Genomic DNA, 72,089 nt, shown 5'->3' on the forward strand with positions numbered 1-72,089 from the left:
TCTCAATCCTCATTCCCTTTATCATAAATTTGAGAGAGACAGAGAGACAGAGGGAGAGAAAAATTCGTGCACTATAGAGAAGAAGAGAAGAAGAAGAAGAAGAGAGAAGAAGAAGAAGAAGAAAGGAGAATAAGGAGATTTGGACAGTGCAGAACCAGCAACTTGACGTCCAATTTTGACCATTTTTTGAGCCGAATTAAAAAAATCCTATTTCACAATAAAACGTAGCCCCATCCCTTATCTTCGTAACTCAACTTGAATTAGCCCAAACGGAGATCGAAGTAAAGAGATATCGCTGATTTACTGAAAGTAGATCATTCTGTGAAAAATCTGTGTTTCCCAAATCCGAGTTTATGCAATATAGTGATGTTGATTTCGTCATTACCTTAATCATAGGACTCCATTAAAGTGATTCTGAATTAGAAAGACATATATCAATATTATTGAAGCATTGATATGAGGCCACTTATAGAAACCCTAGTCGCTTCACATAAGGTGAGTAGATTTTCAACCATTATACTTGATATTTTCTCTTCATATAAAAGTTGTTTTAAAACATTGTTTTAAATCTAAAATTTAGTTTTAAATTGAGATTTGTCATGCCGAAAACAAATTTCATTCATGCTTTTACTCAATTAAATTGTTCACACATGATTGCTTGCAAGGAATGGTGATTTTCTTATGATTTAATTCACATATGTGTGTGCAAAATTTTTAATAATGTCATGTTTATAGACTAATGAATCCAATGCCTATTTATTGATAGTATGATGAAGGTCTATGAATGATTCTTCATGATTATAACTTAATGCATGTTGTTTTTGGATGATGCATAAAAATCCGATTTTGTTTAGGGTTTACTTTTAAATTTTCATTGATGTTATTGTTGGATAAGTGATTGCGAAGATTTTGTCCAATCTTTCCTATTATTGTTCTTCACTTTATGTATTGATATGTTGATGAAAATTACTGTTTTCAAACTTTATTTTTATTCTTTTCAATAGCATGTGTTAGGGTGGAATTGAGGAGTCATGACCCTAAGTTCCGAACTTGGATGTATAGCTTTAATTATATGTAAACCCTTGATTGTTATTTTGTTGTTTACCTTATCGACATTGGTGAATATGTTGGGGTAAGAATAAGTTGGTGAGTTTTTGAGCTACGAGCTTACCCTTATTGGAGCTATATGAGCTACTAGAAAGAGGAGTGATGATAAAAAACTTTCCAGGAGGGTTGGGGCAAGTTTGGTCACTGGTTTCTCCATTAGTTTCTTGATGTTGAGAGGGGACAGTGGTGTTGTGGTTGATCATAACTGAAGTTCATACGCCGCTATCATGAGGGCCTTGACCAGTGTATGATAACTAGCTCACACTAGTCTATTAGGGAGTGATGTGTTTGTTATTTTACGTTCTTTCAATATATCTTTTGTTGATTGTTGTCATATATACTTTTCATTACAGTAGTGGTGATAAGCAAATATGGTTATGATCATTTTGTTTTGTTTTATTTTTTTTTTTATTTATATATACATATTATTGTATGTCTTTACATTTTGTATTACTTGTGCATGTTTTCATACCTGTATAGTTGTTGTGAATTTACTTGCTAAGCTTTTCCCAAAGCTTACCCTCACCATTTTTCAGATGAACAACTTTATGAATGCAAACCTGAATGTGAGGATGTACTAGAGGAGGAGGTCCAAGAGGACGAAGCTTTTGGATAAGAAGAAGACAACTACTATTAGAAACTTTACACTTTCTTTCAATTTTAGAAGAATTTATTATTTGTTTAAGTTTTATTTAATTTTGGGATTGTAACCTTTATTTAAGAATTTTAAGTTTAATTTGAAAGTTGTAATAGTTTAGTTTGACTACCCTATTTTAGTTGAAGTCTTAATTTATATATTTTAGATATGTGTTTGTGTTTTGGTTCTACTCCGGTTCATATCTCCTTGACATAAACGATCTTGTGGACCATCAATGTCCCTAAACCGTTAGGGTGATTTTGGGGGCGTTACAATATCTGTTTGCAACCTCTCTACTTGGTGCTCCATGTGACTTTCAGTTAGGTGATCATTCGTTGGATCCATGTTGCTCTCAAGTGATATCTCAGCCGATGAATTGGAGGAATGGGAAGAGGATGGGGAGCTTGAGAAGGATGATGGACTAGCTCGGATCAGCCTTCCATCATATTGAATCCAGATTGGAGAGAACGACTTTTTCAGGTGTGCAATTGTGTCTCTACGAGAAAGAGAAATCCTTGTTTAGATACTAAGAGTGAATTTTATTTGAATGAATAAAAAGCTTAAATATCAAACAATTTAGGGTAGGTTCTTAACTTATTCCCCTTTTTATTGGATTTTTTCTTTTTATTATATTTGATTTTGGCTCAAGTAATCGAATTTGTCATCAAAATTACCAACATTGATTATTATAGAAATTCCCTCAAACCATACTTCGAATGCCATCGTCGCCCAAACGTTTCTTAAAAGAAATCATAAATATACAAAGAAAGAAGCCTAGTTTCAGGTTCCTGATGATTGTATCTTGGATTAATATGAGTTGCCCCATTTTCGAAGGACATGTAGGATTCCATCACATGGGAGTGGACTCCCATCTTTCTTCGATGGACTATCGTGGGACTATGAAATTCTTTATTTTGGGCGGCATCTTATATTGAAGCTAGATTAATCATCAAGTGACCTTAAACTCAGGCCTTCTCCAAGCTAACAAGGGTTAGTTTGTGTCATATCCTAATCATATATGGTCTATTTTCCTACATGATGCATGCAATGGGTAGGCTAATAGGATAGAAAAAGGTTACCCTTAACAGAACCGATATACCTGTCGATTACGCGAGTCATTGGTATGTGGTTCTTTTAATATACCTGGAGAGTAGGTCACATAATCCCAGAGTAACTGTGCTAGTGCCTTTTTTGAGTGGCTAAAGCACCCCATGGCACACTAGCAATTACCCTCGTTGGTAATCCTAAATTCGTGTAGAAAATATCAAGAGCTGTGGCTTCGTCGTGAATTAACCATGACTACTCATGGTGTCCAACGACTAACCATGGGGTAAATGTGTTCCCATATCGTGTGTGTGTATGAAAGTGGTGTAGGAAGTGCCTATCATCTGATCTCAGAGTACTTAGCATGACGTACCTCACCTCCCCGGGAGTAAAGGTACGACAGAGAGTACCCTCGTCATTTAATTTCACTTCGAGTACTATGCATGATGTAGTTAGTATAAAGAGGAGTTAGCCACATAGGTTTTCACACAACATTGGAGAGAATATTCTTGCATTTATTGGTAGCATCTATTTTAGAAAGCTTGACCTTAAGTGGGTGTTTACCTAGACTCTCCAGTGGAGTCGCCACCGTAAGTACCTCGGTCCTCGGTGATGGAATTTCCTTAGCCTTCTTTGGCGACAGATTATTGGCCGGTTATTATGGGGGTATCACTTTGACACATCATCATGGGGTTGGGGCCATGTTTTATAAAAATATTAAAAAATGAGGAGTCGCCACCTAGGGTTAGGGCCTAGGACCCGATGGGTGTAGCCCTATTCATTATGAACAGAAACGGGCCATGAGATTCCCTATGGTCTGGTCAGAGATTTGGGTAGGGGTCAGGTTACAAGCACAGGAAGGTGTTAGGCACCCATCTTGCCCGGCAAAGACCGATCTTTCCATTATAGATGCTGAAAGGGTAAATATTCTCTCTTCATAACGTACGACTTCCTAATGCACATTCTATTTATACTATGTACATTAAAATAGGAAAACACAACATACTACATTGTAACGAAAAAAATGAAATGATTATACCTTCACACGACTATTCCTCCACTCTTGGTGGTCCCCTGGCTCAGGTGGAGACGAATGAATGAATTTTCACCGGTTCTTTGGGCAGAATGATGGCTTATTGGGGGGGTTGTACTACGTTATTTGTATGTGAACAGAGTGACGGCTATAAAAGAAGGCTTTTATTATCCGTATGTGAAAGGAATAACACTTTGACTAGGAGGTGAGCGTGCTTCGCTCAAGTGGGTACCTGATGAATCTACCCATAACTCGGAACATTGCTCAAAACTCACTTACAAAGCCTTGAAAGAGGACAAAAATCGGACTAGGAGGGTCTCCCTAGGCTTGGAATCTATGAAAATGAGGGGAGGGGGACCCTCCTATTTATAGGGGGTGCCTCACATCCATGGTGCCGGATAGGTCCTCCACGGTGTGGTGGATGACATCATTAGGGTGCCGTTGCAACCTCCCACGGTGTCGTGGGGGACTGTCCCTGACGCCTTGGTCAGAGTATGTCACCCCCCACACTTTTTGGGCCTTAAATGGGCTTCTTTATTTTTTTAGGCATGTCTGGACCTGTGGGCCTTTTTTTGGGCATGGCTGGACCTGTGGGCCTTTTTTTGGGCTTTTCAAGGGAATTGATGCGGTGTTTCTCATCCGTGTCCTGTTGTCATCATTGCTAGGGGTGGTGGCAAAATTTCAGTGTCTACAGGGCGACTGATCACCTGGGCAGTAGAGTTAAGTGAGTATGACATCAAGATCCAACCTTGAACGGTAATTAAAGGTCAGACCCTAGCAAACTTCATAGTCGAATGCACGTTCTCGAAGACCGAGCCAAAAGACGTAAGACAAGAGGAGTATGATAGAGGATCATGGGAGATGTTTGTGGAAGGGTCGAGTAACGCAGTAGGGAGTGGGACCGGATTCATAATCACCAGTCCAGAAGGTTTTCGGATTCAATACGCACTCCGATTCATCTTCCAAGCTTCAATCAACAAGGCAGAGTACAAGGCATTGCTTGCAGGACTACGAGTTGCAAGAACAATCCTGATCACTCACCTAGCCTTCTGAAGTGACTCCCAACTCATGGTAAACCAAGTAAATGGAGAGTACAAGGTAAAGGATGATTGCATGGCAGCCTACTTGGCATGAGCTCGTGATTTAGTAGCCGAGTTTGAGAAGTTCGAGATGGTTCGAGTCCCACGGATCGAGAACGCAATAGTAGATGCCTTATCGAGGCTCGTAAATAATGAACTCCAAAACTTATCCAGTGCGGTATACATCGAGGTACTTCATGAACCGACATACAAGGAAAAATAAGTCAATGAGATCGAGGAAGGGCCAAGCTGGATGGATCCCATCGCCAACTACCTACAGAATGATGTATTGCCCGAGGATAGGTTCGAAGCTAGAAAGGTGAAAATTCGGGCAGCCAAATACACGTTGATTGATGGAGTACTATACAAGAGAACGGTCATGGCACCGCTACTTAGGTGCCTAGGACCTGAAGGAGCTAAGTATGCCTTAGCAGAGGTGCATGAAGGAATATGCGAAAGCCATATGGGAGGGCGAAACCTAGCCAATAAAATCCTATGTCAAGGATTTTATTGGTCAAAGATGCAAGAAGAGGCCATAAACTATGTTAAGGCCTACGAGAAATGTCAGCTATTCGCCCCGGTTCCCCATCAGTCGACGACACAATTGACTTCCATCCTTAGTCCTATACCTTTCGCCATGTGGGGGATTGACATTCTGGGAGACTTCACACCAGCGTTCAGAATAGAAAATACCTAGTGGTGGCGATCGACTATTTCACCAAGTGGATCGAAGCTGAACCATTGGCGAAGATAATGGAGAAAGAGATGGAAAAATTTGTTCGTGACAAAGTGATCTACCGGTTCGGGGTACCAAGGATTCTTGTCATAGATATTGGGATGCAATTCAGTAATCCCATATTTAAGACCTTCTGTCAGACGTACCACATTAACATTCGACCTGTCTCCGTAGCTTGCTCACAGGCCAATGGTCAGGTAGAGGTAACAAATAGAACACTACTCGAGGGAATCAAGATGAGACTAGATGAAGTAAAGAGGAGATGGGTAGAAGAACTTCTTAGTGTCTTATGGGCATACCGAACAACAACGAGGACACCCACGGGATAGAGCCCATTTTGACTAGCATACGGAATCGAAGCTTTAGCACTAGTCGAGGTCCTCGCCTTATCACACAGAGTCTTGCACTTCAACGAGTGAACATATGATGATGGACTTCGAACGAATTTGGATTTCCTGGACGAGATTCATGAGAAAACATTACTCCAGAACATGGCATACCAGCAGCGAATGGCTAAGTATTATAATTCAAGATTCAAAGAGAGGCTACTCTACTAGAGAGACCTAGTTCTAAGAAAAGCTTGGGCATCGCAACCAAGGAAGGAAGGAAAGATCTCCGCAAATTAGGAAGGACCCTACATAATTTTCAAGCAGATATGACTAGGGACATATGCTTGAAAACTCTAAGGGGCAAGAGGATCAATCGACTGTGGAACTCTAAGCATTTGAAGAAGTTCTACATGTCACACCCCAAACCACCCCTAGGAGGATTGGGTAGGTGACCCGAATTGCATAACGACAATCCGCCAAATCCCACGGATCTAGAAGCAATGCTTACATTCACGGAACCACATTCATTCACTTTACCGAAGGCAAGATCAGAGTGCTACAGATAAACTACAATTCCAATAATAAAAGGAAGCATTGCAATACGGGAAACGATGATATTATATACATAAATATGTTTTGATACATTTCCCCACAACCCACAACCATGAAACAAAGCTGATAAGTACAGAACTACATACATAAACATATACAGGGTGAGCATACTCAACCCCAAAAAGAAAGAAAAAGAAAAAGAAACTACAGCGGATCCACAGTCAAGACGGGGAAAACTCCTAGCAAAAACAAAAAGGAGTCCCCAAAACAAAAAGCATCAGATGCACTCCTCAACGGTCTTCATCAATGACCACCGAGAAAGTACGCAGGATCGATATGACCTTTGTCGAGGTCCACACCAACATCATCGTAACAACTAGGACTCTCCTCCTCGAGATGAGCCTCCATGCCACAGCGGCATCGATCTACAAAATCATCTAAGAAAAATAATGTATAACAAAGTGTGAGCCCCATTGAGCTTGTGAGAAAATAACATCATCATGCATGCACATGCAATCACAATTCACAGTTCATATGATCCTACATGATATGCAAGTCCAGATTATTTATTAGCCACCTAGCAATACAACTAAGTCAGGTATGTGCTACTACAATCCCCAATACATGTATCCCTGGTGCAGGATTCTAACCCCTTCCCACGATACATCCATTCAGTTGTCAGAGAGGACCAGTCAGCTCCCGCATCAATCACCAAGGTCAGCCTGACCAGCCCTTTGTGATTAACCTGTAGGGTGATCCATCACGTTTCACATTTCCTTTCTTTTCTGGCTTATAACCCGGCATATAGCTCAAAAATACCACCATTCCTGTGTAAACACATTTCTTTTCATTTCATTTCTTTTCTTTTCTCATATACACATATGGTCACCCTCACAGGCATCCAACACCTAAACCCTGTTGGCAAGGGTGCGTAGCACGGGTAATGAAACTCTAGCCCCATGTCTATATGGCATCATATGAGTCAGGTGGTGTCAATCGCATCCCATACTACGGGCTACCACAGGCCTCATTTCCAAGCCGACTACGGCATCTAGTCTAACATTCACAATCATCATGTAAGAATTCACAGTGTTGATCAACAGACAATCATTATGCAGTGATTTGAGTAACTTTAATTAAAAGTAAGTAACATAGCAATCATGATTAAAATTCTTAATTGTCGACATAATATCATAATTACACATGCACATATGATAATATTATCCACTCACCTGAGTTGGGTTCTAAGACCTCAGTTGCAAACTCAGTTTCAAAAGCAGTTTGGTTGTTGACCTCGAACGCAGGATCAAATCCTAAATACATATCAGATAATGTCTTGTTAAGTTTTCAGTCTATCACTAGTAGTCCTAGGGTTAACCTAAGCTTACTGGGTTGACCCGGTGTTCAGTTGGTTCACACTTGTAGTCACTGGGCCTTGCACTGGGTCTTAGGTCATGTCCCGGTGCATCATCCAGTGTCAGTGGCACAAGGGTAAATTGGTCAGTTTCAATAGTTGTACCTGATCCTAGGTCAAATCAGGTCCACAGTGCTGTCCACAGCTTGCCTGTGCTGCAGGACCAAGTACAGCAGGGTTTCCTTCACATGCGGGGCCCACTAGGGTTCCAAATTATTCATTCCTTCACCAAGGACAGATGTGGGGAAGGGCTTTTTGTTCATTTCCTAACTTCCCACAGTGTCCCAAGGCCAATGGGTGAGGTTCCCAGAGCCAGATCATCATTCCAGTAATTTTCCATTCACTGGGCGATGGCTCTGGGCGATGTCTGCATCGCCCAGTGCATCGCCCAGAAGCTGCAATCGACAAATGGGCTGATATTCCAAGGTGGGGCTTCTTGGGCAGTGTGCTCAACATCACCCCATGCTTGATAGGGTGCTGAGTAGCCCCCGGGGTGACCTACCTACGGGTCCAAATGGATCATCCATCAGGTCCACCATTTGGCTGCCAATGGTTGCCTAGACAACCTAGTAAATAGTGTCATAAGGTTTTCTCCAATCTTAGATCTCAGTCTCATCCACATGCAAGGATGGAATCACCTGAGATTTGATGATTCATGGCTACAATCATCAAAGGTTAGGTCTGTGTAGCCATGGTTCACATCCAAGGTTCCAAATCACAGGGCAACAGGGCAAACTGGCAGTGCTACTATGCACAGCCAGGTTTTGCCCAAAGAATAGTACAATAGCCTACTAAAATTAAAAAAAAATTATAGATCTTCAATGCTCAAGGCTGGCATGGCAGATCTGGAGCTGTTCTGGGCAAACCCTAGCCATTTAGGGCTGCCCTGAGAACAGGGAATCATTCAAAACTCAGTAATCTTAAGAGGACAGCAGGTTTTTATGAAGGTTTTATACCTGCACAGGGAAAGAGAAGCTCAATCCCAAGCTTGGATGGGTGGTAGCCTTCAATCCCCCTCCTTCTTTCTTCTTCCTCTTCTCCTTCCTCTTCTTTCTTCTTTCTCTCCTTTCTTTCTTCACGGTTCCAGTAGAAATAAGAGCTCTTAAATGAGCCCAAAGCTCATCTATTTATAGGCCCAGCCTTTACTGAGGCTTGTTTGGCTGTGAAGTTCTCTTTTGAAAATCAAATTTTAAACTGATTCTGAGTGATTCTGGGCACACTGGTGGGGTCCACAGTGAACCAAGGGTATGAAGTGGTCCCTCAGACTTCCCTCTATCCATGGAGGGTGCCCATGTTCATACTAGGTGGTCCCCATAATTAAAAATTATTAAAAACGTACTATTTCACTCATTGGGCGATGTCACTGGGCCTTGCTACATCGCCCAGTGCCATCATCCAGAGAATTCCAGCAAGTTGAAATTCAATGGGCTTGCACAGGGGTTTGACCCTTGGTCAGGGTATTGTCCCCATATGCCATCTAGGGTTCTTACACATTTTTACAGAGGTGAGTCCCACAGTTATGGGGAGGAGAGAGATTACTTGGAGTCCAGGCCATACATCAAGCTATGAGCTGTGCAACTGCAGGGGTCTATTACCAATCTTCTGACAGGTATATAGGATGACTTGCACAGGGTTTCCTCATTAGTCCAAGTTATTGGAGTGATACTCCACAGTGTTCCTGGATGCCTGGGTAGGGGTTCCTGTCCTTCAATCAAAATTCCAGCCAGTCAGGAGCAGGGTTTGACATTTCTCCCCACCTTACAAAAATTTTATCTTCGAAATTTGCTTACCTTGTAATCCAAAGAGTTGGGGATACTTCTCCTTCATTTCTTCTTCACGTTCCCATGAAGCTTCTTCTACTGGATTGTTTCCCCATCGAACTTTCACAAAAGCAATGGTGCGGTACGGAGGTTATGCTCCTTTCTGCCCAATATTTCCGTAGGTTGCTCTTCGTAGGTCATATCCACGTCCAACTATTCAGGTTCAGTTGATAGTACATGTGTCCGATTATTAATGTACTTTCTCAGCATCGACACATGAAAAACATCGTGGACGCCTGACAAGGATGGTGGTAGTGCCAGTCGGTATGCTACGGTTCCCACTTTACTGAGTATTTCATAAGGACCAATGAATCTTGGGCTCAACTTGCCTTTCTTGTTGAAGCGTAGAAATCCTTTTGTTGGAGACACCCGAAGGAATACTTTTTCTCTGACTTCAAATTCAATGTCCTTTCTTCAGTTATTTGCGTAACTTTTCTGTCTTGACTGGGCTGCCCTAATCTTCTCTCTTATAACATCAACCTTGTCACAGGTCGCTTGTATCATCTCAGGTCTGAGATATTTTCGTTCACCAACCTCATCCCAATACAATGGTGTTCTACATTTCCATCCATATAAAGCTTTGAATGGTGCCATGCCAATGGTGGAGTGATAGCTATTATTGTATGCAAATTCCACCAATGGTATGTGAGCATCCCAACCATCATTCATTTCCAAAACATAGGCTCAGAGCATATCTTCTAGTGTTTGAATGGTTCTTTCCGACTGTTTGTCCATCTGTGGATGGAAAGCTATGCTAAGATTTAGTTGAGATCCCAATGCCTTCTGTAGACCTCTCCAAAACCTTGAGGTGAATCGAGGATCTCTATCAGACACAATGCTGACAGGCATGTCGTGTAAGCGGACTATGTTTTCAATATATATGCAGGCAAGCTTCTCCATTGGGTAACTTATCTTCATCGGTATGAAGTGTGCCTCTTTCGTTAGTCCGTCTACAATCACCCATATCGCATTCATCCCCTTTCTAGTGTTGGACAGATTTGTCACAAAATCCATAGTGATTCTTTCCTACTTCCACTCAGGTATAGAAAGTGGCTGCAATAAACCATACGGTCGGTGTCTCTCTGCCTTTATCTGTTGACAGGTAAGGCACTTAGACATGTAAATTGCCATGGTTTGCTTCATTCTTATCCACCTGTAATACTTCTTCAAATCCTTGTACATCTTTGTACTTCCGAGGTGGATAGTATAGGGTGAGCTGTGCGCCTCTTTGAGAATTCGATCTTGGACATCATAGTCATCTGGCACACACAATCTAACACGAAACTTCAATGCACCATCTTGGGCTAAAGAAAAATCTGGGTCCTTATGAACACCTTGTTGTACTTCCCAAATTATCTTGGCTAACTCAGGATTTAATGGTTACTTCGCAATTATTCCCTCTTGTATCGATGGCTGTAGGTCCATAGCTGCTAATTGCATAGCCGTTTCTTCGATCACGAGTCCCAGATCAAATTTCCGAGCTTCTTCTATTAACTGCTCACTTACAATTAAGGATGCAAGTGTTGCAGTCTGAGATTTTCTACTTAATGCATCCGCAACAATGTTGGCCTTGCCGGGGTGGTACTGGATTTCACAATTGTAGTCCTTTAGCAATTCCAACCACCATCTCTATCTCATGTTCAATTCCTTTTGGATGAAGAAATACTTCAGACTCTTGTGGTCGCTGAAGATTTCACTCTTTTCACTATATAGGTAATGTCGCCATATCTTCAATGCAAAAACTACTGTCGCCAATTCTAAGTCATGTGTGGGGTAGTTCTTCTCGTGCTCCTTTAATTGTCTGGAGGCGTAGGCAACTACTTTACCTCTTTGCATTAGGACGCCACCTAATCATGTTCTGGATGCGTCAGTGTATACCACCATTCCTCCGGTACCGTCCGGAATGGTCAGAACTGGAGCTGTTACCAATTGGTTCTTCAATTCTTGAAAACTTTTCTCACATGCTTCGTTCCATTCAAACTTGGTGCCTTTCTTTGTGAGTTTTTTCATAGGTGCCGAGATGGACGAGAAATTCTCGATGAACCATCGATAATATCTAGCTAATCCTAAGAAACTTTGTATATCAGTGGCACTCTTCGCAGTCTCCCACTCGAGAACTGCCTTCACCTTTCCCAGATCTACCTTGATTCCATCCTTAGTGACAATGTGTCCTAGGAAACCAATTTGGTGAAGCCAAAATTCACATTTACTATATTTGGCATAAAGTTGGTGTGCTTGCAACCGTTGTGACACGAAGGTAAGGTGTCAAGCGTGTTCTTCCTCATTCTTGGTGTACACCAAAATGTCGTCAATAAACACAATAACGAACTTATCCAACACGTCATGGAATACTCTATTCATCATGTCCATGAATGTTGTTGGGGCATTGGTTAATCCGAACGACAAAACTAGAAATTCTTAATGTCCGTATCGAGTTCAGAACACCTTTTTGTGAATATCACCGCTCTTGATTTTCAATTGATGGTATCCCGACCTAAGATCGATTTTGGAAAAAACTCTCGCTCCTTGCAGCTGATCGAATAGATCGTCGATACGCGGCAACGGATATTGGATCTTAATGGTCAGCTTATTTAGCTCACGGTAGTCGTTACACTACCGCATACTACCATCTTTCTTCTTAACAAATAACACGAGTGCTCCCCAGGGTGATACACTGGGTTGTATAAATCCCTACTTCAGCAGGTCTTGAAGTTGAATATGCAACTCCTTCAGTTCGATTGGCACCATTCGATATGGGGCCTTTGATACCGGGGTTGCGCCAGGAATTAGATCAATTGCAAACTCTATGTCGCGGTCAGGCAGTAGCTGCGTCAGATCTTCTGGGAAGACATCAGGAAAATCTTTGACGACTTCAAGTTCCTCCAATGGTTTTATCTTTGCCTCCGTGTCTATTACTGTGACCAAAAAGCCTTGGCATCCATCATCAAGCAACTTCCGCGCCTGGAGGGCTGACAAAATTATTTTCCTGGGTTTCCTCTTTGGTTCACTTTGATAGGTAAAAATTGACCCATCTTTCAAGTTGAATCTTATCTTCTTTTCCGCACCTAAGACGTTTACACCATAGGCTGACAACTAGTCCATGCCTAGTATCATGTCAAAGTCTTTTATATCCAACTTTATCAATCGTGCGGTTAGTTTCTTCCCACAAATTTCAATTTGGCAAGGGTTGTATACTTCTTTCAAACTCACGACACTTCCTGTTGGTGTGCTGACTACTAGCTCATGCCCTATGTCTCTTGGTGGATCTTTCATCCTACTTGCAAAGGTTGAGGAGACGAAAGAGTGGGTCGTGCCCGAGTCGAATAATACTCACGCGGGAATGGTTGAGACATTTAGGGTACCTAGGGTTTGTAGGTAATTTAGGTTACATGTAGTAAACCAATTAGTCCCTGTTATTTAGTAGTGTTCAACAAACTTACCTGTCAATACATCTGGGTTTGCCTCAGCTTCTTCATTTGTTAGGACGTACACCTTTCCTCGTGTCCGATTGCCCTGTGGCTGGAAAGGTCTAGTGTAGGGCTGGCTCGGCGAGTTGTTTCTATATCCACGTGATCTACAATCTCTAGCCATGTGTCCTTCCTTATTGCACACAAAGCACTTATAGGGTGGAACATCAGGTGTTGAGGCTTGACTCCCTTAACTTGTTGCTGGTCGGGCTAGCGATGTTGCTGTGGTCGCTTGACTCGTCGCCGATTGAGCAAGTTGGTTGAATGTGGGGCGGAAAGGGTTCTGACCCATGATCGGCCTACAATACGGAGTCAGATTTGGGCTTGAACTTGTTCCTTGATAGGCTTTATTTGTCCATCTAAAGGTTTGAAAATTGTTTGTCCTTTTGTTCAACCCAGGCGACGTCACAGCCTTCTCTTTCTCTTTCTCCTTAAATCTATCTTCCATGGTTTTCGCCTTGTCAACCATCTGAGCATAATCCCGGATGTCTATAATTGACAATACTGATCCGATCTCAGTCTTGAGTCCTTCCTCAAATTTCTTTGCCTTACTAACTTCCCCTTTCAGGTGCTCTGGAGAAAAATGGAACAAGTCCTCAAATCGCTGTTGATAATCCAGCACCGACTTGGTTCCTTGCATCAGTGCGATGAATTTTGCTTCTTTTCTATCCCTGAAACTCTTTGGGAAATAGTTCTTGAAAAAAACTTCTTTAAATTGCTCCCACATGGGGTTCGGGTGAATAGCTTCCAAATTAGGCTTTGTAGCTTTCCACCAAGCTTCAGCTTCATTCTGCAACTGATAACCTGCACATATAATCTTTTGTGCGTCTGTGCACTCAAGTACTTTAAATGCCTTCTCTAGGACACTAATCCACCGTTCCAGCTGCATTGCTTCAAAAGTTATTTTGGAAAATGTAGGCAGTTGGAGTTTCTTGAATCTCTCCATAACCTTGGCGGTAGAATTCTCCGCTAAATGCTGAGGCACAGGTGGTGGAAATAGTACGGGCCGGTTAGGTGGTGGTGGTGGTGCAGCGCGTTCATGCATCATGGTTGCAAACTTTGTAGACATCTGACCAAGCAATTCTTGTTGTTGTTGCATGGTCCACATCATTGTGGTCATGAATGCAGTCACGTCACCGGCTACCACATTTGGTTGAGGTGCAACAATAGTGGCTTGAGTAGCCGCTGGTGCCTCGGACGAAGCAGCCGATGCTTCAGAGTTTTGTGCCTCAGTCCCGTTAGGCAATTCAACCTCCGATTCAATTCGAGGTTGCTTTCCTTTGCAACCACCACGAGAACTTCTTCTAGTATTGACCATTGCTACTTCTCTGAAAAGAGGAGCGTGTTTAATACTCCAATATCATCCATATGGATCAACAATTATTTTCTAACTAAAGCAGGTACAATTTTAGTCCACAGTTCCAGTGAATATCATCAGTCACACCAGTAAGGTGGATTGTTATATACATTGTCTTGGTTTATTATGTGATGTGTCTTGTTGTGTGCATTATGTTTCACTTTCTTAAGCATTTTATGTAGTAATATGCTATGCATGACACTAGATGAGAAGCTTTAAATTTTTAAATAGAAGGCTTTTATTTAATTACCTGATCTAACAGGCCAGCAACTCCAGCTTCTACCCGGCTACAAACTTCATTGCCAGTAGGTACTCTATGTCAGCTCTCACTTCCTCAGCTAGGGACATAAAATAGTCTCGCTCTTCTGGTCCACTAATGGCAGCAATAGCTAAGTAGAAATCCAACCGGTTCTCGGCTTGGGGCAGTACTAGTTGTATCCGTCTGAGTCTCTCTCGCAGATGTCTAATAAAAATCATGATGCTGGGGTCTCCAGCCTTGGTCAAGGTAGTAGGTCTTGTCATAGAAAAGGATTCTAAGTACCAGGTCATACTTAATTAGAAGAATTAAGTACATATCTACTGAAATTTAAATGACTAAGGGTCAATGAAACAAATTCTTGGGTTGGCTCAAGGTACCTTAACGTCTAGATGTTTTCGATTGGCTAAACTACCTCTTAGATTCCTATTCTCGACTGACCTAATCCGTGGATAAGGTAAGACCTATGCTTCCCACTCATAGTACATATGTATTACAACATACTTATATATCTATGTCTGGTTTGCATGGCAACACACCAGTCAGTTCGTACATCACAATATTCAAGCACATAGTACTTAGTACACGCCACATCTCATAAGTATATATACACATATATTATATTTACTTATATTAATTACTTATTGTAAACATATCAACAAATTTTTTTTCAGGTCCCTATGTGTCTTACTCCACCCACATATAGAAATTTCATCCCTTTGGGTTTAGGAAAGTTGTGTTTGTTTAATACAAAATTATTTATTATTATCTCTTTTTTTTTTTAAAAAAATTATTATTATTATTATTATTTTTTGGTTGACTACTTAAGGAAATTCTTTTTTTTTTTTTTATGTCCATTAGGGTTATTATGGTCAAATCTCCAGTCCTTATTTGTAAATAGCCCAAAACAGCAAAATTACATTCACTGGGCGATGTCTTTGGGCGTTGCCACATCGCCCAGTGCCATTGCCCAGAGAATCGGGGCGCAGGTATTTAAATCCGAGAGGGGCCCATTTTCATTCTAACTTCTTCTAAACTCTCCCTCTCACCTAGGAAAAGTCTTTGGAGGGTAATGGGACTCATTCCACACCAAATCCTCGCGCTTCCTTGAGTTCTTCGCGAACCCACACGTGCCTAGGTAAGATTTCTTAATGTTTTCCCTATTTTGGCTCTTCCTTTTACTTTCCTAATATTTTGGCTAGGGTTTTGCCAAACTTTCTTGCCCTAACTATATTATTTTCTTCTCTTTTTGTAGAAAATGTCTACAAGCCATCGCACCGCTAGGAAATCGGTAGCCCGAAAGAGGCTACGAGTTGAGTCTGAGGATTCTTCCTTATCTACAGTGCCTCCTTCATCACCCACAGACGATTCTTCTTCGGAAGAGCCTACCTTTGACCGGTTTCTCTTTCCTAGGTACGAGCATGCTAACGAGTGGAAAATTTTTGAATCTCTAAAGATTGTGAATGGTCGGGTAGTCCAGGTAGAAGACTTTCACCAGTATAATCTCTACACTAGGTTCAACATTTTGGGTTGGACCCCCATGTTGGCACCCATCGAGCCTTGTTATCCCAACTTGGTTCGGTACTTTTACTGCAACCTAGTGCCTTCTAGTACTCGGGAGTTCGTGGTGGAGAGTAGGGTGAAGGGAGTGGATATTAGGCTGACCACTGCCCTAGTAGCAGAGATTTTGGGTTTGCCTGACTCAGGAGAGAGGGTTTACTATCAGCCACGGATGGACATTTCGGAGATGTTTTCTTTGGAGACCAGGAGGACGGTCTTCAAAGCATTGACAGGATCATAGGACACCCCTAGGTCTGAGACTTCTTACAAACCTAGTGCTAGGGTGATCAATAGGTGTGTAACCTACAACATTTATCCCAAGGGTGGGAACAGAGGCAGCATATCCATGATGAGAGCGTACATCACATACTATCTTTTGGGAGATGGGAAGGGAGGTCCAGTCATAAACCTCCCATATCTCTTACTTCAGGTGATGCTTTACCATACACGGAACCCAGCTGATGGGAGCCTTCCTTATGGGAAGTTTCTCACTTTGGTCTTTTAGTATTTTGGGGTTCCATTGGAGGGTGAGTATGTTGAGCAGGACCAATTTAGGCCTATTGACAAGAATTCTATTCTGAAGATGAAGGTGCCTGGGGAGGATCCACCAGAGGGTGAGGAACAGATGGGGATGCAGCAGGATGTGGAGGAGCAGGGAGTGGAGCATGGTGAGGATGTGCTCTATGAGGAGTTGCAGGGGTTGGAGCAGAGAGACATTGAGAGAGACACCCACGGCATGCATGCAGAGGAGCAGGGCATGGGTCAGGGTGACCTCGAGGGCTTTGACGCGTAGTATACTGACTTACCTGCCTATAAGGCGATGGGTGCCACTAGCTCTCAGGTTCCAGGGCCATAAGAGTGGACACAGATGATGACACACTTTCAGAGTCTCGGTACCCAGCTCTCTGATAAGGCGACTAGGATGGACCGGGGCTTCACTTCTTTAGAGAGCCGAGTGGGATCTGTTGAGCAACGTCTGGACTTCTGGGACAGGTTCTACAGGGTTGACTCATGCCAGACACAGCCTCCTCCTGATGACTTACCCCCTACTGAGTACAGAACTACATACAGAAAATAGATATAGGGTGAGCATACATAACCCCAAAAAGAAAGAAAAAGAAAAAGAAACTACAGCGGATCCACACCAAAAAATAAAAAGGAGTCCCCAAAACAAAAAACATCAGATGCACTCCTCAATAGTCTTTAACAATGACCACTGAGAAAGTACGTAGGATCGGTATGACCTCCGTCGGGGTCCACACCAACATCATCGTAACAACCAGGACTCTCCTCCTCGAGATGAGCCTCCATGCCATAGCGGCATCGATCTGTAAAATCATCTAAGAAAAACAATGTATAACAGAGTGTGAGCCCCACTGAGCTCGTGAGCAAATAACATCATCATGCATGCACATGCAATCACAATTCACAGTTTATATGATCCTACATGATATGCAAGTCCAGATTATTTATTAGCCACCTAGCAATACAACTAAGTCAGGTCTGTGCTACTATAATCCCCAATACATGTATCCCTGGTGCGGGCTTCTAACCCCTTCCCACGATACATCCATTGAGTTGTTGGAGAGGACCAGTCAGCTCCCGCATCAATCACCAAGGTCAGCCCAACCAGCCCTCTGTGATTAACTTGTAGGGTGATCCATCCCGTTTCACATTTCCTTTCTTTCCTGGCTTATAGCCTGGCATATAGCTCAAAAATACCACCATTCCGGTGTAAACACATTTCTTTTCATTTCATTTCATTTCTTTTCTCATATACACATATGGTTACCCTCATAGGCATCCAACACCTAAACCCCTATTGGCAAGGATGCGTAGCACGGGTGATGAAACTCTAGCCCCATGTCTATATGGCATCATATGAGTCAGGTGGTGTCAACCGCATCCCATACTACGGGCTACCACAGGCCTCATTTTCAAGCCGACTACGGCATCTAGTCTAACATTCACAATCATCATGAAAGAATTCACAGTGTTAATCAACAGACAGTCATTATGCAGTGATTTGAGTAACTTTAATTAAAAGTAAGTAACATAGCATTCATGATTAAAATTCTTAATTGTCGGCATAATATCATAATTACACATGCACATATGATAATATTATCCACTCACCTGAATTGGGTTCTAAGACCTTAGTTGCAAACTCAGTTTCAAAAGCAGTTTGGTTATTGACCTCAAGCACAGGATCAAATCCTTAATACAAATCAGATAATGTCTTGGTAAGTTTTCAGTCTATCACTGATAGTCCTAGGGTTAGCCTAAGCTTCCTGGGTTGACCCGGTGTTCAGTTGGTTCACACTTGGAGTCACTAGGCCTTGCACTAGGCCTTAGGTCATGTCCTGGTGCATCATCTAGTGTCAGTGGCATAGGGGTAAATTGGTTAGTTTCAATAGTTGTACCTGATCCTAGGTCAAATCAGGTCCACAGTGTTGTCCACAGCTTGCCTGTGCTGCAGGACCAAGCACAGTAGAGTTTCCTTCACCTGCGGGGCCCACTAGGGTTCCAAAGTATTCCTCCACCAAGGATAGATGTGGGGAAGGGCTTTTTTTTCATTTCCTAACCTCCCACAGTGTCCCAAGGCCAATGGGTGAGGTTCCCAGAGCCAGATCATCATTCCAATAATTTTCCATTCACTGGGCGATGTCTGCATCGCCTAGAGGCTGCAATCGACAAATGGGTTGAGATTCCAAGGTGGGGCTTCTTGGGCAGTGTGCTCAACATCACCCCATACATGTTAGGGTGCTGTGTAGCCCCCGAGGTGACCTACCTATGGGTCCAAATGGATCATCCATCAGGTTCACCATTTGGCTGCCAATGGCTGCCCAGACAACCTAGTGAATAGTATCATAGGGTTTTCTCCAAGCTTAGATCTCAGTCTCAGCCACATGCAAGGCTAGAAACACCTGAGATTTGATGATTCATGGCTGCAATCATCAAAGGCTATGTTTGTGCGGCTATGGTTCACATCCAGGGTTCCAAATCACAGGACAACAGGGCAAACTGGCTGTGCAGCTGTGCACAACCAGGTTTCGGCCCAAAGAACAGTACAACAGCCTACTAAAATTAAACAAAAATCATAGATCTTCCATGCTCAAGGCTGGCATGGCAGATCTAGAGCTATTCTGGGCGAATCCTAGCCATTCAGGGCTGCCCAGGGAACAGGGAATCATTCAAAACTCAGTAATCTTAAGAGGACAACAGGTTTTTATGAAGGTTTTATACCTGCACAAGGAAAGAGAAGCTCGATCCCAAGCTTGGATGGGTGGTAGCCTTCAATCCCCCTCCTTCTTCTTCTTTCTTCTTCCTCTTCTCCTTCCTCTTCTTTCTTCTTTCTCTCCTTTCTTTCCTCACGGTTCCAGTAGAGATAAGAGCTCTTAAAAGAGCCCAAAGCTCATCTATTTATAGGCCCAGCCTTCACTGAGGCTTGTTTGGCTGTGAAGGTCTCTTTTGAAATCAGTTTTTAAACTGATTCTGAGTGATTCTGGGCACACTGGTGGGGTCCACAGTGAACCAAGGGTATGAGGTGGTCCCTCAGACTTCCCTCTATCCATGGTGGGTGCCTATGTTCATATTGGGTGGTCCCCATAATTAAAAATTATGAAAAATGTACTGTTTCACTCACTGGGCGATGTCACTGGGCCTTGCTGCATCGCCCAGTGCCATTGTCCAGAGAATTCCAGCAAGCTGAAATTCAATGGGCTTGCACAGGGGTTTGACCCTTGGTCAGGGTATTGTCCCCACATGCCATCTAGGGGTTTTTACACATTTTTACAGAGGTGAGTCCCACAATTATGGGGAGGAGAGAGATTACCTGGGGTCCAGGCCTTACATCAAGCTATGAGTTGTGCAACTGCTGGGGTCTGTTACCCATCTTCTGACAGGTATATAGGATGACTTGCACATAATTTCCTCATTAGTCCAAGTTATTGGAGTGATACTCCACAGTGTTCCTGGTTGCCTGGGCAAGGGTTCCTGTCCTTCAATCAAAATTCCAGCCAGTCAGGAGCAGGGTTTGACACTACCAGTGAATGATCAACCACAGTCATTTGAGTTTATTTCAGTTATTTTCATGTTTTGAAGTCTTTTCAAGTAGGATTTTTTGAAATTTTTTCCAAGTTGAAGATTTTTAGCAAATAAAATCTCTTACCTGCACTTCTCCATCGCCGATCAAGTTCACACAAGCACCAAGGCTATCGGCCACGAGGCTCTATGCTAACTAAAGCCATTGGCCACGAGGCTCTATACCAGCCAAGACCATCGGCCATGAGGCTCTATGCCAACCAAGGGCATCGTCCACGAGGCGCTATGCCAACCAATGCCATCGGCCACGAGGCTCTATGCCAACAAAGGCCATTGGCCACGAGGCTCTATGCCAATTAAAGCCATCGGCCACAAGGTTCTATGCCAATCAAGGCCTATCAGCCACAAGGCTCTATGCCAATCAAGGCCTATCAACCACAAGGCTCTATGCCACCAAGGCCTTTGGCCACAGGACAACAGACAATGGTAAATCACAAAATATGCAAGAAAAGAAGTAAGACTCAAACACAAAGATTTAAGGTAAAGATAGTAATAAGATTCTGAAAGCAACTACAAGTACATGAAAAAATAAAGTATCCTACGACATAAAAGAAAGAGATAACATCATATCTCAAGAGGAGCAATGATGGTAGTGTCATGCTCGGGAGATGAAACCCTCGAAGATGAAGGAGAAGGAGCCCTGAAAAGCTGAGGGGGTACTATACTCGGGGATTAAACCACCTCAACACCCTCCTCTGGACAAGTATCATCTACTACTATCTCATCGGTATCCGCAGCGGCAGGAGGAACATAGCTCTGAAACTATGTAAAATTGTAATCGGGAGTTCTCCCAAGGACAAAGCCTACAGTGTCATTTGTACCCATGGTATAAACCTCATGATTGTACAAGTAAAACATATTGTCACAGGCTTGAGATACTTGAAAGTGAGCCACAGCTTTCTCTCGGGCGTGAACAAGATCGACATCATGCTTCTGTCGTAGGGCACTAAGCTCATCCTCAAAGGCTCAGACCCTAGTAGATAAGTCCGTGGTCCTAGCCTCCAAGGTAGCCTTCTGGGAAGATAATACATGAATCTCCTTGGCCATCTTCCTCTCCTGGATGACCCCCGCCTCACAAGTAGCCTTTTGCTCTGAAACATCCATCTCCAAGCCCCGCATGCGCTGCGCATACTGCACATTTTTGGAAGGCAATGGAGGGAGGGTGTCCACATCAGACTCAGACGAAGATGAGCCTGAAATAGGCCCATCATTATCGTATCCCTCATACATAGCATCAAGGTTAGAGTTGCTCGACATGGCCATAGGTAGAGAGGACTTACTCAGGTGAAGCTCCCCAACGCCAAGCCAAGCACCTCAAAAGAGAAGAGAACTGCAACATGCACAAGCAACCAACCTAGAGAGAATCCTAGAAACCAAACCATAAAGAATTTTTGTAATAAAAAGAAAGAACATAATGACAAACAAAGAGGAACATAGCAAACATACTAAGCAAAGGACGAAGACCAAATGTCAGACACCATGAGAACTAAGACCAAAGATCAGATATGTCTACAAGAGAAGACAAGGTTCGGTCGGTAAAAAAAATTATTATTATTGGCTATGGCCATACCTGAAGGGCGACAGGAGAGAGGTTAAGGGCGAGATGCCGGTTGTGGGCGAGAGAGGTCACGGGTGAGAGAGGTCATGGGCGAGACGTCGCGGTTGCGGTTGAGACGGCCAGTCGTAAGCAATATGTCACAGGTGAAAGGTCATGAGCGAAGAGGTCATGGACAAGAGAGGTCGCGAGCGAGACATCGCGGTCGTGGGTGAGACGTCGTAGGTGAAGAGATCGCAGATAAGAGCAGTCGCAGGCAAGAGTGGTCATGGGCGACGCAAGCAAGGGCAAGACCATGAGGCTGGCACAAGAACACGGGTGAGACCCCAACACTATGAGGGTGAAACGAGAGATGGGGAAGACCAAACAAGGGATGGGAGAGACAAAAAAAAAAAAAGAAAAAAGGGATGGGAGAGACCAAAAAAGGAAAAAGAGATGGGAGAGACCAAAAAAGAGATGAGAGAGACACAAAAAAGATAGGAGAGAGGAACAAAAAAGGGATGGGAGAGACCAAAAAGAAAAAAGAGATGGGTGAGATAGAAAAAGTGGGCAAAAAAAAAGAAAAAGAGGATAAAAGTGTAGTGGGGGGTTTTGAACCCTTCACCTCTCCCACTCACTAATAAGAGAAAAAGTCATGTATCCCAAGAAGCAAAGTTCATCCAACGGTCACGAGATACTTATCACAAAGCTCCTTCTAAGAAGCTTTAATTGCAACAAGCCCCTCACAAGCTTGAAGACGACAAGGATACTACTCTCTTGAGCACTCCATTTCAAGAGAGTAGGAGGCAAGTGATAAACCAAAAATACACAGACCAGTCCTGAGATGCCACGTGTCCTGACCCGAAGGAGAGGCTAGCTCAAGTCCAGCCATGACAGAACCAGTTCGGTAACCCAAGCGGAATAAGACCCAAAAAGTCACCCCAAAGGCCAAGTCTACCATGCAAGCCAACGAGGTCCAACCATGATGTCATCGGCAAGATCTACATTATCCTATCACTAACAAGTCACAACTGGATGTATACCAAATTCAATACGTGAAGAAGACACTTAGGGAACCTCTTCCCTACTAAGACTCTACATCTCATGAGGAACCATACCAAGTACAACTCTACTACGTGATGATCTACCCTACGTAACACATTCATCACTAATGAGGACTCTCCAAACTGCCATACTCAACTAAACTCAGATATTCCGACCCACTATTCATTTTGAATTCCAGTAATTCATTTGTTGCTAAGAGAGATCTAACTTATGCATCAGAGAGTCCTAGGTCAGAACCACACTAGTTGTCCCTTGCCCCTGACATCCTTTTGCAGGTTGCGGCACCCAAAGGACCTACCAGAGATTTCCTGACGCAACATTTTTGATAAATAGTATTTCCATATATCTTGTGTTATATGTTCTGTATATCCAGTCTTTTGTTATTCCTGTCTTGTATTCTTATCTGGTACTTTCTTATTGCTTTATTGAATTTGTACACTATGAAAATTCTGGCATGGAATGTTAGGGGAATTCACAGCTCCTTTACTCAAAGAAGTCTTGTGTCTTTCACAAAAATTCACAAACCGGATCTACTGTTTCTATGTGAAACAAAATGTAAAGATCATGATAATTTCAAGATTGTTGGATTACCTGGTATGCACAAGTCTATTACTTCTATAAATAGTAGTGGATTAAGAGGAAATAAGGAAGGACTCTGGGTTCTTGCCAATCACTGAATCACCATCACAAATTTTTCCGTCTTTACGAATTTTTTGGCACTTTTATTTCAGATGTTAAATTTGGCACCTGGGTTTGTGTTTGCCTTTATGCTCCACCTCATTATGAGCTAAGGACACACTGCTGGTCTGAATTGAATTCTTTCCTATCCTCTATTACCCACAATTTCTTAATTATTGGAGATTTTAATGAAATTTTGTCACAATCTGATAAACTTGGAGGAACTTCTTTTCACCCCTCCCTAGCTGCTCCTGGAGTTGGTAAATTTAATTTCATCTCTATCCCTGGAAGAGATAATTCCCTATGGCTCTAGATTCACCTAGACTAATTAAAAAAAAAAAACCACCAGGTCTAATCAAGGAATGCTTGGATAGAGCCTTTGGTTCTCCTAATTGGTTCTCCTCCTACCCTTTTGCTGGGATTCGTAAATCCCTGCTCTAGGGTCGGATTATAACTCCATTCTTGTTAACACCTGTTTGCCAAATAAGTCCCTACAAGAAATTATTTCATTTCCATGATGCTTGGACTTATAACTCTGAATTTCTTCCTTTTTGTCTTACCTCTTGTAAAATCTTGGCCATGACCCTCTGGAATCCAAACATGCAAACATGGCAAGAATCCTCAAACACTGGAACCACCACACTTTTGGCAAAATTGACAACATTAAAAATGTGTTACTGAATAATCTGTCAAAGTTGGAAGATTGCAATACCTCTTCTTCTAAGGATTTGTGTACAACTTCGGCACAAATTGATTGAATCCAGAGAGTAGAGGAAACCTTTTGGCTACAAAAATCTTGACATTTGTATATAAAGGATGGAGACCGAAACACCAAATTCTATCTTATAGTCTCCAAAATAAATCTTAAGAAAAGAGGGCTTCACTTCATCATTAATAACAATGGTGACAGACTGGACAATCCAATGGATATTGCTAATGAATTTATTCCTAATTTACAAGGAATTTTTCATTCCTCCAATCCTTTAGATCCATCTTTTGTAGAATCTCTTTTTGATAATATTATTACTGAAAGAGACCAAACCTACATTTGTAGACTGCCTGAGTTGGGAGGAAATAAAACATGTGGTGTTTTCTATTGGAGCTCTTAAAGCTCCAGGTTTTGATGGGTTCCAGGTTTGTTTCTGCCAAAAGTTTTAGACCTTGATTGCTTTTAATGTTCTTGCCATTGTTAAACATTTCTTTTAGGGACACCCCCTCCCCTCCGGAACTAATCACATACTTTTGTGTCTCATACCCAAAAAAGAGGATGCAATGAATGTGACAGATTTGAGACCAATCAATCTTTGTAATGTGTCATATAAAACAATTGCAAAACTGTTAGCTGGCATACTGAAACCTCTTCTTCCATTCTTTATTTCTCCATTCCAAGCAGCTTTTATCTCTAGCAGGCAAATCTCAGATAACATTGTTATTTTGCCTAAGAAATCTTTCACTATTTGGTCCATAAAAAGGGTAAATCTGGTGCAGTGGCAATTAAATTGGATATGTCTAAGGCTTATGAAAGAGTTGAATGGAAACTTCTTGAAGGCATTTTCAAGTTTCTTAGTTTTGGGACTTCGTGGGGAAATCTATCCGTAATTTGATTTCAACCTCTTTCTTCTCCATTAAGATTAAGGGCAATCTTTTTGTTTTCTTTCATGGCTCCCGAGGTCTTCGACAAGGTTGTCCTTTAAGCCCTTACCTGTTCCTTATCATAATAGAAGTTTTGTCTAGGTTACTAAATGTCTATAGAGATTTGGGGATGTTCAAAGGTATAAAAATCTCAAGATCAGCCCCTGAAATTTCTCACTTTTTCTTTGCAAATGATACAGAGCTATTGAGAATGATCTTCATACCACTAAAGCAGTCCTTGACCTCTTTGCAGATCTCCCTGGGCAAGAAATTATTTTTGGAAAAAGTGGATTATTTTTCAGTAAAAATGTTCCACACACTGAAAGAAATAGACTTGGATCTATCCTAGGCATCCAAAATGACAATCCTAGCACATCTTATTTGGGTACAAACCTTCTACCCTTGAGATCTAAAGTTAAAAAATTGGGAAACCTAGTGAATAGAATCAAGTCTAGGTTATCTATTTGGAAAGCTAATCATCTCTCTTTTGCAGGTCAAAAAATTATTATCCAATCTGTCCTTAGTTCTATACCTGCTTACCTAATGTCCTCTTTCCTTTTTTGCCTTTCAAGGTTTGTAGGAGCATTGATTCAATATGCTTGAATTTTTGGAATGGTGGAGAAAATCCCATTTGATCTCATGGGATAGAATTTTCCCTCCCTCCTTTGCGGGAGGTCTTGGGTTAAGAAAGGCTGAAATTTATAACAAATCCCTAATATTGAAATTAGGGTGGAGACTTCTCAACCAACCTAAAGACATGTGGGCCATTCTGTTAAAATCAAAGTATTCTAACAATTCTTCCATCTTCCATCCAAAGGTAAGGAGAAAAAAAGGATCTTAGTCTTGGAACAACATTACCCGAATGCTTTCAGTCTTGAAAGGTATGGTTTTTCGTAAAATTGGTAATGGATACAATTCCTTCTTTTGGCATAACCCTTGGGTAGCTACAATTCCTGGGCATAATTTATTTAATATAGCTCCTACCAATGTAATTGATGTGCCTATCTGCAATGCCTTTGATAACTCTAGTTATCTACACACTTCACTTACAAATGAATTGCTAATTTGCTTTGCTTCAGCTTGTAGTAATATTCAACTTGTCAATCATATAGATGCCTGGTTATGCTCTCTTACTAATTCATCTATTCTTTCTACTAAAAAAGTGGCACATGCTCTTCTACACTCTACCCCTTCACACACTCAATGGTGGAGGTTTTTCTGAAAAATTCCAACCCACCCTAAGTTCAAAATTTTCTTTTGGCGTATGCTGAATAAAGGGTTACCTGTCAAGCAACCCTCTCAAAGTGGACTCATATTGACCCAACTTGGACTCATGAGGAATCTATTTGGCATGTTTTGATCTCTTGTGAATGGACAAAACACTTATGGGCTACAGGACCTTTAGGGATTAGAACTGGACACATCTTTTTCATCTTTATTACACTTTTGTGGGTCCTACACTCTAAGCATTTTAAAAGATAAAGCCATGACAAAATGGTTTTTCTCTATTTTCATCATCTTTTGCTATTTCATTTGGATTCACAAGAACAAAGTCCTATTTCAGAAGGATAATCCTGATCCGTTATGGATCATGACTATGGCTAACAAATGGCTCTATGAGCTTTCGGTTAACCCGCCTTGTTGTGATTCTTTTGAACCTTCAACATGCTATACGAATGGGCTCACTAGTTTATCATCTTTGCATAATCTTCCAATCTTTAATTACCTAATTTTTCTATGCGTAGGGCTTGCTGCCTGAGAACTAAACAGATCTGGTTGGCATTTACAGTTCTGTTACACAAAGAACTTAAATTTCTTACTGCAGGTTTTTTGAGTACTAACAATATTCTGGAAACATAATTGTTTGGCATTACTCAGGGGATGGAGTTTGCTACCAGACAAGGATACAACATCATGGAAGTATGATGCAACAACAAGGAGATCGTGGAGCTGGTCAATAACCCCTACAAATCAGTCCGCCAGCTACCATTAATATATTTTGGTCTTATAGCCCACATAGCCTCGAACTCTAGGCTTCTTATTTTCAATCCTGATGTTCTAATCTTCTCTTTACGTTGTGCTCTTGCTAAATATATGTATGTTCACCAAGAGGAGATACAATTATCCAACAATATTGTATAGTCGTTATCTTTTATTTCTTAATATATATAGTTTCTTTTTCAATCAAAAAAAAAAAAAAAAAAAAAGGAAATGAATTGAATAATAAGGAAATATGAAACCTAAGTTTTTCTTAGGAAAATGAAAGAAAAGATATTATTGCACTTTCGTTATTCAAAGATTTATGTATACATGAAATTACCAAGTCTATTGTTATTTTCCTTGAAATGATATACCTTTGTATTGTCTTACCCCAAAAAAAAAAAAAAAAAAAAAAATATATATATATATATATATATATATATATATATATATATATATATATATATATACCTTTGTATTTTAACATGTCTAAATATGTTTTACTTACTGGACTTTTTAGCTCATACCACGAATTTTACATCTTGCAATACATCCTTGTGATAAGGTAAAGAGGTTGCGGAGTAGGAGCGAGCTTTCCTTGTTTAGTTTACTTTTGAAGGCCACCATGTCTCTAGACCTTAGAGATGTATTTATGAATGTTTTAAGGGTTATGTTTTGTTTGGAATGTTCATGTACATAGAAATGCCATCAGTGTGTCCCCATGAATATAAGTTTTTGAATGGAATCTTATGGAAGGCTTAATATGGAACAAAGTTGCAAGTTTACAATAGATAATGAAATGATGAATCCTTTAAGGTTAATTCCATTCTTATTTAAGTCATCCGCTGATGAATTATGTTTGTTATAGTTAAGGAAAGGAATATTTACCGTGTGCGGTCCCAGCCAGGTTCGGCACCTTGGACCCTGTTCAACCTGTCCAGTTCTGGGGTCGTGACAAAAAGATTCTTTGATTTAAAACCAAATACGAACAAATTCTTCTTTAGTTTGGTTTGGTTTGGTTCGTGTTAGGGAAGCACATATGGCACTATGACATAGATGTTTTGATGATAACAAATAAGACCAATCTTGGACTAATGCTTGTGTTCTAAGTGTTTTAGAGTAAAAGTATAGCACCAAGTGAGGTGGAGCATATACAAGTTTACAAGACCTTACTCAAGAAGATTGAAGATTGAAAGTCAAAAGAGTTGAAGTTTGAAGTTTGAAGTTTCAAGATTGAAGACATTGTAATTTATATACATATGTAATTTGTGAGTCACATTTGATGTAATGAACACACACACGCATGCATCCATCTAGAATGACCTTAGGTGGTTAATTAACCCCTTAAACATGTGACTAAATGGCTTTGAAATTCCCAAGCCAAACCCTAATGGAATTGAACTAATTTCCACTGAAATTGCCCAATCCGGCATACCGGATTAATGAGAAATCTCAGGAAAAAGGAACCAGTAGCTTGGTTAAGCAAGCTGGATCAGGATCTAGCATACTGGATCCTGAGAACCTGTAATTTGCCCTATAAGTTATCTTCAATGTGCCTTAGGAGAAAAAGAGTGCAATAGGACATGCATGTGTGACTCCGCTAAGGAGAAGTTTGATAAGCTTATAGTGACCTATGAAGGTACTTCTGAAGTTAAGCAATCTAAGATTGATATGTTAGTAAATGAGTATGAGCTTTTTAAAATGAAAAATGATGAAGATATATATGCTATGTTTACTCGATTTACTAACATTGTGAACAAGCTGAAAGGATTAGTAAAGACTTATTCCAATGGTGAGAATGTCCAAAAGATTTTGAGATCTCTCTCAAAGTAATGGAGACCAAAACTACAACAATAAGGGAATCAAAGGACATCGACAAGCTAAGCTTGGATGAACTGTTGGGATTACTCCAAACTCATGAGATGGAGCTCAAACAAGACACCAAGGAAGATGAGCCTAAGGAACCAAAGAAGAAAGTTGTTGCATTCAAAACTTATGACATCAGCGACGATGATGAACTTTTGGATGATAAAATTGCCTATTTATCAAAGAATTTCTCAAGATTCTTGAAGAACAAAGGCAAGACCTCATTCAACAAGAGAAGGTTTTCCAAAGACTAAAAAGGTAAGAATGTTTCTAAGGATAACACTGACACTTCTTCAAAAAATATTGTGTGTTATGAATGTAGAAAACCTGAATATTTTAGAGGAGATTGCCCTAAAATGAAGAAATACAAGAAGGCCTACAAAGCTGACACACCTTTGATTCAAGCGATCAAGAAGAAGATAATGAAGAATCAAAAAAAGAAGAGGAACAAACAAATCTTACTTTAATGGCTACTGAAGATGAAGAAACCCAAGATGAGGTAACTCCCACTTCTCCTTCTTATAAAGATAAGGATTTTTTGGAATTAGAAGAAGCCTTTAAAGACCTTTACCAAAGTAGTATGGAACTAGCTACTACTAAAAAGAATCTCTCAAAAGAGATAAATACCCTCAAAGACCAAAACACAACTCTGACTTCTCAAGTTAACAATTTAGAAGAAGAAAAAGAGAAATTGTGTAAAGACTTAGAATCTTTTACTAATGGTAAAAAGAATCTTAATATTTTACTTAGATTTTCATCCAAAGCATCTTTCAACAAGGAAGGGCTAGGCTATAATGTGAATATGAGTTCAAAGCAAACCCAAAAGTCAAGTTCAAGTAAAATAACAATTTAGAAAGTAAAGAAAAAATTCTGCAACTATTATAAAAAGAAAAGACATTCAATCGAAGAATGTTATGCTAGAATGAAAAGTCCTCAATTTAGCAAACCCAATCCCAAAGGGAAGACTCAATATATCCCGCAAGTTGTTGAATGCAATAATTGCAACAAGAAGGGACATACTATTTGGGAATGCTATCACATGAAGTAACCCTTTCACCCTCCTAAAATAACTTTCAATGGACAAGCTCCTAAAAGATCTTTCAATGGTCAAAACAGGAGGAGTCATCTAAAGGTACCAAAACCATCTAGAACTCCAACTAAAGTGTAAAGACCACCTAATAACCAAGGTTCATATAGAATGTCTCAAAACCAAAGACCTTGGAACCCTCAACCATATACAAGTTGGTATGGGAACCAAAAGGTAAATGGTCACTAAATGGTGTGGAGACCAAGAGGAATGTATAATACTAACAATGATGGACCCAACACTCAATGGGGACCAAAGTTTTATTAAGCATTCTTGTCTTGTAGGTAAGCAACATGGAATGGTATATTGATAATGGTTGCTCGAAGCATATGACATCCAACCCAAAGATTTTTTCGGAACTCAAGAAACAAAAAGGAGGATGGGTGTCTTTCGGAGACAACAGCAAAGGAAGAATCATTAAAAATGGATCGATAAAGTTTGGAGGTATAGTAATCTCTAACGTCAGTCTAGTTGATAATCTTAAGTACAATTTACTTAGTGTTAGTCAACTATGCAATAATGGTTATTGTGTTAATTTTAATGCCTCTAAGTGTGAGATTAAAGATTCTGATGATAACATAATTCTTGAGGGTTGTAGGAAGAATAATGTCTATATTTGTAATTTTAATATCAACTCTTTTGATGCTTGTCTCATATCTAAATTTGATGATGCAACCCTATGGCATAGGAAATTGGGACATATAAATCCTAAGATTATTAAATCCCTTTCTTCCAATTACCTTGTGAGAAATCTTCCTAAGTTAAAATTTGATAAGCAACACTCTTGTGGAGCATGTCAAAGAAGTAAACGTATAAAAGTTTCTCATAAGATAATTAATTCTGTTGCCACCTCAAGACCTCTACAATTACTTTACTTAGACTTGTTTGGACATATACAAACCACAAGCCTAAGAGGTAAGAAGTATACATTTGTTATTATAGATGATTACTCCCAATTCACATGGACCCTCTTTTTCAAGCACAAAAATAATGCTTTTGAAGAATTTATAGCTCTTTGCAAGAAAATACAAAATCAAAAGGGTTACTTGATCACTTCTATAAAAAGTGATCATGGTGGTGAATTTGATAATATTGATAAATTTGGTGAGTTCTGTCAAAAATAAAGTATAACTCATAACTTCTTAGCCCCTAGAACACCACAATCAAATGGTGTGATTGAAAGAAAGAATAGAACTATTCAAGAAACGGCTAGGACACTGCTCAATGAGTATTCCTTGCCTAAATACCTTTGGGCTGAAGCTGTTCACACGGCTTGTTATGTGTTAAATCGGGTTTTGATAAGACCTATTTTGTTAATGACCCCCTATGAGTTGTTTCATAACAAATTACCTAAAGTTGATTACTTTAAAGTTTTTGATTGTGCCTGTTTCATTCTTAATACTAAGGACAACTTAGAAAAATTTGAAGAAAAGGCTAATGATAGTATATTTCTAGGCTACTCCACAAATAGTAGAGCATATAGAGTTTTTAACAAAAGGACACTAGTTGTGGAAGAGTCTATGAATGTTAGATTCGATGAATCTATGGCAAAAGACAAGTATAAAGACCTAAAAGAAGATGATGAAGATGGAGTACTTGAAATTAGAAAAAAGTTGAAAAAGCTACACTAGATGAACCTAAAGATCAAGTATATCAACTTCCTAAAGAGATTAGAACTGTCAAAGACCATCCTCTTGACCTTGTCATTGGAAACCTTGATAAAGGTATACAAACTAGGAGCAAAATTCAAAATGTTTATTCCAATGTGGCTTTCATATCTACCATTGAACCCAAGAACATTAAAAAAACACTTTTGGATAGTAATTGGATAATGACTATGCAAGAAGAACTTAACCAATTTAAAAGAAATCAAGTTTGGGACTTAGTACCTAGACCCTCGAATTTCAAGATTATTGGAACTAGATGGGTATTTAGAAATAAACTTGATGAAGATGATAACATAATTAGAAACAATGCTAGATTGGTTGCCCAAGGCTATAACCAACAGGAAGGCATTGACTTCGATGAGACCTATGCTCCTGTAGCTAGACTTGAATCAATTAGAATGTTGCTTGTATTTGCCTGTCATAAGAATTTCAGGTTACATCAAATGGACGTGAAGAGTGCATTTTTAAATGGCTTCATCAATGAAGAAGTACACATCATCCAACCACCTGGATTCAAAGATCCAAAATTCCCAGACCATGTCTACAAGTTGAAGAAAGCCTTGTATGGCTTGAAACAAGCTCCAAGAGCATGGTACGACAGACTAAGTAAGTTTTTGATTGATGATGGTTTTACAATGGGTAAGATAGATACAATTTTCTTTGTGAAACATAAGAATAATGACATAATTATTGTTCAAATATATGTAGACGACATTATATTTGGATCTACAAATGAATCTCTATGTCATGATTTCAGTAAGAGTATGAGTAGTGAATTTGAGATGAGTCTTATGGGTGAACTGAACTTCTTTTTAGAACTTCAAATAAAACAGATCCCTAAAGGAATTTTCATTAGTCAGATTAAATATCTTAAGGAATTATTAAAGAATTTTGACATCAATGGACAGAAGTCATCTAGTACTCCAATGAGTACATCTATAACTCTGTCTAAGGAAGAAGATGGAATCCCAATTGATCCGACCAAATATAGAGGAATGATAGGTAGTGTACTTTACCTAACGGCTAGTAGACCGGACATAATGTTTAGTGTCTGTGCTTGTGCTAGGTTCCAAACCAAGCCTATACAATCCCATTTGAGTACTGTAAAGAGAATCTTTAAGTACTTGAAAGGAATTCCAAGCATTGGCCTATGGTACCCTATGGACAATGACTTTAACCTTATTAGCTTCTCTGATGCCGATTTTGTCGGTTGTTATGTTGATCAAAAAAGTACAAGTGGTACTTGTCATTTTCTTGGATTACGGAGTTAAGTTTGACACTCTCTCTATCCAATGCAATAACACTAGTGCAATTAATCTTAGTAAGAATCCGATTTTACACTCTCGAACTAAGCATATTGACATTCATCATCACTTCCTACGTGATACAGCTCAAAGAGGTGAAATCCGACTTGACTTTATTGAGACCGAGAAGCAACTTGCGGATATCTTCACAAAACCCCTAAGTGAAGAAAGATTCTGCTCTCTTAGAAGAGACATTGGCTTGTGTGACCCCTTTGAATAAATATATTTAAAAAAAAAAAAATTTAAAATACGATTTTTTTTCTGTTTTTGCCTGAAACGGTATACCGGATCAGCTATTTTGGCAATTTTTAACCGTTATTACTTGAAACAGTATACCGGATGCTCAAACGATATACTGAATTGTTTGAATTTTCTGCCCATTTTATAGCTGTTGCAATGTATATCAAGCCTATATAATGACCCCATTTTGTCATTTTTTGAATCACTATTCATTCTACTCTCTCTGTCTTCTCTCAAACCATCTAAATACTTAAATTTCTATTTCTCTCTCCTAAAATCTCTCTTGAACATGAGTAGAAGAGGCAAGGATGTTCTGCCTAAAGGGCACCAGCCATCCAAAAGAAGTAGAACTGGAAGCTCTTCGAGATAACCTTATGCCCCTGGAGAAGATCGTTTCTTTCATTCTTCTGAATGCCATGCAAATTGGCCTCTTTATCTTGCCCAGAAAATCGAAGAAGGCCGTGAAGTCGACATTTTCTCTTTCAATAGTATTCAACTTGAGAGCATGTTCAAAGATATCGGTTGGAAACCTCTTCTCAACATGGATGACCCCTGCTACCCTCAACTCGTCAAGTATTTCTACACCAATCTCTATTTCAACGGGGCGGATGAATCCTTGAAGGTTCATTCCTATGTGAAGAGTATTCACATAGAGCTCTCTATTGCCGATTTTACCAGTTATCTTGGACTCTCTTGCGATGGACCTTGCATTTTTTGGACTCCTAAAAGCACCATCTTTAGGGACTTCATCGACCATGAAGAAGTCTATTCCTCCATCTTGAAGATTTATGATCCTCAAGCGGCAACAGTGGTAACTGGAAGACTTCGCCTCATTCCCCATGTTATATCCTATATTATTCAGCATAATTTCATTCATCGGCGAGGCGATCGAAACAAATGTCTTACTCCTCAAGCCTACCTTACTTTCTGTGTTTACACCTCTACACCTCTTTGCCTTCCATACTTCATCATGAGGTACATGGAATCTTGTGCTCACCCCCAAAAGCACACCAATCTACCTTATGGGAGACTTCTCACTCGTCTCTTTCGAGTTTTTGATATTGATCTCTCGAGAAGAAGAAGAATCCCCCATGACTTCTCAACCTATCACCCGTAATAGCTTTCATACAATTGCTATTCCCCCTCCATCTGAGGTGTTTGTTGAAGAAGAAGAAATGGATGAGAATGTACCCCCTCCTTGTCAAGCTCAAGAAGATATTCCGGCATCCTTACAAGATTAGGTGTCAAGCATCGATGAGTATATGGACAAAGCAAATACTCTTATCATGGAACTTGAATTTGGTCAACAACGTATTCAAGATGATGTGGCATCCCTACGCAAAGATGTGAGGACTGGATTTGACAACTTGAATGTGCGCCAAGACAAAATTCTTAATGCAATTCATTCTCTTGCTTTCAATCTTGGCCATCTCTCTCTTGACACACCGGGTGCCACTCCTCAAGGAGTTCGTCTACCTTTTCCAAGTGCCTCAAGCTCTATTCCTCCTATTCCACCCTTTGATCCTAATGCTTAAAGTTATTACCCCTCTTTTTGATAATGCCAAAGGGGGAGAAGTATTTGTGGGTTTGAAATAGATTGTAATAGTCGTTTGGAACTATCTACTTTATGATTAGTAAAATAAACTTGCTTTATAAATTTGTTCATACATCTTTATATTGTCTCATGTTATTTGTTTATTTGCTCTCCATTATTTAGTTATATGGATTATTTGTCATCATCAAAAATGGGGAGATTGTTAGGGGAGCACACATGACACTATACCCTCCAAGTCATCTCCATGATGACATAGATGTTTTGATGATAACAAATAAGACCAATCTTGGACTAATGCTTGTGTTCTAAGTGTTTTAGAGTAAAAGCATAGCACCAAGTGAGGGGGAGCATATACAAGTTTACAAGACCTTACTCAAGAAGATTGAAGATTGAAAGTCAAAAGAGTTGAAGTTTGAAGTTTGAAGATTGAAGACATTATAATTTATGTACATATGTAATTTGTGAGTCACATTTGATGTAATGCACACACACACGCATGCATCCATCTAGAATGACCTTAGGTGGTTAATTAACCCCTTAAACATGTGACTAAATGGGTTTGAAATTCCCAAGCCAAACCCTAATGGAATTGGACTAATTTCCACTGAAATTGTCCAATCTGGCATACCGGTTCTAGATCCGGCATACCGGATTAATGAGAAATCTCAGGAAAAAGGAACCAGTAGCTTGGTTAAGCAAGCTGGATCAGGATCCAGCATACCGGATCTTGAGAACCTGTAATTTGCCCGGATCTGGCATACCGGATTCCTATCCAGCATACCGAATCATTACTGGTCCTTTATATTTTGACCGTTACTCTTGTGTTTTAAATGAAAATTAGGTGATCCGGCATACCGGATTCCCATCCAGCATACCGGATTATTTATAGATTATGGAATCCGATCCTTAATTGGATTCCTAATTAATTCTAACCTCCTTGGCTATAAATACCCTCTTGATTAAGGCTCTAAACACTACAATTCAGAACAATTAATCATATTTAAGAGCCTTCAAGATCAAGTGTCTTTCAAGTGAGAATTTAATCAATCCATCCAATCTCACTTAGCTCCCTTCATACATATTTGCATTCAAGCTTCAAAGTTTGAAAGATAGCACTTATTCTACTATGGTTTGAGGTATTTTCGAAACCCCTTAGTATTTCATTATTTACTTTGCACAAGTAGTTGTTGAGTCCTCTTGCTCAAAATCAAAAGAAGTTTGAGTCCTCTTGCTCATTAACTCAAGAGTAGTTTTTGTTGAGTCCTCTTGCTCATTTCTTAAGAGTAGTTGTACGAGTCCTCTTGCTCTTACTCAAGATTCTTATAGTGAAATTCTCTCTAAGTTGAGAGGAGTGGACGTAAACACGTGTTGGCCGAACCACTATAAATCTTTGTATCTCTCCTTTGATTATTGCTTGTCAATTTGGATATCTTTACTTGTTTAATTTCCGCATACTATTTTATTTTCCAACCTTCACCTATTCACCCCCCTCTAGGTGAATTCACAGTTCTGTCCATTTTAAACAGTCGATGTCAATTTTTGGTTTTCAGTTTCAATTCCAAATTGAGACCCTTAATTTGGAAGAATTGGCCCAACAGAAGGTTAACAAAATGGTTCAAGAATCCCACCTCTATTTGGAGCTTGAGCTCACTCTTAATCAATGAAGTTAGTTACCGCCAAGGTCACTGCACAAAAACCACTTGATGAAGAGAGCATTGACAATTAAAAAATGAAAAAAAAAGGAATACAAAACATAGATTTTTTTTTTTTTTTAATGAAAGGAAAAACTATATTAACCAAGAAAAAGATTTGTGTACACCTGTTTAGTGTCGTGACTGTAGTCCCTATACAAGTGAAAACTTAAGTTACTAAAGTTATCTGTTGCCTTTGCAAAGTTAAGGAAGAGAGGTAATATGTTCCAAGATAAAGGGGATGAGAATTGAAAAGTTAGAAAGTTAAACAATAAGCTATTGCATAACCATATGTCCCTAAACTCAACTCTTAAATGTTGTGTTTTTTGCCATCCTTCCCACAAACCATCAAGCTCTGCTTCCACAGCATCCTGTGTAGTAATCCAACTTGCATTTGTTAGGATACTCTGACCATCTATCAAAATATAATAAGTCCACCTTGCTAAATTAAGATCTGGTTCATAAATTCTTACGACCAACAAACCAGATATATTGAAATTAAATTGAGTTAAAGAAGAGCAACTTAGTATTAAAGGGATGGAATTGGAGCCAGACAATTGCTGCTCAGGGGGGTGATATCCATATCTGCTAACCAACGTGATACATTGTTGATGACCATTCGAGTGTCATCGGGAGCATTGCACATAATGACTTTGTGTCTTACAGACCATATAAAAATACAATGAAGTTTGACAAGCGTTCACTCTGATTTGATACTCTTGCTTATCTTCTCCTCCTTAACCTTCTGGGACTGAACAAGCAACCTGAACGTCCAAATTGCTAAGAGAGTTGCCTCAATTGGAGCAAGCCAATATACAAATATATGCTCCTTGGTTATATGATCTCCTCGGGCATAGGCCCATCCCATGGCCTATAAAAACGAAAAACAAGACAAATATAGTTGGTCTTAAACTCTAAGGCTTCAGGTTAAAACATCTACAATAAACAATACCAGCTGATAATGATAGGTTGGATTAAGTGCTTACAGAGGCAGGGTTCATGCATCCACCCGTCAGATCGGAACCCAGTATATGAAGTGTTAGTTTGGAGACACTGGAGATCCAAGTTTTAATGAAAAAGCTACTGGGGTTGCTTCGAGCAAGTCCAAGTGAGATGATAACAATTGTAAAAGTTAGGAGTCCTTCTGTTAGTGCACCTCGATGGATGTCAACGTTCAGTCGAGGACCATGGCCTATTTCAGGAAAGGTCTCAATGATATACTTAACCCCAACAATAGATCCAAGTACCTGAAACAAACCCAATATTAGTAAACGTAAAACATCTCTATCTCTAATTACAATTCAATGAAAATTCATTTGAATAAAATGCACCCAAGATTACTAGGTATTTATGAACAATTTTAATTGCTATGCCATCAGTACACTAGAAATATCTGAGACCTTGAATTTTCCAATTACTTGCATATGATGGTTTAAACCTTTTGGTTCCCAATTTTTGCTTTTTACTCACCCCCTCTATTGGGGAGTATTTATGAATATTTATCCTTTAGCCCTTGTCTTACCCATTCATGAAATAGGAAATAAGTAAATGATATTTATTACTGGAAATCATTCAAATCCAATAACCCTAAGTTCCTAAGCGCAAAAACGTATGTTTTCTTCATAACAGTTCGAAACAGCCCAAAATCCACACCAGTTTGCATGTCTTGGCTTCTAAAGCCTTAAAAGAACATGTTTGTTTTGAGGTTACTGAACATGATGTTCCTATGATATTTTAATTAATGAATTTGCTTCTGTTCATCAAAAGAAAAACAGCCCAAAATCTAGTCAATATGGTGAGGGGTGTAGATAAGTTGAACCCTAGGTTCAGATTACACACCCCTTTTAACAGTATCTCAAGAAACCTTAAAACAGAATTTAGGTCAACAATAGGGTCAAAGTCAAACTTATCCAATGAAGGTCATATTCTGTCCAATGTTCATAAACTGTTACAATATGCCAACCTCAAAATACAACAATGTTCCAATGTCAGATGTAACAGTCAAAACAGTACAAACTTGAAACCTGTAACCAAAATTTAGGAAATTGTCACAGCAGCTCTGATCTGACTAAATCCTTTGTCGGAGGTCAATTATGGAATGATCTTCAATGTCCCAAAGTTTGGGCAGAATCCAAAGGATAGAATCCATTTTAATGCCAATCTCAATTTCAGCCAAAAGGCCCCTAAAACAGGGTCACACCCCTTTAACAGTATCTCAAGAAACCTTAAAACAGAATTTAGGTCAACAATAGGGTCAAAGTCAAACTTATCCAATGAAGGTCATATTCTGTCCAATGTTCATAAACTGTTACAATATGCCAACCTCAAAATACAACAATGTTCCAATGTCAGATGTGAGTCAACAGTCAAAACAGTATAAACTTGAAACCTGTAACCAAAATTTAGGAAATTGTCACAGCAGCTCTGATCTGACTAAATCCTTTGTCGGAGGTCAATTATGGAATGATCTTCAATGTCCCAAAGTTTGGGCAGAATCCAAAGGATAGAATCCATTTTAATGCCAATCTCAATTTCAGCCAAAAGGCCCCTAAAACAGGGTTGCCACCAGCCTTCATTTGGAAATCCCTTCCTGTAATTAAATATCAATATCCACAACATATGAACTACAATAAAAGTTGATGATCAACCCTTCCAAACTCAAGTCAAATCAACTTTAGCATCACCAATAACAATAGATGAAATAATACTTGAACTAACCTAATAAAATAACAATAGGAGGATACTTAAAACAAAAATGAAACCCCCTACACTAGGTAAAGGAATTAAACATAAATAAAATAACTTAAATTAACCTAATAAAGTAAATCCTGCATTCCTACCTCCTACCCATAATTTTGGACCATTAAAGTGGCCTATTACAAAGAAAACCCCTTGGACCAAAGGGCAAACACATATATAATCCAACCCAAAGCTTGGTTTTCACTAAAACAAGTCTGATTCTATGTTTACTGGTTTGGCAAATCTGTATGTACAGGAATGCACAAAAAAACAATCACTTTATGAGAGTACTATGACAACTAATCACTTCATGAAAGTAATATGACAACCAAACACTTCATAAAAGTATTATGATATGTTAGCATATATAGGTACCCGTATAATTTACATATGCCTTTCATTAATCAAAAAGCAAACGGCATGTAAGATGTGAAAATTGTAGAGGGATGGGTGCATCTCACAAGCAAGCAAAATGTTCTATCCTTATGTTGTATACCATGTCTATTAAATATTATCAATCCCTTATGCTTTATGCATGCTTTACAAATTCTATCAATTCAATGGTTTTATCAACCTCACTAATCTATGAGAATGGGATTTCAATTTATTCATTTCAGTCAAAATGGAGAACAACGCGCTTTGAAGTATCTTATCAACCTTCTAAGTTCAATCATCATCCTATAAGCTTATGATAGGGTTCGAAGTAAACAGACTGAGGGATAATACAATGAAGGAAACTAATTTTAGAACCAAATAAATAAATAATAATAGAAAATCCTTTCCAACATCTATTGGCAAAAAGGGTTCCCGCCAACAGTGTTTATTCACCAGTCGTATGAATGCTTACTATGAGATCTCTTAAGCTGAGCATCAAGCTAATCAAATATTGAATCATAATTCTCCATAACTGCAAGCAAATCACTTTTTTTTTTTTTTTTTGGGCGGGGAGTGGGGTAGGGGTGGAAGAAAAGGAATAATCAAATGGCAGGAGAGAGTGCACTAACAAAAGATATTCCTAATCACAATAATCAAGAATATAAACCAGAGATAAGGCAATTGGAATTTAACTTTTACAAGCTTTTGCTTAGTTGAGTTATAGTTTTTTCCCCCTCCCCTTCATTTTTTGTTGGTTTTTCAGGATAAAGGAATACGAAGCATATGAACTTGGATTAGTAACTTTGACATATAGATTTTTCTTACCAGCAAGTTAGTGAAGACAGTCCTTTGAAGTCAAAGAAAAATTCAAATATTTACAAAGGTTTATATTTGGAAAGAATAAGAAATAGGTTTACTACACAAGGAACTGGAGAAATACAAACTTAATTTCAGAGTAGTTCTGATGCACCCAACTAATGTATTGGGAAAATTTTTCCAGAATTGACTGTTCTGATAAGCTTATCAGAACAGCCCAAATATCTGCCACATGGCAGATCGAATGGGACCCAACTGGAATTGATTATATTTAAGTTTTAGACACAGAATTAATCAAATTTTCTTCCAGACTAATTTGATGTGGCTTTAACACCATGATAAAAAAAGAAAAAGGGTTGTACCCAGTGCATGAGCCTCCCACCACTGCGGGGTCTGAGGAGGGTCATAATATACGCAGCCTTACCCCTGCTTTCACAGAGAGGCTGTTTCCAGCTTTAACACCATGATCTCTTAATTTAAAGCCTAAATAGAAGGGTAATATGGAAGTAATGTTAATTATAAGATTTGTATAGCATCTTGTTACTAAAGCTGTGTTGATCAAATGGCTAATTCAATTGCTGTATAACAAGGATTTGAAGTCATAAAGAATATGTTTGATAGAGCTTGGTGACATTATTAAAAATCCATACACTATGGGGTATATCCAACTTTATAAGAATTTCTAACAATCAACTTTTTTGTTAGTTTATTTGATTACATATCCTCTTCCGGATTAAGTTTTATCATATTTTAATGCAAGAGTCGATCTCAAACCAAGAAGAAACCAGTGAGTGATCGAATGCAGCCAGGATCAACACGGTAAGGATCTATTAATGGTGTGTAACAGCAGCAAATCTCACCCTAGTTAGGAGGAAGGGTGCTGAGATTTGGATCTTCGAAACAGCAGCTTGGACTAAGAAACTGATGCAGACACAAGTGTGGAAAGTAGTCTTCTTTGCCTCTGGACAGCAACAGCAGATTCAGTTGTTGTTTTGGATGCTTTCTAGGTCGTTGCAGATGTAGTAATAGGTAGCACCACTTGATTGCAGTATGCAACCGCAGGAACAGTAGGGAATTGAATAAGAGAAGAAGTAGAAGATAGGAGAAGAGGAAAAGGATAAGGAGATTTGGCTCTCTCAGCCAGGCCCCCCAGCCCTTCATGTCACAGCCATTGGACAAGAGAATCTTTTGCTTCAAAGAAATTTTTTCATTCAACTATTCAAATCATCCCCTAGGCTTCTAAAACCTTACATATAAATAGGTAGCAATGACTTGCTCCTCAAGTTCGAAAAATTAGAAAGTTTTAACTTTGACAAGTCCTAAAATTGGAAACTAAGAAAATAGAAACAAGAAAATAGCAAGTCACTTATAAGGCTGAGGCTTGGATTACAAGCAATGAAACTAAAATAGAAACTTCTAAATAAAATCTAAGCAACTAAAATGGAAACTCTAATTTAGAAACTAAGAAAATAGAAACTTAACACCAGAATATTCCACTAATTCAGCACCTAATCTTCACTCGAGCAGTCCATATCAACCCCAAATCACTGTTCACATGAACAGTGTCACGTGAACGGTAACTCGTGGTACTGTTCACGTGAACAGTATTTTGTGAACAGTATTTTCTGACTTTTATTTTTGTCTTCTTCTTCAAGCTCTGATCAGCATCATATTTGGAATGTATAGGGACTGAAAGTTCAGTTTGGATTCTACCTACGTTTGATAGGTTGATTATGCCTTCTTGATGCGCCCACAGTGCTAGTGATGCAGAAGCCAAGCTGTTTGGCAAGAAATACACTAAGGAAACTCATGGGAGAAGGGCTGGTTCAGTTCACCAACTGGTCGACCAACCCAATGGGCCATAGGGTCAACCAACTTTATGTTGGGCCAGCCAAATAGGGCTGGGAGTTGCTGGGTCTCTCAAACCCAGAATCGTGGGGGCATTATTGTCAATTTATTGACAAAATTTGGGACTTCAAGTACTCGCCGATATCACTTATGGTGGGGACCACTTGAAGGAGTGAAGATCTTATCAAATTTCTAATTTATTTTAGTCCTAGTTAATTAGAGTAGTTTCTATTTTTTATGTTGCACTTATAACGTCAAGTTATGTCAAGTTTCTATTTTTCTTTTTCCTTGAGGTGCATGTTCTGCCCTCTCTATATTGTATGCCTCTCCCTGCAATTTGAATAGTTGAATGAAAATTGCTTTTACTGCAAGTATGATTCCTCTCTCAAGTTGTGTGTGTGACTTTAAGGGCTGAAGGAGCCTGGCTGTGAGAGCCTAATCCATCTATCCCCCAAGCTTTTATTTTCTATCTTCTACATCGATCTCTGAATACTGCTGTGATATTGTGACTGCTCCATCCATTGAGAAGATCAATTGAGAGTTATTGCTGCTGCTGTTCTTGAGTAAGGAGGATCGAATCACCTTGCTGATGGCCTGCTGCTGCTCCTGCTTCCAGCCCCAATCAAACCACCATAACTTGAAGACCTGCACTCTGTTTCCAGCAGGGTTTGGAGGATTGAGTCACACCAACAGGAGGCCTACTCGATCTCAGTTTGGGCCCATTCTGTGGGCTGGTTTGCTCTACAGCGTAAACCTTCTAATTTTGTCACCAACTCAGATCTCTCCAACCTTTCATCAGAATTGACTCAAAATTGCAGCAGAGTCTCCTCTCCAAGGGACCTCCCCTCGATCCAAAGTTGAGCTCGTGCTGGTGGCTGGTTTGGCCTGCAGAGCTGTACCTGCTAATTTGGTGTTGAAGCTATATCTTCCAATTCCACCACTGGAATTGTACGAAATTTTCAGCATAACCTTCCGTCCCTACAAGCTACACTCGATCCCTATTTCAGTGGTATTCTCTTGGCTGGTCTGGCTTAGAATCCTAAACTGCTAATTTGATTTTTGTGGGTTTTTGGGACTAGTAATCTAGTCTTACATTATCTAGAAATAGGATTATTATTAATGCCTGGGGTTTTTCCTCTTCCATTGTATTGGCCCAAGCCTTCCCCCTATTTAATGGCCAAGCCTTGTAAGTTGTATTTTTTTCTTTCTCTTCCTTTGGTAATGGATTTCTTATTCATCGAAAAAAAAAAAATTCTAAAACAAAGATATTGGACAAAACTTTCATCACTACTTTTCACTAACACTACAATTTATAGCTTCACCACTTACAGAGAGTTTTTTTATTTCTGAAATACTGTCTGTCTTTTAACATATTCAAGAAGCTTAAGAAAGTTGACATAATTGAGTGGACAACCTGAACTAAAACCAAGTCAAAGTAGAGATTGTGTCTCTTGAGCAGAAATACTGGTCAAATGTATGTCAATAAAATTTTACTAACTGAGAACTCCTTGAACTAAAACCAATGCGCTAACGATGAAGATGCAACCCTGCGTTTCAAAACCACGCTATGGGCCCACTTGGAAAAAGAGAAATACAATTAATGTAGTCCAGCGATTCTGTAATTATATAGAAGTTCAAATCCCCTTTTTGGTACGTAACAGAGCAAAGGACTCATGGATAATTGAATCAAAAGGGAGAGGCCTTTTCTGGACTTCAAATAAGAATAGAGGAAGGATAGAAATAATTTAAGAAACACGGGCTTAAATAAAATTTATTGAATTCAGACCCTTAAAGTAAATAACCAAAGAAGGCTTTCTTCTACCTTTTGATAGGATAAGAGAGGGGCAGTAAACCGGTCACGTTTTTCCCAACGGAAACCCACCCAATAAGCACCCAATCAATCTGAAAATGGAAGTGACAAATCACAGCCCATATCCCTTAGGGAACAAACAATAACAGGCCTGACAGGTTGCTAAATAAAGATTAAATATGCTGCAACTCAGGTCTAGTGGTAAACAGAAACCAGATCCCACAATGGTAAATTGAACCTTGCAAAGGAGTGGTTTATTTAATCCCAAAATAATCAGTTAAGATCAGTTCCTGGGTGTGATTGATCCCCAAAATTTATGGTCCAATGACTAGGATCTGAATAGGTTTCGAATTCAAACTTTGCGCAGCAGCAACCTCTGCCCAGAACAAAAACAGCAATATCAAACAGAGGTAACAGAAAAGAAGCCTTTGGATCAGAAAAGGTTTTGATTGAAACCTTGAGCGGCAACCACTGCCCAGAACAGAAACAGCAATACCAAACAGATATAACAGGAAAATGAGAAGCTGATAAGAATAGAAGAACAAGGGGATCAGATCCGTAACGAATCATGCATACTGAATCGAGCATGGAGAATATAAGAGAGAGAAGAGGAAGGGGAAACGTACAGCCAATTGTGGCAACAACTCCAATCAAACTTCTATTCCAATGTTCAACTCAATCTGATTATGTTGATGGATTACATGCATATTTAAAGACATTTGTTACAAAAACTAAACCTATTCGGGCTCTATGATTGAAGTAGAGTGTGAATCAAACTCTAAAACTCTATCCTATGACTCTATCAACATGTTTACACCCTATTTCGGTCAAGAGAGTCCATCAAAAGAAGCTCATTTTTATAAGCGAGGTACCAGATTTGAAGATATCGGTCTGCGTAGGAACTAACTGATACAAGTCCAGTCGACAATGGCGATCGAAACGCCCTATTTCAGTCAATAGACCGAATCGATTTTGATCAATAGACCAACCCTATGCCAGTCAAAAGAAGACCGAATTTATAAGCGAGGTACCGGTCTTGAAGATATCGGTTTGCGTGGGAACTAACTGATATAAGTCCAGTGGATAATGGCGATTGGTCTACAGTCTTCGAGGTAGTTACAACTTACAACAAGGTTTGTTTAACTGCCTAGTCAGTGGGTTAAGTGGACCAAAAACTGCCAAGAACCCCCAAGAATGCCTATAAAAGAACAGTCCAGCAACAAACAACGGGGATCGCTGGATTAAAACAAGTCCTTACATTTTTGTTGTCTTTTATCTTTTACTTTTTAGGTGTAGATTTCCATTATTGATTTTTATTTACTTTTGTCCTTTGAATTCCTTTGAATAAATTTCCTTTCAAGCACAACCCTTTATTTACTCCTTTCAATTCCTTAGTAGAATAGACCTCCTTTCAAGCACATTACTTTGTTATTTCCTTTTAGTTTTAGTCATAAATTTGTAGCATAGTTACTCGGTTCATCTTCTTGGCAATGCAATTTTCCTTTCATCATTAAAAGTCTTTGGAGCAATCGAGTCACTTGAAAGATCTCACACTTTCTTGATTAGAAGTCAGATACAATTCATTCGGTCATCTCTCGAGTCTTTGTTTGCACGCTCGTGCATCTTCAACTCATACGACTGATCATGCAAGAGGCCAAACATGTCTCCAACACAACATGAATAAAATAATAAAAAAAGTACAAAAGTAACAATCCTAGTGAACCAAGCAACTGCATCAAATGCGAGGCCAAACAAGGTAAGAAAAGTGTTGACTGACAAAATTCAGGTTTATGCATTGATCAAGAAAATGCAAATTGAATGTAAACCAACTGATTACGTTCAAGTCTCCATTCATCCACCTCATCCAAAATATTAATTAAAGATATAGCCCGTTAGAAGAACAAGAATCTCAATGGGCCAAAACTAGAATAAGCAAATGAAATCAGCATTCTCCATAAGTATAAACCAGAAATAAATCAGATATCAATCAACTAAACATATCCAATTTAATGCACCAATGCACTAGAGCAAATCATTCAATAGAATCAAACTTAAAACATCAACCAATACAGAATCCAACAAAAAACAACCAAATGCAAACGAATGGTCAATTCAAATAACCATCAATTAAAACAAATCAAAACTAGATTCATATTTTAACATACTAAACATACTTAACTTAGATAATAATCAACTAACAAACTCAAATCATATTTCAAATCAATAAAGCATGTAAAACACCAAATCAACTAATTCAACAGTTAATATTGAACGGGATTTCAACCTGAGCAGGAATCCTTGCACCAACAGTGAATAGAAACTCAGTGAAATTCCCAGATACAGAGCCCGACAATACGGTGAGAGGATTGTAAGACCCACCACTGCTTATCTTACACAACCAAGCAAAGAATAACATACTCAAGATTGACAGAGAAGCCTTAAGGATTTCTCCTTTGGTTTCAAAACCAAACCCTAGAATCTTGTAAACAAAGAGCTTGATGAGAGCTCCTGACCATACCCACATGAAGGAGAGGACTAAATCCGACAAGATCAGCCGCATGGAAGCCATGAATGATGTGGGATACGTCTCTCCTTGAGGGGATAATTTCTTGTTTACTGGCTTTTTTTTTTTTTTTTTTAATGGAACTGGCTCGTGTTAAATAGCTGAAGAAGAAGAGGAGAATGGCGCGGAGGAATCTGACATTTTCGTCTTGTTAGTGGAGATTATTTAGGAAAGGAGGGAAGATATGAATCTCCTGTTAAATAGCTGAAGAAGAAGAGGAGAATGGCGCGGAGGAATCTGACATTTTCGTCTTGTTAGTGGAGATTATTTAGGAAAGGTGGGAAGATATGAATCTCGTGTTAAATAGCTGAAGATATGAATTTTAATCCTCTCCAATTCTTTAATCTGGCAATGCAATATCACCTTCCTTGTGTGACACATGGCACAAACAGATCTAATGGTCAAAAATGGTTCGCACCATTTCATGGAATTTTACCCGTTTTGGCAACCGGATCCTCTCAACCCGAGTCGGTGAACCCAAAAAACGCAGAAAAAAGAACACTCTCAAATCACAGATCTCTCGGTTCGTCTTCTTCCTTTCTTCCCACCATTGGAGAGCTGCAGAGGTTACACCAGATCTACTTCTCCGAGATGGGTATTGGCTTTCGAGGTATTTGGTGAACCTTCTTTATTTCTTCTTCTATTTCTTTGAGTTTCTGTTCTGATATGTCAATGGATTTCTGTTCTGCTAATTTGACTTCCTTAAAATCATAGCTCTTCTTCTCTACCTCAATCTATAAATCATCCTCTTCATCTTCTCCTTCCACCTCTCCATCAGCATCAAATCCATCACTTTCCATCCATAATCTTCGAGAAGAATTAAAGCCAACAGACACATCAAGCTCCTTACAGTATTCATCAGAAACTCTAGTGTTTCTGATCTTGTTTTCCTCATCTGAATCTGGTTTTCCTAAATTGAATCAACAGACATACTTAGCTCCTTGCAAGATTCATCGCTAAATTTTTTCAATTCTGATCTCGTCTTCCTTATCTGAGAGGGGCTTCTGTCATTCCATATCTTCCTCTTCGCAGTCATTCCACCAATCTGATTCCGCTTCAACCGCGTATAAAACTGAAGCCCTTTATCATCACCACCATCTTCCTAAGAATTCTCTTCGCCATTGACGACCTTAATCCCACCTTTGACTTCATCGCACTTCATTCTAATCTCCCAAACAGATCCAGCAACCATAGAATTTCTAGCCGCTGCATCTTCGTCTAATTACATCCATCTTTACTCTTCAATCTCTCACTCTAAGAGCGCATTAACAGAATAATCAAAACAGAGAAAGCTTTAAGCTGAAGAATGAAAGGTCGGTGTTGAGTGATAACATGAAATTCCTTGGTGAGGATTATGTTACAAGGGTCGAGCTGCTTTTCTCATCAAAATTTGTAGGTATAAAAGAGGAGATGAATTTGGTGGGGTTGAATCATGAATGATTTGCTTCTTAGCTCACTTTGCATCAAAGGATTTATGCGAGTCCTGCTTACAATGCACCCGAAAGTCACAGAGACCACAGACCAGACACCGTTAATGAGGAACACTTCAAAATATATAACCAGAATGCGGAGTTCATCGTTGCAAAAAAAATAAGAAGGAAAGTAGATTTGGTGTAACCTCTGTTACTCTCCAATGGTGGAAAGAAGGGAAGAAGATGAACCGAGAGATCTGCGATTTGAGAGTGTTTTCGTTTTTTTCTGCGTTTTTTGAGTTTACCTATTCGGGTTGAGAGCATCGGGTTGCCAAAACGGATAGAGTTTCATAAAATGGTGCAAACCATTCTTGGCCTTTAGATCTATTTCTGCAACTAGTCGTGCAATAAAGGTGGTATTGCCAGGAATTGCCAGATTAAAGAATTGGAGAGGATCTTTTCCCTGGAAGATATTGGGTTAGTTGAACGTTTAGCCAATTTTGAGATTTTCGTCTCGATTTCGAAGCACCCGGTCGTTACTTGTTACCCTCCTCTTGTAAGAGTTACTAGGGAATTGCACTCGTTAGGGAACCGCAAAGAAAAAAAAAATTCCCTCTCCTTCTCTCCCCCACCCTTTACACTGTTGTCCTTGATGTTAAATACATCTAACAGAGAAGGTAGAAATGACTATCCTACCCCCTACCCAAACACACTGCCCGAGATGAGATCCACCTCCCTCTATTACATGTACTTGACGTCAAGTACGGACACTGTAATTGAGAAGATACAAATCCCCCCCCCCCCCTTTTTTCCTTCTTTCTCTAGATTAGGTACCTATAAAAAAGGGTAAATTACATGTCACCCCCTAGTTTTCAAACAAAACTCAAATCACCCTATGGTTTTTGAAAATACTCATCAGTCCCCCTCTACAGTAACAGTGTTGTTAGTTATTGGTGTGAAAGGACTATTTTACCCTTGTACTAAAATATTAAAATTAAATTTATAATACTACCCTTTTCAAAATCAATGTTTGGATGTCAAGGGTAGTTTAGAGATTTAAATTTATTTAACTAGTTGACATCATCACTTAATAGCATAAAACTAATGGTAGAGATTAATTTGTCATATTGTGATCTAGTACAAGGGGTGATTTGAATATTTTCAAAAACCAAGGGGTGACGTATAATTTATCCTAAAAAATGAGTAAATTACATTTACCCCTAGTGTTTGAAACAGTAACAAAATACCCCTTAGTTTTACCTTTTACAAATAACCCCTGATGGGCACTCAGTGTTGGTAAACTGTTAGTTTTGAAAGTAAAAAATCAGTTTTACTTTTATTTACCTTCTTCTCCTCCACAACAAAAAATCTCTAAATTGATTTAAGGTTTTGCCTACATATCATCTCCGGCGAAGCTTGCAAAAGACAAACCCTCTCCCATGGAAATCCTCTAGCCCAACGCAGCCACCCTTCAGCGAAGGTCAGTCCTGCCACCGCCCCTCTTTCTCTATAATTTTTTGTGAAGTTCAAACACTGGAAGAGTGAGGGCTGCTTGCTTGTGCACAAGTTAACCTCTAATGTGGGCTTGTAACTTCACTAGCCCTTTTAAAGCTTAAAGAGCCTTTTTAGCCTCCAACAGACACCACCATGTTCAGCAGCCAAGCTCCCAGAAATAGAACAAATTTAAGTACGACGCAGAGAGGGTAAATGTGAAGCCTACTACATCAACTTAAAGCACAAACAGACAAACTCAACGACACGGACATAACTGACTGAATCAGGAAAAAACTACCATACTAGGATTCAAAACAAAACGCAAGAACACGGAATGAAATACAATAATGAGATAACAAAAGAATTTAAATTCGCCAAGTCTTGGGCAAATCCTAACCGACAGGCAAGGACAAACAATGAAGAGAAATGAAGTGGAGAAAAACGTTAATCTACAGTGGGAGGAAAAAGGAGATGAATTTAAATAGAGCGAGGGTTGTTCTGTTGGTCAAACAATGGTCCAGAGATCAAACCATGGTTCCCTAAGAAAACCAATATACAGAAAAATTAGGGTTTTGCACGCCCTGGGTTATCCCATGGTGTCCCATGGGTGCCCCATTAAATTTTAGGGTTTCCCATGGTCGCTCATGGGAACCCTGGTGCATCCCTGTTAGGGTTTCTGCTTCCCTATTACGTCCCATAAAATTAATTATCACAATAGGGACAGAGAAATTCATCTCTAGTCCATCACATGGCAAGAGGGATCCATCCCATACTCGAATGCGCAGCGGAAATTAATCGATTCGAGTTTCTTTCGCATCCCATAAATATTAATAATCAATAAACTGAAGGAATTAATAAAGAACTGCTAACCTGGTGAGCCTTAAGTGTTGCTCCTCCAATAGACAGTGGTTCTTCCTCCAGTAAGCGCTCCAAGCAAACAGATCTGAACCTCCAATAGTGCTACCAAGGTTCTACACGCCAATCCCAGATGCCCTCAAACTCCTCAGCATAGATCTAGGGTTTCACAAACCCTAACTCTCAAACACAGGTGAGAGAAGCAAGAAGAAGAAGAGAGATCACAAGAGGGAGAGAGAGAGAAACCAAAAACGCAGGAGAGCTTGTGTCTGCTCAAAAACGTGGAGAGCTTCCCCTCCCTCCTGCGTGTTGGTCCCCTATTTATAATAATAGGGTTTAATTAAACCCTAGATAGATTTAATAGAGCCCTAGTGAGAGTCTGACTCTCTCTCTCTCAGTCTGGCCGTTCTGTTTAAACTCAAAGTGCTACACAGGTGAAGAAGCAGAATCTAATAGGGAAAGTATTAATTAGATTCTTTATTTAATTATTAATGGATAATTACAATTAGCACCAAATCCATTAATTAAATAAAGAGCAATTAAATTAGCAAATTCCAATTAACTCCCTATATGATAACAATTTATCATATACAACCCCCCCCACTAATCAACACCATCATTATGGAATCTAGGGCATGTACACATGTACTGCCAAGCCCCAATCCATAGTACATGTCCATCTAAGAGCGTCTGTGCATCTGATCGGGTCCCGTAAAACTCGATAAAATACTTTGTTCAAATAATTATAAATAATGTATCATTTTATGTAAAATAGATTTTTGCAAAACCATTTCCAAAACGGCACTGGATCCACATTCTGATCCGACCATGCACAGACAGTCTCTATATTGGTGTTCCACAATCGGACAGTGGTGACCGTGTTGGATAACTTCATCACTCACAAAGTGTTCACGCATTCCCAGAACACCGGCTTTGACTCGCTTGAGTCTCAGTCATTGATGAACCAAAGAATGCGATCACACTTTGCAGTGACAGGGTTCCCTCAGGTACAGGGTGTCGGTGACACATGTCTATTCCTTCTTACATCTGGCAGTAATACATGAGCGAATCGACAAAGTAGATTCTTCGCCAATGCACACATCAAACATGTGAGCACTCGCATTCGTACCCTGACATCACATGTCTAGGCATACCCAATGCGACGACCATAAGATAAGGGTGCCCAGCCGAAACCCTAGTCATGACTACCATTTAAAGTATAACTTACGGACATATAATGCTCAAAAATTTTATATCGCATGTGACAATATTAAACTAAAATGTATAAATGTTCAATACAAAGGAGAACCGGGTTGAATCGGACTGGGTTTGATGGACACACACTTGTCCAACAATCTCCCACTTGTACATCAAAGCCAATTCCCCATCCATTTTAAACCCATGCCCTCCATGTGTTTCTCAAACCCACTTGGTGACAAACCCTTTGTCATGGCATCAGACACATTTTCAGTTGTGTCCACTTTGGAGATACTCACGTCACCCTGCTGGATAATCTCTCTGATGAGGTGATACTTCCACTGCACGTGCTTGTTCCTCTGATGAGCCCTAGGCTCCTTAGCTTGTGCAATAGCCCCTCTGTTGTCACATAACAGGGGAATAGGGACCTTGACAAGATCAGGGACTACCTCCAAATCTGTTTGGAATTTCCTCAGCCAAACACCTTCTTTTGCTGCATCACAAGCTACAAGGTATTCTGCTTCGACAGTAGAATCGACTGTAAACTTTTGTTTCGCACTCCACCACACAATGGCACCTCCACCCATTAGATATACCATCCCGGACGTGGATTTTCTGTCATCCTTGTCAGTTTGAAAATCCGAATCTGTGTATCCCAATACTGACAACTGATCAGATCCAAAATCCAAGAAATATTCCTTAGTCCTTCTCAAGTACTTGAGGAAATTCTTGACAGCGCTCCAATGCTCGCATCCAGGGTTAGATTGATAACGACTTACCATACCTAATGCATAGCAAATGTCCAGCCTCGTACACAACATAGCGTACATAAGACTCCCTACTACTGAGGCATAGGGAATGCTCTTCATCTCTTCAATGTCTGTCTGAGACTGAGGACATTGAGATCTAAAAAGACTAACTCCATGTCTAAAGGGAACACTTCCCCTCTTGGAGTTATCCATACTAAATCTGGCCAGGACTTTGTCTATATAGGTAGCCTGTCACAAGCCTAGCATCCTTTTCTAGCGATCTCTTACGAGTTTAACCCCAAAGATATAACTAGCTTCACCAGGGTCTTTCATCGAAAACGTTATGGATAACCACTGTTTTACTGATGAAAGAAATCCTACATCGTTACCTATTAGCAATATGTCATCTACGTATAAAATAAGAAAACATACTGCCCTCCCATTGATCTTCTTGTAAACGCATGGTTCATCCATGTTTTGATCAAAACCAAATGATTTGATTAATTGATCAAACCTGATGTTTTAGCTTCTAGAAGCCTGCTTCAGTCCATAAATGGACCTCTGCAATTTGCACACCTTTCTTTCTTCCTCCAAGGAAGAGAACCCCTCTGGCTGTGACACGTAGATTTTCTCTTGAAGGAACCCATTTAGAAATGCAGTCTACACATCCATTTGCCAGATCTCATAATCAAAGTGTGCGGCTATAGCCAATAAAATCCTGATGGATTTCATCATCGCTACTGGTGAAAAGGTTTCCTCATAGTCTATACCCTCTTTCTGGGTATAACCCTTTGCCACCAGTCTCACTTTGAATCTGTCGACCTTTCCATCTGTGCCCTTCTTCCTCTTGAAGATCCACTTACATCCAATTGGCTTGACGCCAAGTGGTGGATCGACTAGAGTCCAGACCTTGTTGAAATGCATCGAATTGATTTCAGAGCTCATTGCTTCTAGCCACCTAGTGGCATCAACATCCTTTAGAGCCTCAGAGTATGTCATCGGATCATCATCCAATTCAACCGATACCATGTGGAACTCTTCCACTGTTTCCTCTTCGATTAGAAGAGTAAGCCTGGTGGGTGGTCTAATAGTCCTCCCACTGCATCGAGGTTCTTCAGGTGTTGGTATTTCAGTAGGTATGTCAATTGGTCTCACTTCAGGAAGTAACGTTTCTGAGCCATCTGATAGCTCCTTAATGACTATTGGTTCGGACCTCTGGGTCATCATTTCTTCCTCCAAAAATGTGACGTGTTTGCTTACAATGACCTTTTGGTCAACCGGGTTATAGAAATAATAGCCTATCGTGCCTTTGGGGTAGCCTAAGAAATAGCATATGGAAGTCTTGGATTCCAGCTTATCGATCTGTTGCTTTTGCACATGTGCTATGCAACCCCATACCCTAAGGTTTTGAATACTGGGCTTTTTCCCTTTCCACAACTCAAAGAGTGTCTTGGCTACAGACTTAGATGGAACCCTATTCAAGATATATATCGTCGTCTCTAAAGCGTACCCCCAGAAAGAAAGAGGTAGCTCACTATAAGTGAGCATCGTTCGGACCATATCCAATAGGGTCCGATTGCATCGTTCGGATACACCATTTTGTTGTGGTGCGCCTAGATTAGTTAGTTGACTAACTATCCCTTGGGATATGAGATGATCTTTAAAATCATCTGATAGATACTCCCCTCCACAATCTGATCGTAAGGACTTGACGCGTTTATCAAGCTATCTTTCGACCTCGGCTTGGAATTCTTTGAATTTATCAAAGGCTTTCGATTTCCTACGCATCAAGTATATGTAACCATATCTTGAGTAATCATTGGTAAATGTGATAAAGTACTCATACCCATATCTTGCTTGTATGTTTATGGGTCCACACATGTCAGTATGTATCAACTTTAACAGATCTGTGGCTCTAGCACCTTTATTGTTAAAGGGTTTCTTGGTCATTTTGCCCTGAAGGCATGACTCACATGTGGGGAATGGTTCCACCCTCATACTCTCTAAGGATCCATCCCTCACTAATCTACTGATTCGGTCCACATTGATGTGACCTAATCTTAGATGTCACAGGTATGCTGAGTTCACTGGAGCTGCTTTCCGTTTTAAATCAACATTTGAAACTACATTCGTTCTAACAGGGCAATCTAGGAAATACAAACCACTTTGCATATATCTGGATGCCACAAAGGAATTATTAAAACGAATAATTAACTTAGAATTAAAGGAAAAACTATATCCGTCTAAAATAAGTTTTGAAACTGAAATTATCTTCCTCTTGAAAGAGGATACATAATAGCAATCCTTTAAAACTAAACTAGCATAACTAAATTTCAAAATAAAAGTTCCCACAGCCATTGCCATGGTCTCAGCTCCAGTGCCCATCCAAAGACGCATCTCATTTCTTTCCAGGTTCCTTGTCTCCTTGAACCCCTGCAAATCATTGCAAATATGAACAGTGGATCCACTATCCACCAACTAAGAATTGGTCAGTTCAAAAGACAAATTAGACTTATAAAGAACGTGAACATCACATGTACCTTCTTTAATAGCCTCTGTTTCATCTGGTTTCTTATCTTTCAAAGTTTCCAGGTAAGCACGATAGTTTCTTTTCCAGTGACCCTCCTTCTTGTAATAGAAGCACTTGCCTTTGCCTTTATTGCCAGACTTCCCACCCTTGGCTTTCAGGGTCTTACCCTTACTTCCCTTTTTCTTCTTCTTCCAGTTTAAAGAAGGCTTTGCCTCAGTTGCATTGACCTCAGCCTTATCCTTTTTCAAGAATGCTTCAGCCTCTACTAGTGCATTAGCAAGCTCGGTGAGCTCCATCTCCTTCTTGGACATCTTGTAGGACATCCTAAAAGGTACGTAGGCAGAAGTGAGTGATGCTAAGATCACATCAGTCTTGTATCACAGGCTGAAATCAGTCCCCATGGATTCCAATTTTTTAAACAGATTGATCATTTTTATTACATGATCCATCACTGGAGTCCCCTGGGACATCTTGGAGTTATGGATTTAACTCACCACATCAGAATGTGCATGTGTTAACTGTCTGTTGAACAATTCAGCAAGCTTATCCATTTTACCCCTAGCAGTGCGTATATCCTTAACTGAGTCTACAACTGACTTTTCCAATGATCCTAGAATATAGAGTGATGCCTTGGAATCCCTCATGAGGAACTCCTGCATCTCTTCATTTGCCTCAAAATCGTTCGGGTCGGATTGAGGAGGAACTTGTTCATCCTTCAGCAGTCAGGAGCAACTTAATGCTCCGGTACCAATCGACATAGTTTATACCATTAAATTTGTATTCACTAATGAGTGGCAAAAGGTTGGAATTAACGGCAACCATTGTATAATTATCTACACATGCACAAGTAAATTACCACATGCAAATTAATGACCATTGAAATTAATAAATTGAGCGCACACACATCAATGGTCTTTCATGATTTGGGTTTCCCTCATAGCCCAAAAGATGAATTGGATACCTACAACCCTTGCATGCATAACTTACCTTGTCGGGAGTCATTATACACACCGTGGTAGTGTGGACTAAGCTGTCTGCTTCATGGGCTTCCAATATTTTTGGCCACCTGGGTGCCATGTCCAGATCCTGTCGGCTGAGACACACCCAAGTCATGTACTTACCTATAGCATTAGTTAGAATCATGGAATAATGAAAGATGGCCCACTGTCGCAGTGCCCTCTCATTATCCATACCCTAACGTATCTCGATAGAGGTAAATATAGATAAATCTGACAGTGGTCTTGGCAATGTCCTGTCGGCGTATGCGGGGCATATCACACAATCTTTACATTTATCTTCAATAGGAGGCCATGGACATGTCTACCGATTAAGACTAGTCCATATCATACATGTATTATGATTAAAGAGGGATTAAGCAACTCTCACATACATATCATGGATGGAATAAAATAACAATTAATCAACATTAATTAAAAGTGATTATGGGATAACGGCATTTTTATCAGAAGCAATTAAAGAACCCTCCCAATAAAAATAAAACTAATAACTTTTGATGCATTTATCATGCCATGGATGCCACGCCTCGATCATCTCCTCCACCAGATCACGTCTTCAAAGTAGGTGATTTGCATCTTCATAAGCTTTGAGCGCCACATGTGGATCACCATCTACATGCCCTAGGAGTCCTAACTCCTCTAAAATTACAATGGAAACCTAGGAAAAATTCTATACACTTGCCTTTCCATAATAATAAAGAAACCCCGCATGGAGAAACCAACCCACCATTTGGGCTGCCCATGGGGTGGAGTACATTTGTTTATAAAAAAGGTGGGGGGAGAGAGAGAAAGAGAGAGAAGCATCACATCCACCCTTAACCCCATGCATCACATACATAAACAATCCATCCATTTATTAGAATGCCATTCCCATAATCACATCGTAATATAATTTCATGCATGAGCATTAAAGCAAGTAAACAAAAATTATAACATGGATTCCATCAATTATTGAACCACCACATCACATGGGATAACATGTATCCAAGCCCATAAAATTAAAATCACAATTTTAATTACAAGTGGGTAAAGGGGGGAATCCCTTCACCCATCTTCATCCTCCAAAAAAGGGGGTGCATACAGCCCACATGCGCAGGCTGCAGGCACTCCCTGCGCAGACCGCAAGCCCAAGGCCCACGGGCAGCAGCCCATGGCCAAGCCCGTAGGCCTACTTCCCGTAGGCTTACTGCCTACGGACAGCAACCTGTAGGCTGCAGCCCACAAGCAGCCCGTAAAGGGAATGCGTACATAGGCAGGCAATAGGGAGAGAGCGTGCGCAGAGGCTTGGCAGTGTGCGCTCCCCCTCCACATATAAATCATGATTAAAAAATTTAAATTAATAATCATTCCTTAATTGGATATATGCTTCAATAATTGGAATAATAAAACAAACCAAATCCATCATCACATGGGTAGGTTGTTACACTAACAACTTTGTAACTACCCATGTGCACATGGGATGGTTGTTACAACAATCATATTCTAACCACCCATGTGCCAACTTGCATCCCACTCATGATAATCATATTAAACTATTAATTATTCAATATTCATGGGTGGAAAATGTGGCTCTGATACCACACTGTTGGTCAAACAATGGTCCAAGGATCAAACCATGGTTCCCTAAGGAAACCAATATACAGAAAAATTAGGGTTTTACACGCCCTGGGTTATCCCATAGTGTCCCATGGGTGCCCCATTAAATTTTAGGGTTTCCCATGGTCGCCCATGGGGACCCTGATGCATCTCTATTAGGGTTTCTGCTTCCCTATTGCGTCCCATAAAATTAATTATCGCAATAGGGACGGAGAAATTCATCTCTAGTCCATCACATGGCAAGAGGGATCCATCCCATACTCGAATGCGCAGCAGAAATTAATCGATTCGAGTTTCTTTCGCATCCCATAAATATTAATAATCAATAAACTGAAGGAATTAATAAAAAACTGCTAACCTGGTGAGCCTTAAGTGTTGCTCCTCCAATAGACAGTGGTTCTTCGTCCAATGAGCGCTCTAAGCAAACAGATCTGAACCTCCAATGGTGCTACCAAGGTTCTACACGCCAATCCCAGATGTCCTCAAACTCCTCAGCACAGATCTAGGGTTTCACAAACCTTAGCTCTCAAACACAGGTGAGAGAAGCAAGAAGAAGAAGAGAGATCACAAGAGGGACAGAGAGAAACCAAAAACGCAGGAGAGCTTGTGTCTGCTCAAGAACGTGGAGAGCTTCCCCTCCCTCCTGCGTGTTGGTCCCCTATTTATAATAATAGGGTTTAATTAAATCCTAGATAGATTTAATAGAGCCCTAGTGAGAGTCTGACTCTCTCTCTCTCAGTTTGGCAATTTTGTTTAAACTCAAAGTGCTACACAGGTGAAGAAGCAGAATCTAATAGGGAAAGTATTAATTAGATTCTTTATTTAATTATTAATGGATAATTATAATTAGCACCAAATCCATTAATTAAATAAAGAGTCAATTAAATTAGCAAATTCCTAATAACTCCCTATATGATAACAATTTATCATATACAACCCCCCACTAATCAACATCATCATTATGGAATCTAGGGCATGTACACATGTACTGCCAAACCCCAATCCATAGTACATGTCCATATAAGAGCGTCTGTGCATCTGATCGGGTCTCGCAAAACTCGATAAAATACTTTGTTCAAATAATTATAAATAATGTATCATTTTATATAAAATAGATTTTTGCAAAACCATTTCCAAAACGGCATTGGATCCAGATTCTGATCCGACCATGCACAAACAATCTCTATCTTGGTGTTCCCCAATCAGGCAGTGGTGATCGTGTTGGATAACTCCTTCACTCACAAAGTGTTCACGCATTCCCAGAACATCGGCTTTGACTCGCTTGAGTCTCAGTCATTGATGAACCAAAGAATGCAATCACACTTTGCAGTGACAGGGTTCCCTCAGGTACAGGGTGTCGGTGACACATGTCTATCCCTTCCTAAATCTGACAGTAATACATGAGGGAATCGACAAAGTAGATTCTTCACCAATGCACACATCAAACATGTGAGCACTCGCATTCGTACCTTGACATCATATGTCTAGGCATACCCAATGCGACGACCATATGATAAGGGTGCCCAGCCCAAACCCTAGTCATGACTACCATTTAAAGTATAACTTATAGACATATAATGCTCAAAAAGTTTATATCACATGTGACAATATTAAACTAAAATGTATAAATGTTCAATACAAAGGTTAACCGGACAGAGTCGGGTTTGATGGACACACACTTGTCCAACCACCAGGTACTTGCGGTTGCCTGACACTGTCGTGAAGTCCCCCAAGATGTTCACCCCCATATGGCAAAGGGTATGAGGTTGAGGATTGATGTCAGCTTGGTGGCAGGTAGATGGGGTACTAGGGTGAACAATTGACATTGCTCGCAGGCTTTGACATATTGGATGGCTTCCTCTTGTATTCTTAGCCAACAGAGTCCCTGTCGGAGGATTTTGTATGCTAAGGCTCTTCCTCCCATGTGGCTTCCGCAGATCCCTTCATGTACCTCTGTCAGGGCATACTGTGCTCCCTTGGGTCCTAAGCACTGAAGTAGTGGTGCTGTGGCCCCCCTCTTGTATAGCACTCCATCCAAGACGATGTACTTTGCATCTCTCACCCTTATCTTCCTTGCTTCGACCTTGTCTTCTGGTAAGATGTTGTTCTGTAGGTAGTCAAGTATAGGGTCCATCCAGCTAGGCCCTTCCTTGATCTCATTGACCAACTTCTCCTGGTATACCGGTTCATGCAATATTTTCACATACACTGCACTGGCTAGGTTCTTGAGTTCATCGTTGGCTAGCCTAGACAGTGCATCTGCAGTAGCATTCCCGATCCTTGGAACTTGAACCATCTCAAACTCCCCGTACTTCTAACCTCGAACCTCGGACCTCAAACCTCAGCCATGGGTTGTCGCCTACGATCTTGGGCTATAGCATTTACTTATTTTTTGATTTGATTTGATTTGATCTTTGGCCACGATCCTTCTCTTCCTTTATTTATTTATTTATTTTTTCTTACATGCATTTGGCATTTGCCTTTGTCTTTAGGTGCCCCCCAAGTGTTTGCCTTTTGGTGGCAAGGGATAGTGTGTGGTTTCTTTCTTGCCTTCTTGCCCTTATGCCTCTTGTGCTTGTCCTCGATCTGTGTTTAGCTTGCCTTGACCCATGTTTTGCCTAGTGCTCGATCGACACACGCCAGTGCCCATCCCTTGGTTAACGCCACTCATGACCTGTGGGCCATCCATTCAGCGTCCTTGCCCAGTGCTCAGTAGGCTCTCATCCGCGGTCCTCGCCCATGCTTGGTCAGCACCCATCTTTGATCTGCTCCCATTGGGAGTCCTTCGATCCGCTCGCTTTTGGGTGTCATCGATCCGCTCCTGTGGGAGTCCTTCGATCCACTCCCGTTTAGGTGTCATCAATCCACTCCTGTTGGGAGTCCTTCGATCTGCTCCCATTCGGGAGTCCTCGATCCGCTCCTGTTGGGAGTCCTGCGATCCGCTCCTGTTCGTACTTGGTATGTATACTCTTTCTTTCCTTTTTTTTTTTTGTTGTAAAGTCGAGTCCTATTGATGGCGGCCTCGTTCGATCCGCGCCCGTTGACACCCCTTTGATTGACGCCTGGTGACGCCCATTCGATCCTGATTTGTGCCCTTGGACACCCATTCGGTCAGGGCCTGGCGACTCTCATTCGGTCCGCTATCATTGATGCTCGTTCGATCTGCGATCTTTGACTCTCATTTGACCTGTGGTCATTGACGGCCGTTCAGTCCACGCCCGACTCGATCGATGTCCGCCTTCTTTATTCTTGTGTACCTAGTCTCTGCATCAATTAAGACATGACTCACATAGTAGATGGGCCTCTGTATTTTGCCCTCTTCTTTTAGTAGCACTGTACTCACTGCGATGGGGGTCACTGCCAAGTAGATCTATAATTCTTCATTGGGCTCTGGGCGCCCAAGCAATGGTGGGTTCTCCAGGTATACCTTCAATTCTTTAAACACTTTCTGGCACTACTCCGTCCATGCAAAGTCTTTAGAACTTTGAAGGTTCTTTAGCGACTTGAAGAATGGCAGACACTTGTCTTTGAACCGTGACATGAACCTTGATAGGGCGACGATCCTTCCATTCAACCTCTGTACTTCTCTGACTGTCCGAGGTGGTGCCATCTCTTGGATGGCCTTGATCTTAGATGGATTGGCTTCTATTCCCCGTACTAAGACCATGAACCCTGGGAATTTTCTGGACGTCACCCCAAAAACACACTCGCAAGGTTGAGTTTCATCTGGTTTCTTCTCAGTACGGCGAATGCCTCTTCTAGGTCAGCCAGGTGCTGATGGGCTTGGACGCTTTTCACCAGCATGTCATCCACGTACACCTCCATATTGCACCCAATCTGTTCCTTGAACATCTTGTTGACCATCCTTTGGTAGGTGGCCCCTGCATTCTTCAGTCCGAACGACATGACACGGTAGCAGTAATTCTTCTTGTCCATTCGAAAGGCGGTGTAAGACTCGTCATCCTTATGGATGAGGATCTGGTTGTAGCCGAAGTAGGCATCCATGAAACTTAGCATCTCATGTCTTGCAGTAGCATCGATCAGCAGATCGATCCTGGGTAGTGGGTACTCATCTTTAGGGCATGCCTTGTTCAAGTCAGTGTAGTCGACGCACATCCTCCACATCCCGTTAGGCTTGGGTACCATGACCACATTTGCGAGCCAGGTAGGGAACTTTTCTTCTCTGATGAACCTTGCTCGACTCAATTTTTCGACCTCTTCTTTAATGGCTGCCTGTCGGTCGAGGGTGAAATTTCTTCTCTTCTACTGGACGGGCTTCCTGGTTGGGTCTATATGTAGTCTGTGCTCTGCTATAGATCTGGGTATGCCTGGCATGTCTGTAGTTGACCATACGAAGACATCCATGTTTGTTTGCAGGAGGTGTCCCAGTTCTTCTTTCTGCTCATTGCTCAATAGTGAGCCAACCTGTATGACCTTGGAAGGGTCGTTCTTGCTAAGTGGCCATGGAACTAGGTCCTCGACCGGTCTTCCTCTCTTCTCTATCAGTTCATCTCTCTGGTCACTGACCAGGTTCTTTATGCATAGTGCCATCCCTCGTGTGTTGCCATTGTTCTTCTTTGCAAAGGTGGCGTAGCATTCTCTGGCCTTCTTCTGATCACCTCGTACTTCACCCACTCCATTGTCAGTGGGAAACTTCATCTTCAGGTGGATTGGAGATACGATGCCCCTAAGGGCTGTCAGAGATGGTCATCCTAGGAGGCCATTGAATGACACCACGGACCTGACGACCATGAATTTTACCATGATGGTTACCTGTCGAGGGTGTTCTCCAAAGGTGACGAGTAGCTCTGATGGAGGCTGTTGCGCCCAAGAATCCATGGAGGTAGGTGGGCTCTAGCTTAAGTTGATCGTCTCCAAACCAAAATTGGCGGTAGGCTTCTAATGAGAGTACATCCACGGACGCCCCTGTGTCAATCAACACCCTATGTACTGGTCGATTGGCTATCTCCACCTATACTACCAGGGCGTCCTCATGTGGAAAGCTTACTCCTTCCAAGTCTACATCCAAGAAGGAGATCACCGTCTCGGTCTTTGCTATTTTGCTTGGCTTCTCTGTTACTCCCATGAACCTAGCGTGGGCTTTGGCTTTTCTTGTTGAATCTTACCCCGATCCTCCAAGTATGGTGAGGATACGGGCTCCCTTGGTGCCACTTGGCTCTGCTGCATCTCTTCTCTCATCAGTACGGTCTCTTTCTCTATCTCGATCCGCTCTCCTTTCTTCCCTTCTTGGTTCTTCCCTTTCTTGATCATGACCTTGGTCACCTTGGCCTGAACGATTGTCACGCCTTCCTTTTATATACCTGTTCAAACTTCATGCTCTTACAAGATTTTTTATCTCTCTCTTCAGTTGATAGCATTCCTCTGTGTCATGCCCGTTGTCCTTGTGGAAGAGGCAGTACTTGTTAGGGTTGCGCTTCTCAGGTTCTGCCAGCATGGGTCGTGACCATTTGATTAGGTCACGGTGTTGTATCTGCATGAGGATCTGTAACATGGTGGTGTTGAGGGGTGTGAACTCTGGGCTGCTTGCCCTCTCGCTTCTCTCTAATCGACGATCACTTCTTCCAGACGGTCGATCGCCTTTCTCCTGTCGACGCTCAGTCCTCAACCTTTTATTATCTTTACAGTCATCTGGTGCTGACCTCTTGTTGTCTTGGGCCTTGCCTTCAATTGCCTTCTTCCTTGCTTGGACTATCTCTGCCATATTGGTGAATTGGTTGCATCGCTCTAGGAGTTCCTTCATGGTCCTAGTCTCATGGAGCACCAAGTCTTTGATCAGTTCAAGGTCCCTAATACCTCTAGCTAAGGCTGCATGCTGGGTTTGATCATCTAAGTCTGTGACTTCCAAGGATTCCTTGGTGAACCTACTGACATACTCCCTGAGGGACTCCCCAGGGTTTTGGATCACGTTCAGTAGGTTGACCGTGATCTTCTTCTGCTTGACGCTGCTCTAGAAGCGGGTCACAAACTATTCGTATAGCTCTACAAATGATTCAATCGACCGTGGTCGTAGTCGGGAGAACCATAAAGTTGCTGCACCCTTGAGGGATGTAGGGAATGCTCGACAGGATACCACGTCTGATCCACCATACAGAGTCATCATGCCATTAAAGTAGTTGATATGGTCATTAGGGTCGGTGGTACCACTGTAGAGTTCAAAGGTAGGTAACCTGAACCTGGACAGTAGTGCAGCAGACATGATTCCTTCTGAGAAGGGGTGTTGTCCAGGTACCGAGTGTGCCTCTCCCTTGGTCTGCTTCTTCAACCCTTCCAGTTTCTCATCCAGCTCACGAAGTCTCTGGTCTAGCTCTTCATCTCACGCTTCACGACTAACGGGTCGCTCATCAAGACCCCGTTCACGTCCTCTCCTGGAAGTCCCTTCCTGTCTCGACTGTTGGTGAGATGGGGAGGAATCACGTTGTGATGAATCTTGGCGTGAACGTGAGGGACTCTATTCACGGTAAGTCCGGCTTTGCTCTGGTGCATGTCTTCTACCAAGTCGTCCATCGAACATTGACCTTCGGATGGACCCTTCAGGGTTGGGCACCACGGATTGGTGTGATGGTGTTCTCCCTTGGTCTAACCATATTGGGAGGTCCTCTGTCCCCCTCTGATACTGGGAGGGATCCCCTTGCTGCCTGGTGTGCCCCTTGGACCTATCAACCCTGGTAGGTGATCTCCTTGGGCTTTGCTCTCACCTCTGCTCTTGCCTATGACGATGGGTGACCGCTTTCTGCCTTAGATATTCACGAAAGAGTCGTTGGTCATCAAGGATCTGACGCTGTAGGTCATTAACCTGACCCACAGTGGTCGGTGCATTAGGATCAGGTACTGGCTCCACGCCTTTAGCGGCTGCTTCGAGGTTGAGGTTGGCTGCCTCAACCTGTTGGTTCTCTGGGATCTCCTCCTCATGAGAGACATGGTCATCGACCTTGCGGCGTGAACTCTCTGGAGGAGGTGATCCGTTCCCCTCCCTAGGGGCATTATTGGTGGAGGGAGCGGTCTTCTTGCGTGCCATGGTTGATCAGATATGGAAATAAGCTAGTAAAGGTGATGGCTAGCGTCGTTCCCACAGATGGCGCCAATCTGTTGCGTTAAGAAATTGCTTAGCGGTCCTTCGAGTGCCGTAACCTACAAAAGACCCTGGGTGATAAAGGAGAACTGGTGTGCTTTCGACCTAGGACTCTCCGATGCCTAAGTTAGATCTCTCTGAGTAAATAGATGAATGAATAGTAGTATTCAAGGTGAGTTAAGATGTGTTCAGATCTCCCTCTATGGGGTTGTGTACCTTGCCTTCTATAGTAATCCGTGGTGGTGTGGAGAGTCCCAGTTGATGTAGAGTGTTTACCGTAGGTGATAGAGTCCTTGAGTAGCAGGGCTTATCCTTGATAGGTTGTCTTCTCATGAGACATGGTGTCACGATAGACTTAGGAGTCGTCTTCCTAAGAGACGTAGTGTCATGATAGACTTAGGAGTTGTCTTCCCAAGAGATGTAGTGTCATGATAGACTTGGGAGTCGTCTTCCTAGGAGATGTGGTGTCTTTGGAAGTTGCCTTCCTATGGGACGTAGTGTCCTAATGGCCTTGGTATCCTTGATGGATAGACTCATCTACATGGTAGATGAAGTTCATGGTGTATGAGTCCATTCACTCCACGTGACTCGATAGGCAGTGGCCTAGAGTCCTTGGTGATGTTGTCTAGTTGATGGTGATCTGAGGGAGCTTGTGCTTAGAGATGACGTGTTTGGGGAAGCCGTGCCCGAGGAAGCCATGCCCGGGGGTCTTCGTCCAAGGGGTTGGCGCCTAAGGAGATCCACGCCCCAAAGGGGTTGGCGCCCAAGGGTGGTTGCACCTGATGGGGTTCGCGCCTATGGGTGTTGGTGGTCGGTGCCTACGGTTGGTCCTTCACTGGCCTTGTTTTGGCTCCCTTCCTTGGTCTGGGACACGTGGCGACCTCTGATTGGTTGGAGTGAATTTGGGTTCATCACCGCCATTAGAGTTCTCCCTCTGTTCCTTCTTTTTCTTCATCCCAACGGACTCCTGAACCATCTCATCGCGCTTCCCATTTTCTAAAAATCATAATTGAAGAGACCTTGAGGAAGAGTAATATAGCCATTTTCAAATGTTTAACTACAGTTGATGGTTTAAACTTAACGGTAAGGGTTTATTTGTAAGTCTCGCAATCATCCAGAGGGTGCATGTAAAAGATGAAACTAAGGGGGTGTTTTGATATTGTTTCAAACACCAGGGGAGGTGCATGTAATTTGCTAAAAAAAACTGTGACTTGCCACAAAAGAAGAGTGACACATTTGTGATGGAGGATAATTTCATGATTTGTTAAATTTGTAAGTGTAAAAAATTGCCATTGCGATGGAGGGTAATTTTGTAACAAAAGAAGTTTATTGTTAGGAGAGCAGCAAACTCTAAGGCCCTGTTTGTTTGAGGGGGACTTAGGTGGGGAGGGAAAGTGCTGATGTGGCATTTCAAAATCCCACCTCAATCTATTTTGTTTAACCTGGGGTGGTGAACTTACAAAAACTCAGGGAACAACATTAAATGTTTTGTCCGCAGATGTGGCACTTGAAAATCCACCCCTATGCTATCCAAGGTCCCACAAAAAAAAGGACTTTAGTTACTATTCATGGGAAAAGTAAACATCTTACCCCTATTCCCCAACCCACTACACTGTGGGACCTAGTTTGACAATATTCCCACCCCATCCTCCCTATCAAACAGACGAGGCCTAAAGCATCGGACGTGGGCTTCCTACACGAGGCAATTTAGGAAGGAATTCATGTACTAATACCGCTTGATGCAGATGAAAAACTGTAGGAAGATATTGTTGGTCGTGTATGGACCCTGCAATCAAAGGGAGGAGCATAAGGGGGGGTCAGAGATGACTCCGACGGATCCTCTGATGCCAAAGTTAGTTCTCATAGCTACTAGTCAAAGGTGAGAGACCTAGGGTGAGTGAGAGACTAAGAGAGTTCAAGGTTGGAATGGATCGAATCAAGATCCGAATCCTTTTACCTGGGGTCCTCGCTCTTTATGTATATTGAGGGATCGGTTTGACCTAGCATGGCGGTGGAATGTGGAATGTTCAAGCCTTTCGGCATGGACAGTGTAATACCCCACACCTAGAACCATGAATTAATGTTATTTTATTGTTGGTTTTGACGGGTGACCTAACTGTGCTAGGAGAAGCCAGTCTGGCCAGATGGTGTATAGGTGACTTTAGATATTAATTTGAAATGCCTATATGAATGTCGGATATTCTAAGGGTGCCTATGACAATTTAAGCGTTTATTTTGTAATTGGACTTGTTATACCCACACCCAAGATACTGATATTTTTATTCTTTACCTTGAGCCATGTAGATGGAGCTGAAGTCTATGCCGGTGATTTTTTTGCTATGGTCATCAAACTAACCCACAAGATCATTGACCAGTTCATGGGGTTGACTGTCAAGGATAGATTCCTCAATCGAGAGTGGAGAAAATTTATCGATGATGATTTTACAGATTTCCCTCCTAGCACAAGTCCCAAGAGTGAGGAGTATCAGAAGGAGCACCCCATGCCATCCCAATTTTGACATTTCATGCCCTAGTGAAGGCAGTGTTGAAGCAAGGAAACTTTAGGGAATCTCAGAGGGCACACCGTGAGGGATGAGTGGTAAATTACTAACCTTCCTTATTGCTTGTTATCACCCACTCAGAGTCCTTGAAGTGCGAGTTGAGGCCCGAAGGCTTCATCCTTGTTGTTCAACCTTTCCAGTAGGAACGGACCCACGAGGACCCACTACTGATGACTTCATTCGTAAGTCCATTCGTGCTATTAAGTCCTTTTGTGAAGGGAATCCTTGTGGGACCTACATATCCATGTCCTGAATAGCATTATTATACCCCATGCATGTTGGACACCACCCCCATCTTTTCCTATGCTTGTTGGACCATGTAAATGGGCCCACAAGGCTTAATTTAAATAAAATCAGGTTTAGGACTTTAAGGGCCTAGGCAAACAAGGCCTTAGGGCCACTTACTATATAAGGCTTCCTCGATCCTTTATTGGTCATTATAACCCAAGCCTACCAACCGATTGGGAGACGGAGAAGAATGAAAGGGAGAGTGGAAGGTGGAGGCTTTGGGCTTGCTGACTGGGAGGACTACCATTAGACATTCCATCCACCCTAGGTAAGCCTACATTCTCCCTCTCTCTCTCTCCCTTCCTTCTCTACTTATTGGATTTTGGAATCCCTTCAAGGATCAGATTTGACCTAGGGTTCCATTTGGAACCCAAGACATGGTTTGGTCTAATGTTTAAACCACATTTGTAAGCTTGTGTATCCTAAATTACAACCTTAGTATCCCTCATTGCAACCTTGCTGCTGACCTAGGGTTCATTCACCCTAAAACCTAGAACTTGACCATTGGGGATTTAATCCCTTGTGACCCCTAAAACCAATGGGGTGATGTTGTTAATGTGACCTTAGGGAACCTTAGAATAACCTCTCCTAATCATTGAAACATTAAAATCCATAAGAAATGGTGTTGGGAAGGTGAAGATCTACAAATATTTGGTTTGGCCTCGAACGGACCCACGAACGGACTCGCCATCATGCCTTCATTCGAGGATCCATTCAATGACCTTATGGCCTTTGCCTAAATGGACTCATGATTGGACTCACCAGTTTGCCTCTGTTCGTAAGTCCGTTCGGCTCTATTTTGTCTGACTGTGAACGGACTCACGACTGGACTCAATTAGTTGAATCTATTTGTAAATCCGTTCTTCGTATTTTGGGCTTTTGGTCTGGGTGGACCTAGGAATGGACCTAGGTGCTGATGCCTCCTTTCCTGAGTCCGTTCATACTCTGTTATGCCTTATTGATGTCCAATCATCGGGAACCCTCGGGGAATCCCTTCTACTCTATCTAACATCGGATTTCATGCATTCCTAGGCAACTATACTAATACAGGGAAATGTGTAATACCTCAGTCGGACAACGAATCTTACGAACGCTATGTGAACTACTAGGTAAGTGGGTTTGGGTTGTTCTTTGGGATTATCTATCTATATATATATGTATACTATCATGTATAACCACAACACTTATCAAGCTTGTTGCATACTTGCATCTTATAAACTTGATTGTTGAATGTGATGATTATGTGATGTGATTTTGGATTTTATTGTTTATGCCAGTGACGGTGTTGGAAAGTGCCGGCACTGGAACCCTATGAGATATATCATCATTGTATTGGTCTATATGTGCCATGTTGTGCTGGTACCTGGGTGCTAGATGGAATGAGACGTTGATGCACCTGGAATACCTCTCAGTACGATAGGATTCATGTAGTATAACTGCGGTTAGGTTTCCATTCCCTATGCTACCCTTACCAACATGGGTCTAGGTGTTGGATAATTAGGGCTCCCTGTGTGCCTGAGGAGTGATATGAAGCCAGGTCAAGGATGACCACTAGTTATCAGGGTTTGCCTCTAGATGGCCTAGGGCTTCTACCAGTGCGAGCTCTAAGGTAACAATTGAGGTTTCACTGTGGGGATGATGTAAGTGAACCATGGTGTCTCCTGAGTTGTTACAGTAGCATATGCTTAGTGACTTAGAATTGTATGTTAGGTGAAAATTGATTAATTAATATTTGCATCATGGACTATTGTAAACTGTGTGTATGTGCATCCCATCCCCTCACTAGGCTTAGTGGAACTGACCTATCAAACCCTGCTCGTAACTGGCTGGAATTTTGGTTCAAGGACAGGAACCCCTGATCAGGCAACCGAGATCACTGTGGAGCATCACTCCAGTGACATGGATCACTGAAGAAACCCTGTGCATGTCCCCCTTTATGCCTGTAAGAAGATGGACATTGGATCCCTGCACTTGCACAGCTCATAGCCTGATGTAGGGTTTGAACCCCAGGTAATCTCTCTCCTCTCTATAATGGTGGACCCACCTCTAAAAAATAGTACAAAAGTCCCTGGGTGGCATGTGGGGACCACACCCTGACCAAGGGTCAAACCCCTGTGCAAGCCCCATTGAATTTTAGCTTGCTGGAATTCTCTGGGCGATGGTACTGGGCAATGCAGCAAGGCCCAGTGACATCACCTAGTGACTAATTTTGAATATTTTAATGGATTTTATTTATGGGGACCACCCAATATGAATATGGGTACCCTCCGCTGATAGAAGGAAGTCTGAGGGACCACCTCATACCCTCAGTTCACTGTGGACCCCACCAGTGTGCCAAGAATCAGTCTGTATCAGTTCAAAAACTGATTTTTAAAAGAGGACTTAGTGGCCAAACAGGCCCTAGTTGAGGCTGGGCCTATAAATAGGCAGGTCTGAGCTCATTTAGAGCTCTTGCTCTATTGGGAATCCATAGGAGAGAAAGGAGAGAAAGAAGAGAGGAGAAGGGGAAGGGGAAGAAGAAAGAAGAAGGAAGAAGGAGAGGGAGCTGCTGCCACCCATCCCAGCTGGAAACCAAGCCCCCTCTCCGGCCATTTCAGGTATAAAACACCCCCTATGTCTGTTGTCCCCATTCCTTCTCTATGTATGATGTGTTCTTGCTCCCTGGGTAGCCCAGAATAGCTAGGGTTTGCCCAGAGCACCTCCAGATCTACCATGCAAACCTTGTGCAAGGAAGATTTAGGAATTTTCTTGAATTTCATCATTCTATTATGTTGTTCTTGTGAGCCGAAGCTAGTTGTGCATAGCGGCACTGCCAACCTTGCTCCTGATGGACTGAAATGAACCCTGAGTGTAAGCTAAGGCTGCAGAGACCAAACCCTAGGTGGTTGCAGCCTTGATCCTCTATTTTTCAAGTATTTCCAGCCCTGCATGTGGCTGAAACCAGACTCCCAAGATTGAGAAAACCCAATAACACTATTTATTGAGTTGTCTGGGCAGCCATTGGTAGCCTAATGGTGGGCCCAGTGGACGATCCATTAGGATCAAATGGAAGGTCATCCCAGGGGCTACTTGACCCCCTGACATGCAGAGGATCAGGTCTGACCTCAGCTCTATGGGCCCCACCTTGGAAACTCAGCCATCATCGATTTTACAGCTACTAGGCGATGCAGCATAGCCCAGAGACATCGACCAATGAAGGGAAAATTGCTGGATTGGTGGACAGTCCTGGAGGATCTCACCCACTGACCCCTGAACACTGTGGGAAGGCTGGAAAATTACCAAAAAGCCTTCGCCACATCTGTCCTTGATTGGAAAATGCTTTGGAATCCTAGTGGATCCTGTAGATGGAAGAAACCCTGTAGTGCTTGGTCCTATTGCACAAACAAGCTGTGGACTGCACTGTAAACATATTCTGAACTAGGGTCAGGTGCAGACATTATAAATGACCATTTTACCCCTTATGCCACTGCCACTGGATGATGCACCGGGACATGAGCCTAAGGCCCAGTGCAAGGCCTAGTGATCCCAAATGTGTACCAATCCAGTATAGGGTCAACCCAGTAAGTTTAGGTTAACCCTTGGACTTCCAGTGATAGATTGAAAACTTTACAGGACAACTTTTGATTTATATTTAGGACTTGATCCCATGCTTGAGGACCACTGTCAAACTGCTGTGGAACCTGACTCTGCAACCAAGTATTTAGAACCAAACTCAGGTGAGTGAATAATGCTATCATGCTTGCATGTGTAATTACGATTCTGTGCCGGCTAATAAGAATTGAATCATATATGTTGTGCTATTTATTTCTATTAAAATTACTTAAATCACTGCATAATGATTGCCTGTTGATCAACACTGTGAATTTTATATGATGACTGTGATTGTTAGACTAGATGCCGTAGTCGGCTTGGAAATGAGGCCTGTGGTAGGCCGTAGTATGGGATACGATTGACACCACCAAACTCATACGATGCCATATAGACATGGGGTTAGAGTTTCATCACCCGTGCTATGCACCCTTGCCAACAGGGGTTTAGGTGTTGGATGCCTGTGGGGGCGACCATCAAAAAATGAGAAAAGAGAAAAACAAATGAAAAGAACACCAGAATGGTGACATGAGCTATATGCCGAGCTATAAGCCAAAAAAGAAAAGAAAGAGAAAAGAAATGGATTATCCCATGGGTTAATCACAGAGGGCTGGTCGGGCGGACCTTGGTGATTAATGCGGGAGCTGACTGGTCCTCTCCGACAACTTAATGGGTGTATCACGGGAAGGGGTTAGAAGCCCGCACCAGGGATACATGTATTGGGGATTGTAGTAGCACAGACCTGACTTAGTTGTATTTCTAGGTGGC

General features: G+C 41.1%; 1 protein-coding gene across 1 annotated transcript; it reads right to left on the minus strand.

Annotated features, from left to right (window-relative positions):
• Positions 1-37,468: 37,468 nt before the first annotated feature.
• On the minus strand, positions 37,469-47,191 carry LOC122641357 (probable aquaporin SIP2-1). The gene is made up of 4 exons (XM_043834567.1): positions 47,136-47,191; positions 46,667-47,002; positions 37,781-38,041; positions 37,469-37,665 (listed from the first exon to the last, which is right to left on the minus strand). The coding sequence occupies exons 2-4, from the start codon at positions 46,949-46,951 to the stop codon at positions 37,495-37,497; spliced, it is 717 nt and encodes a 238-aa protein (XP_043690502.1). The 5' UTR covers positions 46,952-47,002; positions 47,136-47,191; the 3' UTR covers positions 37,469-37,494.
• Positions 47,192-72,089: the final 24,898 nt, after the last annotated feature.

This window comes from Telopea speciosissima, chromosome 10 (genome assembly GCF_018873765.1).
Source record: "Telopea speciosissima isolate NSW1024214 ecotype Mountain lineage chromosome 10, Tspe_v1, whole genome shotgun sequence".
Classification (NCBI taxonomy): domain Eukaryota; kingdom Viridiplantae; phylum Streptophyta; class Magnoliopsida; order Proteales; family Proteaceae; genus Telopea; species Telopea speciosissima.

Excerpts from the sequence above, each read along its gene's own strand:
- LOC122641357 (XM_043834567.1), bottom strand. The coding sequence starts at position 46,951 with ATGGCTTCCATGCGGCTGATCTTGTCGGATTTAGTCCTCTCCTTCATG. Across the intron at positions 38,042-46,666 it reads GTGCAAGGATTCCTGCTCAG|GTACTTGGATCTATTGTTGG; the intron begins GTTGAAATCCCG and ends GGTTTGTTTCAG. Across the intron at positions 37,666-37,780 it reads GATGCATGAACCCTGCCTCT|GCCATGGGATGGGCCTATGC; the intron begins GTAAGCACTTAA and ends TCGTTTTTATAG.